At 37.6% G+C, this 71586-nt stretch overlaps 1 protein-coding gene across 1 annotated transcript; it reads left to right on the forward strand.

Annotated features, from left to right (window-relative positions):
- The first annotated feature begins 15388 nt into the window (after positions 1-15388).
- LOC110580770 (pregnancy zone protein-like) lies at positions 15389-60434 on the forward strand. The gene is made up of 38 exons (XM_021690432.1): positions 15389-15471; positions 17672-17859; positions 18615-18761; positions 18922-18974; positions 19517-19537; positions 19993-20161; positions 21423-21507; positions 23811-23934; positions 25819-25933; positions 27474-27583; positions 29684-29845; positions 30460-30687; positions 32102-32165; positions 35923-36065; positions 39853-40002; positions 42580-42744; positions 44933-45035; positions 45248-45333; positions 46012-46087; positions 47803-47938; positions 48320-48548; positions 49050-49176; positions 49378-49499; positions 49714-49765; positions 51700-51783; positions 52557-52733; positions 53020-53107; positions 53748-53904; positions 54297-54371; positions 54661-54838; positions 55135-55358; positions 56243-56461; positions 56614-56744; positions 57168-57258; positions 57898-57966; positions 58327-58429; positions 59395-59436; positions 60294-60434. The coding sequence occupies exons 1-38, from the start codon at positions 15389-15391 to the stop codon at positions 60314-60316; spliced, it is 4599 nt and encodes a 1532-aa protein (XP_021546107.1). The 3' UTR covers positions 60317-60434.
- The last annotated feature ends 11152 nt before the right edge of the window (positions 60435-71586 follow it).

Consider the following 71586-nt stretch of genomic DNA (forward strand, 5'->3'; position numbering starts at 1 on the left):
ATCTCTGTTAGTCGAGAGAACCTGTGTAGCATGGGAAACAGTACCCACACTTGATCTCATCAAACTAGCTAATCAGTTAAGCCACACCCTAGAAGATAATTCCAAAAAAAGTGCAACTAAAATTTTAAATTTCCAAATTCAATATAGGGAATTGCCCAAACAAACTCTCCCTATCAGGTTCTGTCATTATTGTAAGAAAAAAAAAAAAAAACCTGGCTATTGGGAAAAGGACTGCTACGAATTAAAAAGGTCTAATGATTAGAGCTTTCCAAGAGCCAAGTGTCAGACTCATCCCAATGATGCGACTCCAGGGAAACACAGGGTTTGTTTCCCATTCTACCATTAAGTAGGCTGGGGGGAACTACTCTCCAGATCAGGGACAAATTCTTACAATATTAACACAGGAGCTACTCTATTGGTGCTCAACCCCCCAACAATTAAACACTCCCTTCCTCAGAGTAAGACATTTATTCAAATAATAGGGGTCTCAAGTAAACCACAATGTGTTCCTATTTCTAAACCTATACCCTTTCGCTTGGGACTTTTGCAAGATAAACATCCATTTCTCCTCAGTGAATTAGCCACTTATTAGGACACAGTTTCCTAGAAAAATATCATACTGCCATTTCTTTCTCTTGAATTCAAATTCTCTGATGGAATACATATCCCTCGAATGTAATTCCCCAAAAATCCAACACCTTTTCCTTTCACATGTACTTTACAAACCAGGGAAAATCGAACTTCAGTTTCATCTCCATTATTAATTTTAGTGTCCCCTACTCAATAGGCAAAACTCTTCACAGACATAGGCAGAATTCATAGTGCCCCTCCTGTTAAGATCCAAATTGATCCCTTGAAACCTCTCCCCCCCAAATTTATCAATACCCTACAAACAAAGAATATTTACAAGGCATAAGATCTATCATGAAGGACCAAAAAGTGCCCAGACTTATTATTCCTTGCACCAATCCTTGAAATATCCCTGTTTTATCTATAAGAAAACCTAATGGTTGAAGATAGAGGTTTGTCCAAGATCTCCAAGCAATAAATAACATTGTTATTCCTTACCATCCTGTTGTTTCTAATCCCCATACATTACTTTCCCTGGGAAGGACAATATACCTAGACAGTAATGTGCCTGGGTTTTACTGAAAGTTCTTCTTACTTTTCACAAATTTTAAAAGGTGATCTAGATGATATAAAATTTTCTGGAGGCCCCACATTACTACGATATGTAGATAATTTACTTCTCTGCTTATCTTCTCAAGCTTCCTCACAAAAAAACAGTATTCATCTGTTAAAACTCTTAGGCACTAAGGGACACGGGGTCTCCAAGGAAAAGCTGAAATTTGTTCAAGCTTAAGTACATTACTGTCCCAACCCTTATATGTCTTATTTAAAAAAAAAAAAAAGTCCTAAACCTGACCCCATTATCTAGGAAAATCAAGATGACTTGGCCTTTAAAACCTTGAAGAGAAGCTTAAAAAGTCCACCTGTCCTTGGACATTCAAATTATCAGCTACCCCTTTTTGTTTTTGTATATGAAAAAGAGGAAAATGCCCTCAGAGTACTTACCCAAAAACAGGGGGGCTACCACCGACCTCTAGATTACTACAGCCAACAATGAAATCTCATGATCTGAGGTTACCCTTATACCTTAGAATTTTACTGCCTTTCTGGTAAAGGAGATTGAAAAAATAGTTATGGGATCTTTTTAAACATCTTAGTGCCTCATGCTGTCGAAGCTCACTTGAGCTCACACAACACCCAGCACCTTTCAGCAAGTCACCTTGCTTCTTATGAAATTCTCTTGCTAACCACCCCTCATATCACTCTCGTTTATTGTAACAATCTCAACCTTGCTATCCTTCCTTCCTCAATGGACAAAATCCCCTATGACTGTTTAACTTTGACTATTTACCTTTCACCTAGTAAGTGATTACTTATAAGAAACCTCCTTGAAAAATGTTGATTTCTCACAGTTTACTGATGGCTCCTACCTGAAAAAGGAAAATGGTAAATATTGTGCTGGATATGTGAAGTCACTGAGACTGCACCCTTACCTTTGGCCATTTCAGCCCAACAAGGTGAATTATATGCTCTTACTTGAGAATATACTCTAGCTAAAGGTAAAACCACAAACATCTATACTTATGGTCCTTATTTCCAAAATTTGTTAGATGATTTGCTCCTACCAGCAGCTCTAGATATTATTACAGTCTCTGGGCATTCTAAGTCTTATGACTCTGGGAGTCATAAGGAACCACGTTGCTGATGCCTCCACAAAAACCATGGCTCTTATGGGATTCAAGACTAGAAAATCACTTTCCCTGGTGATGACCTAAGAGGGTTCATAAGGGAAAAATACAAAAATTGGCCTCTGGATAGGAAAAACAAAATTAGATGTCTAAAGGATTATGAAAAAAAGAAACTTTGATTCAAACCTAATAACAAACCGGTCCTGCTAGAAAGGTCTAAAATTAACATTCATGAATCAATATTGGTGGTGAAACATTGGCAAGGCCGCAAAAAGTGCTTTTCTTGCTTGTTCCATTTGTCCTAAACTTAACCCAGGGAAACTTATCTGTAGTTCTCCTGGGCATTTTAATTTACCCAATGTACTATTCAAGGTTTGGCAAGTGGATTTCACACAACCACTCCTATCTTAGGGATATAAGTATGTTCCAGTAATGGTTTGCATGTTTTTACATTGAACTGAAGTTTTCCCATGTACACAGGTAACTGCCTCTTCTGTAGCTAACATCTTAGAAAAGATTATTCCCACTTGAGGATCACCCTGCCCCTCCCCCAAACTTCATAGTAATCATGGAACCCACCTCACTATTCAAATACTTTGATGAGTCTGTACTGTCTGGCTAGTTCTGCAATACTGCCATTGTGCTTATCATCCTCAGTCTTTAGGATTGGTAAAATATACAAATGGAATTATTAAGACTCAGTTAACTAAATTAGTTGAAACTCTCCAAATACCCTGGCCAAATATTTATCATTGGTTCTTCTATATCTTATATCTACTTCCTTCAGGATACATAAACTTTTGCCTTTTTTTAAAGATTTTATTTATTTACTTGAGAGAGAAAGATAGAGAAAGCACAAGTGGGGGAAGGAGCAGAGGGAGAGAACATTCAAGCAGACCCTCTTGAGCACAGAGCCTGACATAGGGCTCGATCTCACGACCCATGAGATCAGGACCTGAGCAGAAACCAAGTATGGGATGCTCGACCAATTGAGCCACCCAGATTTTGCCTTTTGAAATAATTACAGAATAGCTAATGCACTTAGACCCCCCACACACACACACACTTATTTTTACCCACAACTAATAAAGGGGGATATAATTCAGTTTTGCAAAGGTCTGATCAAGTACTTAGAAAATAATCATGCTCTGGTAGAACAGTCTTTCCACAGTGCATTCCCAGGACATGAAGACAAACTCACATCTTACAGCCTGGAAACTTTGTCTATTGGAAAGACATCTCCAAAAAAATTCTTCAAGCTCGCTGGCAAGGCCTCTACCACGTGTTATTAACTAATCTCTGGGCAGTCAGACTTCAAGGAATAGACTCCTCGATTCATGTGTCACATCTCAAGAATGCCCCAAAACCTGAATGGACTTGTATACCAACTGGTGACCTGAAACTGAAAATCTCTGGGAACTGAAGCAGACAGCATCTGAAATAGACAACTTACCCAAGATATGCAGACTAGGCCTGTATAACTTCACATTTTTTTTTTAATTACTCTATGTTTATCGCTCGGCATCAGGGAAATCCAAATCAAAACCTCAATGAGATACCACCTCACACCAGTCAGAATGGCTAAAATTAACAAGTCAGGAAACAACAGATGTTGGCGGGGATGCGGAGAAAGGGGAACCCTCCTCACTGTTGGTGGGAATGCAAGCTGGTGCAACCACTCTGGAAAACAGTATGGAAGTTCCTCAAAAAGTTGAAAATAGAGCTGCCCTATGACCCAGCAATTGCATTACTGTATATTTACCCTAAATATACAAATGTAGGGATCCAAAGGGGCACATGCACCCCAATGTTTATAGCAGCAATGTCCACAATAGCCAAACTATGGAAAGAGCCAAGATGCCCATCGACAGATGAAAGGATAAAGAAGATGTGATATATATATACAATGGAATATTATGCAGGCATCAAAAGGAATGAGATCTTGCCATTTGCAACGACATGGATGGAACTGGAGGGTGTTATGCTGAGTGAAAAAGTCAATCAGAGAAAGACATGTATCATATGACCTCACTGATATGAGGAATTCTTAATCTCAGGAAACAAACTGAGGGTTGCTGGAGTGGGGGGTGGGGTGTGAGGGATGGGGTGGCTGGGTGATAGACATTGGGGAGGGTATGTGCTATGGTGAGCGCTGTGAATTGTGCAAGACTGTTGAATCTCAGATCTGTACCTCTGAAACAAATAATGCAACATATGTTAAGAAAAAAAAGAAGAAGAAGAAGATAGCAGGAGGGGAAGAATGAAGGGGGTGAATCAAACCATGAGAGACGATGGACTCTGAAAAACAAACTGAGGGTTGCTGGAGTGGTGGGGGTGGGAGGGATGGGGTGGCTGGGTGATAGACATTGGGGAGGGTATGTGCTATGGTGAGCGCTGTGAATTGTGTAAGACTGTTGAATCACAGACCTGTACCTCTGAAACAAATACTATATTATATGTTTTTAAAAAAAAAGGAGAAGGGCTGGAGCAAGATGGCAGAGGAGTAAGAGACCTGGATTTCATCTGGTCCCAGGAATTCAGCTGGATAGGGATCAAACCATTCTGAACACCTACGAACTCAACAGGAGATCAAAGAAAAGAATAGCAACAACTCTCTGAACAGAAAAGCGACAACTTTCTGGAAGGTAGGACATGCGGAGAAGTGAATCTGAGGCGATATTTGGGAGGATAGATGGCAGGGGAGGGGGCCTCCGTCACCTGCTTCTGGCAAGTGATAGAGCAGCGGAGCACAAAATCGGAACTTTTAGAAGTCGTCTCCGCTGAGGGTGGTCGCTCCAGTGGCTAAGCGGGGGGTGGAACTCTCATGGGACAGTGTGGTCTCAGGACCCTCAGTGTCACAGAAAGACTGGGGTGAGTGAGTGTGGCAGAGCTCCCAGGTATCGGAGGAGGGAAGCCGGCTGCAGAGACGGAGCCGAGGCATGGGCTCTCAGCTCAGGGTTGCCATAAACTGTGATCCGCGGCACAGTTGGGCCACTGCTCCTCCAGCAGGGACCCAACAATCGGCAGATCCAGGGAGACTCCCCTTCCTCCCCTGGGAGGAGCAGTGTGGGAGCGCAGCATGGGAGCACACCGCAGGGATCTGCTGGGTTTGGAGACTCCACACAGGGTCAGGTGCCAGAGATAGAAATGCTCAGTCACAGGCCAGGTGAGCACAGAGTGCAGCTGGAGACCGGGGAGATGGGAGTGATTGACTGCTTTTCTCTGAGAGCTCACTGAGGAGCGGGGCCCCGAGTTCTCAGCTGCTCCAGGGTGGAGATTGGGAGGCTGCCATTTTCACTCTCCACCTCCAAAGCTGTACGGAAATCTTGCAGGGAACAAAAGCTCCCGAGAGCAAACCCGAACAGATTACTTAGCACAGACCTGGCAAGGGTGGGGCAATTCCGCCTCCGGGAAAGACATTTGGGAACCATGGCAACAGGCCCCTCCCCCAGAGATCAGCAAGAACAGCCAGCCAAGACCAAGTTTACAGATCAATGAGAATGGCAGAACTCCAGCGCTAAGGGGATATTGCACATAGAATCCATGGCGTTTTTACATGATTCTTTAGCCTTTCAAAGTTAATTTTTTTTAACTCTCTTTTTTTTTTTTTTGAATTTTTCTTTTCCCTTTTTCAACCAACACCTTATCAATCTTTTTTTTAAAAAACATTTTTATTTTTCATTTTTAGAGTCATATTGTATCCCTTCATAGTAGTTACCCTTATTTTTGGCATATATATATATATATATATATATATATAAGTTGATCTCTCTTTAAAATTTTGAGATACAGTTTCTTCTAACAGATCAAAATATACCCTAAATCAATAGTGTATGGCTTTGTTCTAGTCTCCTGCCTGATTACATTCTCTCCCCTTTTTTTTTTTAAACCTCTTCTTTCTTTTTTCAAACAACTTCTTATCTTACCAATTCCTTTTATAAAATCTTTTATAATTTTCATCTTTACAGTCATATTCCATCCCTTCATCATATCAACACTTATTTTACATATATAATTTACATATATAAGTTTTTCTTTCTTTAAAATTTTGGGAGGCACTTTCTTCTAACAGACCAAAATACACCCAGAATCTAGCATGTGGCACTGATCTATGCACCAGCCTGATCATATTTGATCATATTCTGTTTTTTTTGTTTTGTTCTGTTTTTGTTTGTTTTTATCTTTTTGTTTTGTTTTTATCTTTTTCTTTTTCTTTTCTTTTTCTTTTTTCTTTCTTTCCCTTTATTTCCCCCAAGTTTCAGGTCTTTTCTGATTTGTTTAGAGTATATTTTCTGGGGACATTGTTACCCTGTTAGTATTTTGTTCTCTCATTCATCTATTCTCCTCCAAACAAAATGACAAGATGGAAAAAGTCACCTCAACAAAAAGAACAAGAGGTAGTACCAACTGCCAGGGACCTACTCAATACAGACATTAGTATGATGTCAGACCTAGAGTTCAGAATCATGATTTTAAAGATACTAGCTGGGCTTGAAAAAAGCATGGGAGTTAGAGAAACCATTTCTGGAGAAATAAAAGAACTAAAATCTAACCAAGTAGAAATCAAAAAGGCTATTAATGAGGTGCAATCAAAAATGGGAGCGCTAACTGCTAGGATAAATGAGGTGGAAGAGAGAATCAGTGATATAGAAGACCAAATGATGGAAAATAAAGAAGCTGAGAAAAAGAGAGATAAACAACTACTGGATCACGAGGGCAGAATTCCAGAGATAAGCGATACCATAAGACAAAACAACATTAGAATAATTGGGATCCCAGAAGAAGATGAAAGAGACAGAGAGGGGCAGAAGGTATATTGGAGCAAATTATAGCAGACAACTTCCCTAATTTGGGGAAGGAAACAGGCATCAAAAACCAGGAGGCACAGAGAACCCCTCTCAAAATCAATAAAAATAGGTCAACACCCCGACATCTAATAGTAAAACTTACGAGTCTCATAGACAAAGAGAAAATCCTGAAAGCAGCTCGGGAGAAGAGATATGTAACCTACAATGGTAGAAACATTAGATTGGCAACAGACCTATCCACAGAGACCTGGCAGTCCAGAAAGGACTGGCAGGATATATTCAGAGCACTAAATGAGAAAACTATGCAGCCAAGAATACTATATCCAGCTAGGCTGTCACTGAAAATAGAAGGAGAGATCAAAAGCTTCCAGGACAAACAAAAACTGAAGAATTTGCAAACACAAAACCAGCCCTACAAGAAATATTGAAAGGGGTCCTCTAAGCAAAGAGAGAGCCTAAAAGCAACATACCAGAAAGGAACAGGGACAATATACAGTAACAGTCACCTTACAGGCAATACAATGGCACTAAATTCATATCTGTCAACAGGTACCCTGAATGTGAATGAGCTAAATGCCCCAATCAAAAGACACAGGCTATCAGATTGGATGAAAAAACAAGACCCATCAATATGCTGTATTCAAGAGACTCATTTTAGACCCAAAGACACCCCCAGATTGAAAGTGAGGGGGTGGAAAACCATTTACCATGCTAATGGGCACCAAAAGAAAGCAGGGGTGGCAATGCTTCTATCAGACAAATTAGATTTTAAACCAAAGACTGTAATAAGAGATGAGGAAGGACACTATATCCTACTTAAAAGGTCTATCCAACAAGAAGATCTAACAATTGTAAATATCTATGCCCCTAACATGGGAGCAGCCAATTATATAAGGCAATTAATAACAAAAGCAAAGAAACACATTGACAACAATACAATGATAGTGGGGGACTTTAACACCCCCCTCACTGAAATGGACAGATCGTCTAAGCAAAAGATCAACAAGGAAATAAAAACTTTAAATGACACACTGAACCAAATGGACTTCACAGACATATTCAGAACATTCCATCCCAAAGCAACGGAATACACATTCTTCTCGAGTGCCCGTGGAACATTCTCCAGAATAGATCACATCCTAGGTCACAAATCAGGTCTCAACCAGTACCAAAAGATTGGGATCATTCCCTGCCTATTTTCAGACCACAGTGCTTTGAAACTAGAACTCAATCACAAGAGGAAAGTTGGAAAGAACTCAAATACATGGAGGCTAAAGAGCATCCTACTAAAGAATGAATGGGTCAGCCAGGAAATTAAAGAAGAATTAAAAAAATTCATGGAAACCAATGAAAATGAAAACACAACTGTTCAAAATCTTTGGGATGCAGCCAAGGCAGTCCTAAGAGGAAAGTATATAGCAATACAAGCCTTTCTCAAGAAACAAGAAAGGTCTCAAATACACAACCTAACCCTACACCTAAAGGAGCTGGAGAAAAAACAGCAAATAAAGCCTAAACCCAGCAGGAGAAGAGAAATAATAAAGATCAGAGCAGAAATCAATGAAACAGAAACCAAAAGAACAGTAGAACAGATCAACGAAACTAGGAGCTGGTTCTTTGAAAGAATTAACAAGATTGATAAACCCCTGGCCAGACTTATCAAAAAGAGAAGAGAAATGACCCAAATCAACAAAATCATGAATGAAAGAGGAGAGATCACAACCAACACCAAAGAAATACAAACAATTATAAGAACATATTATGAGCAACTCTATGCCAGCAAATTAGATAACCTGAAAGAAATGGATGCATTCCTAGAGATGTATCAACTACCAAAACTGAACAAGGAAGAAATGGAAAACCTGAACAGACCTATAACCACTAAGGAAATTGAAGCAGTCATCAAAAATCTCCCAAGAAATAAAAGCCCACAGCCAGATGGCTTCCCAGGGGAATTCTACCAAACATTACAAGAAGAATTAATACCTATTCTTCTGAAACTGTTCCAAAAAATAGAAATGGAAGGAAAACTTCCAAACTCGTTTTATGAGGCCACCATTACCTTGATCCCCAAACCAGACAAAGACCTCATCAAAAAGGAGAATTACAGACCTATATCCTTAATGAACATGGATGCAAAAATTCTCATCAAAATACCAGCCAATAAGATCCAACAGTACATTAAAAGGATTATTCACCATGACCAAGTGGGATTTATCCCTGGGCTGCAAGGTTGGTTCAACATCCACAAATCAATCAATGTGATACAATACATTAACAAAAGAAAGAACAAGAATCATATGATCCTCTCAATAGATGCAGAAAAAGCATTTGACAAAGTACAGCATCCTTTCTTGATCAAAACTCTTCAGAGTACAGGGATCAAGGGTACATACCTCAATATCATAAAAGCCATCTATGAAAAACGCACAGCGAATATCATCCTCAATGGGGAAAAACTGAGAGCTTTCCCCCTAAGGTCAGGAACGCAGCAGGGATGTCCATTATCACCACTGTTATTCAACATAGTATTAGAAGTCCTAGCCACAGCAATCAGACAACAAAAAGAAATAAAAGACATCCAAATCGGCAAAGAAGAAGTCAAACTCTCACTGTTTGCAGAGGATATGATACTTTATGTGGAAAACCCCAAAGACTCCACCCCAAAACTGCTAGAACTCATACAGGAATTCAGTAAAGTGGCAGGATATAAAAATCAATGCACAGAAATCAGTGGCATTCCTATACACCAACAACAAGACAGAAGAAAGAGAAATTAAGGAGTCGATCCCATTTACAATTGCACCCAAAACCATAAGATACCTAGGAATAAATCTAACCCAAGAGGCAAAGGATCTGTACTCAGAAAACTATAAGATACTCATGAAAGAATTTGAGGAAGATGCAAAGAAATGGAAAAACGTTCCATGCTCATGGATTGGAAGAACAAATATTGTGAAGATGTCAATGCTACCTAGAGCAATCTACACATTCAATGCAATCCTCATCAGAAACCATCCACTTTTTTCAAAGAAATGGAACAAATAATCCTAAAATTTGTATGGAACCAGAAAAGACCTCGAATAGCCAAAGGAATGTTGAAAAAGAAAAGCAAAGCCGGCGGCATCACAATTCCAGACTTCCAGCTCTATTACAAAGCTGTCATCATCAAGACAGCATGGTACTGGCACAAAAACAGACACATAGATCAATGGAACAGAATAGAGAGCCCAGACATGGACCCTCAACTCTATGGTCAGCTCATCTTTGACAAAGCAGGAAAGAATGTCCAATGGAAAAAAGACAGTCTCTTCAACAAATGGTGTTGGGAAAATTGGACAGCCACATGCAGAAGAATGAAACGACCATTTCCTTACACCACACACAAAAATAGACTCCAAATGGTTGAAAGACCTCAATGTGAGACAGGAGTCCATCAAAATCCTAAAGGAGAACACAGGCAGCAACCTCTTTGACCTCAGCCGAAGCAACTTCTTCCTAGAAACATCGCCAAAGGCAAGGGAAGAAAGGGCAAAAATGAACTATTGGGACTTCATCAAGATAAAAGCTTTTGCAAAGCAAAGGAAACAGTCAACAAAACCAAAAGACAACCGACAGAATGGGAGAAGATATTTGCAAATGACATATCAGATAAAGGGCTAGTATCCAAAATCTATAAAGAACTCATCAAACTCAACACCCAAAGAACAAAGAATCCAATCAAGAAATGGGCAGAAGACATGAACAGACATTTTTCCAAAGAAGACATCCAAATGGCCAACAGACACATGAAAAAGTGCTCAATATCGCTTGGCATCAGGGAAATCTAAATCAAAACCTCAATGAGATACCACCTCACACCAGTCAAAATGGCTAAAATTAACAAGTCAGGAAACGACAGATGTTGGCGGGGATGCGGAGAAAGGGGAACCCTCCTACACTGTTGGTGGGAATGCAAGCTGGTGCAGCCACTCTGGAAAACAATATGGAGGTTCCTCAAAAGGTTGAAAATAGAGCTACCATATGATCCAGCAATTGCACTACTGGGTATTTACCCCAAAGATACAAAAGTAGGGATCCGAAAGGGTACGTGCACCCCGATGTTTATAGCAGCAATGTCCACAATAGCCAAACTGTGGAAAGAGCCAAGATGTCCATCGACAGATGAATGGATAAAGAAGATGTGGTATATATATACAATGGAATATTATGCAGCCATCAAAAGAATGAGATCTTGCCATTTGCAACGACATGGATGGAACTGGAGGGTGTTATGGTGAGCGAAATAAGTCAAACAGAGAAAGACATGTATCATATGAACTCACTGATATGAGGAATTCTTAATCTCAGGAAACAAACTGAGGGTTGCTGGAGTGGGGGGTGGGGTGGGAAGGATGGGGTGACTGGGTGATAGACACTGGGGAGGGTATGTGCTCTGGTAAGCGCTGTGAATTGTGCAAGACTGTTGAATCTCAGATCTGTACCTCTGAAACAAATAATGCAATATATGTTAAGAAAAAAAAGAAGAAGAAGAAGGTAGCAGGAGGGGAAGAATGAAGGGGGGGAAATCGGAGGGGTAGATGAACCATGAGAGACGATGGACTCTGAAAAACAAACTGAGGGTTGCTGGAGTGGGGGGTGGGGTGGGAGGGATGGGGTGACTGGGTGATAGACACTGGGGAGGGTATGTGCTCTGGTAAGTGCTGTGAATTGTGCAAGACTGTTGAATCTCAGATCTGTACCTCTGAAACAAATAATGCAATATATGTTAAGAAAAAAAAGAAGAAGAAGAAGGTAGCAGGAGGGGAAGAATGAAGGGGGGGAAATCGGAGGGGTAGATGAACCATGAGAGACGATGGACTCTGAAAAACAAACTGAGGGTTCTAGAGGGGAGGGGGTGGGAGGATGGGTTAGCCTGGTGGTGGGTATTGAGGAGGGCACATTCTGCATGGAGCAGTGGGTGTTATGCACAAACAATGAATCATGGAACACTACATCTAAAACTAATGATGTAATGTATGGGGATTAACAGAATAAAAAAAAAAAGAAAGTAACAATCAGCACCCATTTATAAGTGCTGGTAAGTCTTTTTTGTGTACTTCCTAGAAACTGAGAATGAGATTGATTCTAATGACGGAGTTCCAAACTCTTTTGCAATTGACCTAGTTTCCAGTGCTTTGCTTTCAACAAAATTAAGGAGGCTATTTTTTTTTAGCTGATAATTATAATTATATAACTACAATTATATTTAATGATGATGATAATGTGACCTTTGGCTTATAACTGAGAGGCCTAAATCCTTAAATGATATTGTTCTAATAGAACCTCTCTCATTTCACTCTCTTTATGTGAACGAGATTTCTTGGTGCTTACACCTATATGATAGGAAACAGAACAGGAATATTCTAGAATAGAAATAGAATAGAAAAAATAGGAGGTAAATAGATAGTAGAAATTTGCCTCAATAGAGCAATAAGTAATATTCATTCAAGGATACAAAATCTGACTGCGGAAACCAAATGGCTGAAATGTACAATTTATTTCATTAAGAAATTATTTTCAAACAAAATTTTATCTCTTGTGTTTCCTATTTATTAAGATTGTAGTAGATAGGGCTCCTGGGTGGCTCAGTTGGTTAAGCGACTGCCTTCGGCTCAGGTCATGATCCTGGAGTCCCTGGATCGAGTCCCGCATCGGGCTCCCTGCTCGGCAGGGAGTTGACCCTCCCCCCTCTCATGTGTTCTCTCTCATTCTCTCTCTCTCAAATAAATAAATAAAATCTTTAAAAAAAAAAAGATTGTAGTAGATATGTATGGTCTTCATAAGTAATATACTGACAACTCTTGTTATGATCATTCAATCCAGAAAAATTACATTACTACTCAGAACCTTATAGGTACAAAAACTTTTTTTAATGATTTTGATTATCTTTAGTTACAGAAATGAATGATAAGGTGTTCATTAAAATATATTGAAGAATAAAATACCAGGATAAAATTATGTGGGAAATTAGAATGGAAATACAAAATCAAGAAGAAACAAGAATGATGTAAAATTTCCAACTAGCAACAAAAGGATCCAACAAATGGATGATGGTAAGCAATAAATGACTAACGGTATGTACATTTCATTGGATATGTTTAAAAAGTGATATTACAGTTTTATTTTTTAAATAGCAGTATTTATAATACATTTTTTATCATCTTGCACATGATGAAAAATTTAAGTCATGGAAGTGTGAGGAGTTACATGTTTAATAAAATTCTTTTAGGGAATATAAGAAAAAAGATTGAAGACCAAAGAGTATAAAAGTCTTAGTTGAGAATGCTGAGAAAAGTATTATTTATGCCACATAATATATATTTTAAATGTACCTAATAAAATTTGCAATGAAAAATCAAAATGATAAAGTTGATGACACCCAATTTATTCTTCCATTCCCGGAGTTCAAGTTACAATGATGATTTTTGCTTCATCCAAATATGGATTTTTATTTTTAATTATTAGTCATTTAGCCAAAATATAGGTTTGTTGCACATCTAATAAGTTTAATTATGCCTAGGACCTCTTATAAGTCATTTATTACTTATTATAAGTTAATTTATCCCACATTAAGTGGGTGGAGAGTAAGTATTATTTATGGCAGTGCAGGAGTGGAGGGGGAGAGCACAGGGGAATTCAGTAGAAGAGAAAAGAACATAAAGATTCTAGTGAGGGAAGGACCCAAAATCAAACAGAGAGTTTTATATTCATTCAGCAAACATTTGCCAACTACTAAGGGCCAGGACAATGCTTTATTATAGCTTATTCTATTTGACTTGGCTTTATGTCACCCAGTTTATTACCTTTCTTAGAATTTAAATATTTTACATACCTATAGTTTTAAATACAGTTCCAAAAGGTGGCCACGTACAGTATCACCACTCCTCACTCTCTCAGGTCGTTTACAAAAATGTAGTCAAAAGGGCCCCTGGATGGCTCCGTTGGTTAAACGTGGGACTCTTCATTTCACTCAGGTCATGATCCTCCGGTCGTGAGATTGAGCCCTGCCTCCCGCTCGGTGCTGGGTGTGGAGCCTGCTTAAAATTCTCTCTCTCCCTCTGCCCCTCCCCTCACTCATGCTCTCTCTCTCACCCTCAAATAAATAGATCTAAAAAAAATAAAAGTATGTTAAAAACAAAATATACTTCATCTATAGAAATGTCTGTTTCTCATCACATCCTATTTTAGAGTTTAAACCGGTTCTCTATTCAAAATAAGCACACTTCATTTTGTGTGTTAAATTAATGTAACAGTGTGGATCTTTCTTATTTTCAGGACTCCATGAAAATAGATTCTAACATCCCAGTCTCCCTTGGAAAGCAAATAGGATGATGAATCACTATTGATAATATTTTTTTTAAGATTTTATTTATTTATTTGACAGAAAGAGAGAGCACAAGCAGGGGGAGCAGCAGAGGGAGAGGGAGAAGCAGACTCCCCGCTGAGCAAGGAGCCCAACATGGGGCTCGATTCCAGGACCCCAAGATCATGACCTAAGCCTAAGGCAGGTGCCGAAGGCAGACAGTTAACTGACTGAGCCACCTAGGAGCCCGGATAAAATAGTTTTATATTGCTCAAATAAAGGTCATTTCCTTAGGGAATAAAATGAATTAATTGGCTTTTATTCTAGATGTTCAATGAACTAAGAAATAATAAGTATGTTTTATATGGGTTGTATCCAAATGAACTATCATTTTCTTTATAAACAAGCAAACATAAAGAGAGCTATAAAATGCAAATGTTAAGCCACTAAACAAGGGAGAGATTGTCTTCAGATTTCTTTTGTTTAAAATCCTGTGATAAATTCCACTTCTTTGCTTCATTAAAGAACCATATAGGATGAAGCTGAGGGGAATATGTGATGCTCCCTGGACTACTAAGAACCGATTTGGGATATGTATTTACATTAATAGCTCTTTTAAAAAAAGAAAATGAAAGTCAAGAATATTAATCGATTTCATCAAGTCATATAATTTATTTTGTTTCTTTTTAAAAATATTTAAGGTACTGATTAATGATCAGAGCCAGTGTAGCTTAAAAGTCCTATTTTTCAAAGACAGAAAATTTGAGAAAGTGGATCAAAGAATACTGATGGTCATAGAAATAATCTGGAATTGATTTTTTTATGCTGGAAGTAGTTAATATGTTACAAAAATAAATGGCTAGCAGTTTACTTTCACTGCCCATCAGGTAAAATAAAAACCAGTGATTCTGGAACAAGAGCAGAGTTCAAGGAATCAAGGACTCAGATTCCTATTATTTCCTCTTTCTCTCCACACCATGAGGGGAAATCAACTGCCCAATCCAGTCTTGATTCTATTTTTCCTGCTCCTTCCCAGAGATGCTTCCACTGCTTCAAAACCGTAAGCAACATTTCCAGAAAATTCTATTGTCCTTCTCTTTTCCATTGTGTTATCTGCTTCTTGATATGTCTCTCTTATTTATTTTCTGATTTCCTATGAAATTATCTGCTGTTCAAGGGGTTTGGAAAGGTCAGTAAATTGTTATGGCTCATGTGGAAAGAAGCATACTCCAGTTCTAGAAAACATGGAGACATAGGGCAATAACATTTGTGAAACCTTCACCAAATAAGAATATAGAATTATACAACATTCATTAAATAATAATATAGAATTCCTGCCAAAAAGAAAAAAAAAAGGATACATTCTTTATTGTCTCATGAAAAGGGCTGCAGTGTCTCGTCCACTGTGAAATGACTCAGTTGCCGTATTTTCCCTCAGTCAGGGATCTCCAGGATGGATGCATGACTTTCACACAAGCCAGGATGTGTGTGTCAGACCACCCAATTCTTCAGCAAACCTGTAGAGGCTGGCGTTAGATCTTGGGAATATACAGATTAACAAAATGTGGACCCTGCCCTCAATACCTCACAGTATAGAAAATAGGAGGAGATAGTGCACAGAGAAAGGACTACAGTGCAAAACCTGCAAGCATTGCAGGAGTCTGTGAGAATGCCCACAGAGAAAACCTCCCTCCTCCTGGAAACTTTAAGGGAGATAGGAGAAGGGACATCACCTAAGTCTGCAGAGAGAAAGTTGTTTTGGGGAGGTCTTATTGAAGTAAATAGAATGTATCCAGATAGACAAGGACACTCCAGAAAGAGAGAGAGTCCTGGGCAATCAGAGCATTGCATAGTACAGCACATTTGAGTGGTTGTAAATGATGGGTAAAGAACAACAGGAAAGGGATATTTTCTTCTGGGTGGACATGGTAATATATTTGGTGATTAGTGTTACATGGTTTGGCTTGGCTTCCAACAGAATGAAAGAGGGGAAAGAGCTAAAATTCCTTCTGAAATAATACTGCAAAGCAATTCAACTCCTCCTCATCTATTAATTGCTATCACTTTCGTGTCCTGGAATAAGGAAATTCATATCATCCACATGAAACCCAAGACCACCTGTAGACAGGTTCTTAACACTTTCAGTGATAATCAATTGGTTAATCACATTGTGTTGTTGCTTAAAAAAAAAAAATTTTTTTTCAGCTTTATAGACATGTAATTGACAAATAAAATTACAAAATATTTCAAGTGTACCACGTGATGGTTTCACATACCTATATAATGGAAGGATTCCTCCCATTAGGTGAATTAACACATCCATCTCATGCGTATTTACTCTTCTTCTTTTTTTTTTTTTGTGAGAACATTTAAATTCTACTTCCAGCAAATTTCATTTATACAATGCAGAGTTATCAACTATAGTCACCAGGTCATACATTATAACCCCAGACGTCATCTTATTATAAATGAAAGTTTGTACCCTTTTACCAACCTCTCCCTATTTCCTTCAACACCCCTCCACCCCAGCCCCTGGCAGCCACTTTTCTGTTCTCTGTTTCTATGAATTTGACTTTTTTTTAAAAAGATTCTACATATAAGTGACAGCATGCAATATTATCTTTCTCTAACATATTTCTCTTATAATGACCTCAAAGCCCATCCATGTTGTTGCAAATGATAAGATTTCCTTTTGTTAAGGCTGAACAATATCCCATGTTGATCCATTTCTAATTTTGAAAATAACTTCCTTTCTTAAAAAAGACTTTATTTATTTGAGGGAGAGGGAGAGAGAGAGCACGAAAGAGATGGGGAGGGATAGAGGGAGAGGGAGAAGCAGACTCCGAGCTGAGCAGGGAGCCTGATGTGGGGTTCGATCCCAGGACTCCAAGATCATGACCTGAGCCAAAGGCAGACGCTTAACCGACTGAGCCACCCAGGCGCCCCTGAAAATAATTTCTATCCAAAATACATAATGACTCATGGATTGCTTATCCATAGCTTATGAATAGTTTTACAAATATTGTGAGAGTGAATATCCCCCACAATACAAGAGAAGCATATTAATGTTCAACTTGTTGGAGGTTTCTGAGTTTCTAAGATCTTTTGGATTAGCCTTTGAAGAATACATTCCTCTACCCTCTTGCTGAAATCTGGCTCTGTTCTGTGATTGGTGATCACAGAAAAGATGATCTAGAAAACAGCCACAATAATGATGTCTTTTTAACTTCTCCATGATTGATCCAGAAACTTCTCCACAGGCAGTATCTGGTGCTGGTCCCATCAGAGCTGTACACTGGGGTCTCTGAGAAGGCTTGTGTCATGCTTAATCACCTGAATGAGACGGTGACACTGAACATAATTCTGGAGTATGGAATGCAGACCAGAACCCTCCTCACAGACCTGGTGACAGAGAAGAACTCCTTCTACTGCAGCCCATTCACTGTTAGTATGGCTCCTCGGGATATGGAAGCTCATTAGAGGAAGAGCATATTAGCTGATGCCTGTGTCCTGACACCCGACAATAAAAAAGCATAGTGAAAAAACTGAGAGGCACAAAGTGACTTTCAAATTAGATTCTAAAAGTGAAGTTCTACTGACTATGCTTTCATAATATTTACAAACAATTCCAGTGCAATATGCAAAACGTAATAGTAGTTATGGGAAAGATTTCGCTTGCTCTTAAACTTGTGAGGGAAATAAAGTTCATGCCATTACCCATAAAAACACTGAAACTCATAAATTTAAGTGACTTATTTAAGATCTGACAAGTGGTTGTCAGTTAATGTCTTGTCCTTGTAGCTTTTTATTACATAAGGAATTAAATAGTTAATCACAGGCCTTACTACCAATGATAACACAGAATGTTGATGTCGACCATCGGAAAATAACATTTGATAATTATTTTAATACTATCATATTGCTGTGGAAATGAAAGCATGTTATTTCCTTCACCCTCATGACAGTTGACAGTTTGAAGAACTAGTTCCTTTTATTGCAGTGACATTTTCCCTTTAAATCAACAAAGTGTTACTGTCATGTTACATTAACATAAGAATCTATAAATCCAGGAACATAATTCTCGACTTATTCCTTACTCACTCTCCGGGACTAACCAGAGAAATAAGAAAGTCATAAAGGCTGAGACATTCAAAAGTGGATCTGCGCAGATTTTTCAGCTCTTTTCTGTTTTACAGCTTCCAGAGTTACCATCTTCCTCAGGGTTGATTACTGTGGAGGTGAAGGGGCCAACCCAGCAGTTCATAAAGAGGAAGACAGTGCACATCACAAAAGTAGACAGCCTCATCTTTGTCCAAACAGACAAACCCATCTACAAACCGGGACAAACAGGTATCAGGGAACAAATCAGCGAGGGCAACTTTAAGGGGTGGGTGTGTGGTTCTCTATTCCTTTATTCTGCAGTCATGAAGATCCAGGCATGTCGTTATCTGTGTTATTTACCCCCCGATTCCCATTGGACGGTTTCAAGGGAAAAATCTCTCTGTTTCAGTGAGATTCCGCGTTGTCTCTGTGGATGTCAATTTTCACCCTTTGAATGAAACGGTAAGTCTCATTACAGTGGATGAGTTTGGGGGAAACAGGCAAAAATGTCAAGCCCATTCTTTTCGAGAACCTGAGACCAATATGATCTCATAAGAGTACCACTGCTGGAGAATAGGGAAATCAGTTCACCAACTGCATTATTAAAATAAAATATTCAGTTGAATTTATCCTCTTAAAGATCCCAGTAATTTTTATTGAACAAAAGAAAATCAGTGCACTTGATTTCTCCCTTAGAGAAATGGAGACTTTCTCAGAGACAAATTTCATCTGCAAAATAAACTTCTTATTTGGCCCTTTTTACCTTAGCGTAGGTTTCCACAATTGTACAATATTTCATAAAAGTAAAGTCATGACTTCTCAAGAGATATATGTCCCAAACTAAACATGTAAAGTGCCGTGAACCAAACTGGGGTACATTTCCTTGTTTGGACAAGAAATATACAGACTCATTTCCTCTGAATCAGATAGTTTATCAGTGCTGATGTCATGGCTTTCTTTTTCTAACCTCTATCCCATACTCATACTATTTTTTTTCCTTCCAGTTCCCAGTGGTTTATATTGAGGTAGGTAATATCTTATGCATCGCAGTCAAGATGAGGACTTACTACAAGTTATGTTCCATTGCCCCTTGCCACCTCTCCCCTCCCCACTAGCACTTCACCAAAACCAAACAGTTTTCCCTGTCTATCTTCAATCCTTTGGAGAGCGGATAAGATGTAAATGAAGGAATAAAATCCCCTGAGATGATACAAGTTCACGACTCTTCCAGTATTTCTGACCAAAATGGATATGCATAATTTCAAAAAGAGGTATTGCGAGCTGTACTGTCTCATAGCTGGTAACCTTGCTGCTCTTTCCCCCGTGTAGAATTCCTAGAAAACTTTGCCCAGTACGTTTTGTATCAATTTACCAACCATCTCTTATCCAACTCCCAAAAGTGCCCTCCCTAAAAGCTGTCCCTCTACTCAAATTATATATTTCAGTTGTTTCTATGAACTCATAACATTTTTACCTATAGAATCCCAAGAGGAACCGAATTTTCCAATGGCAAAGTCTCAGATTGCAAGGAGGACTCAGCCAGCTCGCCTTCCCACTCTCAGTGGAGCCCACTCTGGGTATTTATAAGGTCAAACTGCAGAAGGAGTCAGGGGAAAAAATAGAGCACCCCTTTGAAGTGAATGAATATGGTAAGAATTCTGCCTGTGTCCAAGACATTTATGACATTAGAGTATTTAAGAGTTTAAGAGTTTTTACGCATAGGTACAAGCAAAAATCTAGCATATGGTAGTTGGAAATTAGCAAGTTTTTTTTATTTACCCAAATATTCACTAAGCGTCTTTCATGCACTATCTCATTTAATCCTCTTATCAACCATCTGAGGCAGATACTATATTGTCTCCGTTTTACAAATGAGTACATCAATACTAGAACAGTTAGTAATTTACCAAAAATCACAGAGCCACTAAGAGGTAAGAGAGATTTTAATAGCTCCGTTACCCTATTCAAACAGAAATTGTTAACCAATACAACAAATATCTGCATGCATCTGTTGATCTGTATCTTATAACTGAAGGTACCTCCTGGCTGTCTATGACCTACACTTAGACTACTCTAATCAAAGTGGTGAGACATTAAAGCCATCTTACTAGTTATCAATCATGTGGATTTTCTCATGTAAATTAAGTATATCATGCCATGGATGAAGAGACTTATCACAAAACTATCATTCCCCAAATTCACCTGGACTACCATGAGGATTATAGAACAGGGATATATTACAGGAACAGCTAGCCTTACACAACTGTGAGAGAGGATGGATGGGAAGGTAAGGGTCCAGCAGGGGGGAACTGGTGGATCAGAGGAAATTACTAACCAGTTCTGAAGCATTGGTGGGGATGAATAACTTAGCACCTTCAAGGGGTAACTTCAGCCGCCAAAGTGGACCACAAAGGGAAACTCATAGAAGAATCTATGGAAGACTGTATGTATCTGTACATCTTCTTTTCTACCACTTCAGTATTTCTGTAATCAAGCGTCTGATGGTGGGTCTCGGGCCTCTATTAGTCAGCAGGACAGCAGTTGGGAAGAACTGGACACGGAAAGAATAAGGACAAATTGGAATTTCCTCGCCTCTCTGTACCTGTCACCACATCTAACCATGATGACCTTCAGAGACTAATGATGCTGCTTTCCTCCCATCTTTAAGTCTTGACCAAATTCAAAGAAGATTCTAGGAAATGCAGGGCCAGCGTAACCAAGTTAACATGGTACAAATACCCATGGTCATAAACACATCTCTGTGGTCAGTAGAGGCCCTGCTGCGTCTTAATGTAATTGAAATCATTTCATGTGATCCTATGTTATAAGGTTCTGTAATAGTCATTACTAATACTGGCAAGATATCCTGCCTGCCCACCTTCACCTCTTTCTTCCTTCTGTTAACAACAGTTTTGCCCAAATTTGAGGTCCAAGTGAAAATGCCCAAGACTATTGGTTTTCTAGAGGAAGAATTTACGGTATCCGTCTGTGCCCTGTGAGTTACATTATTTCATAGCATTTCTATCTCCCTACTTTATGTGCACTGCAAGTAATCGTTATCAGACTTCAAAGTATTTTAATTAGAGAATGACTTTCTCTCCAGCATGCCTGAGCTCCAGCTAGGGAGTAGGGGTGGCAGCATAGGACACTTTTACTTCTACCAATAAAAGCATTTACACTTAAAATGTGCCAGATAATGTTTTAAGTGCCTTGTGAGATGGGGATAGTTATCCTTAGTTTGCAAATGAGGAAACTATAACATGTGGGGGATAGAAAACTTGTTCAAGTTTCTACATACAGTAAATGGGAGACTAGAATTTAAGTCTAACAGTCTGGCTCCAGACCCTGAACTCTTTGCCACTATCCTATATTGCTTCTGCAATTAAAAAAAAAAATCTAGCTTCATGAAACATTGTACATGGCAGAGACTGTGCCAAACTGAACACAGGACATCCAGCTCAAGTTCATGCTCATGTTCATAACTTCTGTGTTATTTTGTATCCTATGATCCCCATTTTTTTTATTGCTCCCAATTTCTTAAACTATGGAAAATTAGGGGGAAAAAAGGAGACTTTCTTAAATAGGTATATAGCTATATAATGTAGAATTTAAAAGATGTGTCATAGTTATTTCTTCCCTGATTGCCTTTTAGTTCAGTAGAACATTCTCCACATACACTGAGGAGAGACACTTTACCTCTTGCTTTTGAAAATAGTATGAGGATCATATTTTCATCTTTCTCACCAGTTTGATGTTTAGATTTTTCCCTCAGAAAGAAGAGCCCTTTGAGTGACATTTAAAGATAACATTCAACAAAGTGAGATTTGGTAAATAATTTATAGCTTTATCAGCACTTCTAGAAATTAGGGGGGGAAAAAACTTTAAAAAGGGGAGGATCAGGGTCATCGAAGTCAAACCTCATCTACCTCACAGTTTGGACCAAAGCAATAGGTCTCAAACTTAGGTGAACATCAGAATCTATGGAGGTAATTAAAATGTAGATTCCTTGGCCCCCACATCTAAAGATTCCAATCATAAATCTAAGGAAAGATTCAGGACTCTGAATCTCAGTACATATCTCAGGTAATTTCAATGTAGGTAGTCCATTAAGCATACTCTGAGAAACAACAGACTAAGTTTGGCTTCGCATCTTGTCTTACTTTGCTCAGTCTGCTATGACAAAATACCACAGAGTGGGTAGTTTATAAACAACAGAAATTTATTGCTCATAGTTCTAGAGGCTGAGAAATCCAAGATCAAGGTGCCAGCATGGTCACATTCTGGTGAAGGTTCTTTCTGGTTCATAGCTGGCGCCTTCTTGCCATGCCCTCATAGGTGGAAGGGGCAAAGGATCTCTCTGGAGCCTCTTTTATAAAGGCACCAATCACATTCATGGGGGCTCCACCTGCATTATCTAAGTACCTCCCAAAGACTTCATCCCCTAATACTACCATCCTTGGGGTTTAGGATTTCCACATATAAATTTGGGGGGGATGCAAACATTCAGACCATACCTTAGCATATCCTTCCATCAGATTTGGCAGAATCAGACTAAGTCATTATGATACTGTTTGTATATAACAGATATGTTGTATGATATGTAGCTAGTGTATTTAAATTCCCATTTAAGTTCTCATTTATCCTCTTAAAATACATATGAATTAGGGAAGACCTAGAAATACCCTGTCTACATATCCTTAAATTTTTCCCTAAAACAACTTAGGTATTGTCAAAGCTGGGATTATAACCTAGATAACCTGACGGTGGGGAAAGAAGGAAATAAGATAGTCTTTTTTTTTTTTTTAAAGATTTTATTTATTTATTTGAGAGAGAGAATGAGAAAGAGAGCATGAGAGGGGGGAAGGTCAGAGGGAGAAACAGACTCCCCGCTGAGCAGGGAGCCCGATGCGGGACTCGATCCCGGGACTCCAGGATCATGACCTGAGCTGAAGGCAGTCGCTTAACCAACTGAGCCACCCAGGCACCCGGAAATAAGATAGTCTTATAGTAAAACCTCAACTGAAAGGGAGGAAAGATCTGAGAAAAACTACATTGTTCATTTTTCATTTAGAAGTGTTTCAAAAAGATTCAGTAAGTTCTCTTAGAGTTGTAGATGTAGGTCCACTTAGATAATTAAGACATAGTTTCAGAATAAGTGTTTCTAAAGTACAAATGGTATGGGAAGGAAGTATATGTGCTCTATGAACAAGATGGATACATGAATGGATCCAATCGTGTGAAAAATATCTGAGTTGTTTATATCAAATATCCTTTTGTATAACTGCTTTATCGTTACAGATACACATATGGAAAGCCTGTCTCTGGTCTGGTGACAATTAACGTATGCAGAAAATACTCCCGATACCGTTCTGTCTGCCATGGAAGACATTCACAAAGTATCTGTGAAGAATTCAGTCAACAGGTATATGGAAACCATTCTCCCCAGGACACTAACACCAGATCTTGTTTTCTCATGGATTTTAATGCAAGAAAGAATATCATACAAAAGAATACAATACTGTATGGTGAAAACAGTTCAACAGAGAGTAGTGTGGAGTAAGGGAAACATTGTAAGATTGCCTGGCAATATTAGGAGCCCACTTGAGAGTTGGGTTCATGAATTTATAGTGGTATTTATTTGGCCAGTTTTGTAATTTCCTTCTGAGAGCAATCAGCATGCCGGGTATAAAGGCATAAGATAATGTGGAAGTATCCAAAGTTGATCTTTATCAAACAGATAATAGAAAAAGAATGTGGCAGATGTTAAGAATTTGGTTAGTGGGAGGGGGCACTTGGCTGGCTCAGCTGGTAGAGCCTGCGACTCTTGAATTCAGGGTCATGAGTTCCAGCCCCACGTTGGGTGAAGAGCTTACTTAAAAAAAAAAAAAAAGAATTTGGTTAGTGGGAGAATCAAATGACTTGTTATGGAATCTAAACCTCATATGGAAGAATATGAAACCAGCATAAAAAGAGAACATAAAAGCCCAGTGGCAGTGAGTGGGCACTGTAAGGGCACGGAAAAGAAAGTTATCAAAGCTTCAGAGAGGGGCACCTGCGTGGTTCAGTTAAGCATCCGACTCTTGGTTTCAGCTCCGGTCATGATCTTGGGGTGGTGGAATCGAACCCCACTTCGGGCACTGTGCTGGGTGTGGAGCCTGCATAAGATTCTCTCTCTCTCCCTCTGCCTCTCTCGCTACCCTCCTCCCCCATGCATGCATGCATGCACTCTTTCTCTAAAAAAAAAAAGTTGCAGAGAGCAAATGAATGAAAAGCAAGGGTGATGAATATGATGATGAATGTCAAAATAAACATCAATAAGAAAGATAAACATGAGGGGTGCCTGGGTGGCTCAGTCGGTTAAGCGGCTGCCTTCGGCTCAGGTCATGATCCCAGGGTCCTGGGATCGAGCCCCACGTCGGGCTCCTTCCTCAGTGGGGAGCCTGCTTCTCCCTCTCCCTCTGCTTGCCACTCCACCTGCTTGTGCTCTCCTTCTCTCTATCTCTAACAAATAAATAAATAAAATCTTAAAAAAAAAAAAAAAGAAAGATAAACATGAGAAAAATCAGGTTGCCAAAATTTTACTATATCAGGGACACAGGAATTAATTTTTATTTTCCAGTGAGTAAATTAAAAAATGATCAAGTAAACTATAAGTAAATATAAGTAAATTAAATATTAAATTTTATTACACAATACATATTTTCATGTAAATAAGTAAAAAAATGAAAACAAATCTTTCTTAAGATGTGGGTCCCAATGTTTAGTTTGGAAATCTAATTACTATAATGATTCATCTATTCAATAAATATATATGTTTTTATTAATGTCCTATGCATGGAGAAATATAGTTAGAAAATATAATCCTTAGTCGATGTGTAGATGAAGGTGCTCACAGAGGAGATGTTATATCTGAGTTGCGTTTAGAAGAGCAGTAACTGTTGGCCAAGATAAGAATGGAAGAAAAAGAATGTTATCACTTGAGGAACAATGTATGCAGAGAGAGTATGATGGCACATTTTGAAACTAGGACATTTAATTTGGCAGAAACGGGATAGGCTTTCAGAAGAGAAGGAGGAAGGCAGAGGTTGGCAATGAGTAACTCAACGATTAATGATGACATTTGATATCATTTTTGGCTTGGGAAGAAATTTGATGTCATTTTTGGCTTGGGAAAGGATCAACCCCTAAAAGATGGTCAGAACATTTGTAAAATATCCTTTGGCCACCGAAAAACTTTCACAGATTGATAACTGACTTTTTTGACAGCAAACCAGAGGACCCAGGAACTCTCTTTCTTTCTCTTCAGGCAGACAGTGAAGGCTGTTTCACACAACTCGTGAAGACTAAAATATTCCAGCTGAGACAGAAGGGGTATGACATGAGCATACAAGTGGAAGCCAAAGTCAAAGAGGATGGAACAGGTTTGTGTTATTTTCAAATATTTATTAATTCATTAATTCACCAATATGTTAAGCATTTATCAAACATCCATTCCATGTGAAACATTTTGTAGTTTCTGGGGACTATGAAAATAACACGGTCCCTGCTGTCAAGGATCTAGAAATCTAAAGAGAAATTACATGTATGTATGTATATGTGTATATGTATATATGTTCGTATGCATATATTTATAACCATAACAAAATTTCCACGAGAAATGTAAAAACTAAAGTCCAAATGAGTATGAAGAGAGAGAATTAATTCTTATATAGGGACAAAGAAAGTTTATAAAGTAGCATGTGAGCTGATTTATATAGAATGACTAATATTTTGAAAGCTCATGATGGACTGGGAATGCATGATTGGCATAAAACAAATGTGTTTGGTCTCAAAATAATCTGACAATGTAAATTGGGGCTAAGGTGTGTAAAAAAGTAAATCGTATGCTAAAAAGATTAGACTTTATTGTTAAAAACCTTGGATATCGGCAGATAGATTTAAGGAGAATGTTCTAAATAAATTGATATTTTGAAAATATAATTCTAGCAGACATAAAGAGGACAGGCTACATGAAACAATTTGTTACATGTGATACCTCAGATTACTATTCAAAATTGCTCCAAAGATATCAGATCTGGGACCTAGGAAATGGAAACACCATTAACGAAGATAAGGAGTAGATGAGAAAGAACTATGGTGAGGAGAATGTGTCAAAGATAATTAATTGTAATCTGGAATTTCAAGATAGAAGTTGACTCATTCTGCTTTAAAAATAATTTTAAAAGAAAACCAGAGCAAAATCAAGACCAGAAATGTAAATCTGGAATGATTCTAATTGTATCTATATCCTCCTAAGAGTAAGTGCAATTATTCTGAAAGCAAACTCACTTAGCATTGCTAAATAGGGGCTAGAGACAAACAAGGAAAGTCCCAAGCACAGAAACAACTACATTTAGGACATAGTGTCAAATAAACCAGCATAATAAAATTAGAAGCCGTAGGGATAGGAGAAAACAAGAAAGCTTTAGATGATGAAGCCAAGACACAGATTACACTTCACAAATGGAAGGGCACCAGGCTTTGGCTATACGGGAAGGGGCATACAGTCAAAAGAAGGGTCTTGCTGGGGAAGTATTTGTGATAGACATTTAAGCATACTTTGAGGCCAATGTGAAGAATCATGTTGTATGCAAAAACTCATGGGGAGAGGGGAGGGATCTGAGAGAGACAAACAAAAGTGGAGCAACATCACAGAGGAGATGGGAAGAATTTAATAACATGGATGGAACCAGTGAGACACTTGTGAAACCAGAGAAATTGGGGAATTAGGTACAATAATTTTTGTATGAAGGTGAAACTAATGTCAAGTTGCTTGTATTTTCTAAGTGTGAAAAATTCTGGAAAGGATAAAAAATAGAATAGGGATAGATAGTACCTTGTCATGATGGAGTGAAGCTGGGTTGGAGGCGGGAGGTGAGTTGAATCTAAAGAACAATTCAACTTCACTTATTTCTTTTTCAGAGTTGGAATTAACTGGGCATGGATCATGTGAAATCACAAATACCTTAAGCAAACTGAAGTTTACAAAAGCGGATACACATTATAGGCATGGGCTCCCTTTTTTTGGGCAGGTAAAATATCTTCTCAATAGAATCATAATTTGGGGGATGTGGACTTAAAGAAAATGAATTTTTATACCACAAAAGTACAATTGATTATAAAAATAAATATTTATTTAGAATGAGAAAATTTACAGCAAATGACAAACTTAAAAGGCAAATACCATCACATTCAGAAAAATAAAGCACACTTTTATTAGTTACCTTCCTAACACACCTCTATAATACATTTTTCTTGTGTAGTTTGGCTCCATACTCTTTTATTTCCTCGTTTTAAAAGGTTTTTTTTTCAGGGGCGCCTGGGTGGCTCAGTCGTTAAGCGTCTGCCTTCAGCTCGGGTCATGATCCCAGGGTCCTGGGATCTAACTCCGCATTGGCCTCCCTGCTCCGCGGGAAGCCTGCTTCTCCCTCTCCCACTCCCCCTGCTTGTGTTCTCTCTCTTGCTGTCTCTCTCTGTCAAATTAATAAATAAAAATCTTTTTAAAAAATAAATAAATAGATAAATAAAAATAAATAAAAGGGGTTTTTTTCAGCTTCAAAGCTGAATATTGGTAAGTTTTCAGACTGATATCCAATTTAGTAAACTATCAATTTTCTGTCATATAAGAGATATAAGGTTTCTAAGCATTTTAAGTTTCCTTTTTTAGTAACTAATCTTTGAATTGACAGTAGATAAGCGATTGACAGTTGATAGACAATTGGCAGATGATAGTCAATTTCTTTATTAACTGTGAAATTCCTAAGTATTTCACAGTTGATGACATTATGAATTTTATATTTTCTTCATTTATTGCAGCATTTTGTATCAAATTGGCAAGAAATTAATAAATGTATAGATATGATTGGGCAGGGCCATTTCGGACCAAGAAAAGAATGCGAGAAAACTAAGGACTTAAAGATGAATATGACTTGGTCAGAAATTTAAGAAAGAGGGGAGAATGGCCAAGGCCCTAGGTGTGAAACAGCTTTTAAAGAGCAGAGAACTAAGAGTGTGACTGACTGAGGTAGGGGATATAACTAACTGGGTTGGCTGGATAGTTATAGGTAAGCCAGAACACATCTTGAGGGCCTTTTGGGTTATGTTCAGAATTTTGGACTGAGAAGTTATTGAAGGTTTTAAGGAGAATAATATGATCAGTTTAGCTCAGGCTGTAGAGAGAGTGGTTTGAAGTCAGCATGAAGTAGCAAGAGGGTGAACTGTGTAAAAAAGTTAAAATAGTTAAAATAGTAAAAAAGGTTTAAAAACTATTGGAAACCAGATGGGAAAAAATATTGTGTTTTCTCAGCTGAGAAAAGAGGAGCTAAGATAAAAACAAAGCATTTATTTGGAGCCTCAGAATTACAATTTGGGAAAAACGGATTTGGGCTGCAGTTCAAATAGTGCTCCCTGTCCCTGAGAACAAATATCAAGGGTTTTTAAAGACAAAGGAGAATTCTTGTGTGTGCTATTCATAAGGAATTTTGATTGGTGTTGATGGCAGAAAATTAATCTTGACTGAATATAATTGGTTGCTAAGGCTATCACTGAGCAAAACCTTCTGTAGCAGGTTGCAGGGGTTTGGGCTGAGTTTGGCCCAGTTCAAAAGTTCATGGGTCCTCCAGTGAGGAGGTCATAAGACCCATCTCCTTAATGGCTTCCCAGCTCCATTGTAAACCCCTTGATAATTATTTCACCTTAAACAGGTTTAACTGGAATAGGAGAAGTAAATAAAATGTATTTAACAGAGTAAGAGATAACACTTGGCCATGGGTTAGCATTAGTCAGCGAAAAAGAGAAAATGATTTTTTAAAAGGCCCTTGATATTGCTGCATAACCTATGGGATGGATAAAAGCACCATATACTGAGATAGAGAACACTAGGGATGAAGAGTTGGAAAGGGTGATATTATGAGTCCATTTTTCGGATATTCTCAATTGTTTTGTGCCTACCGAATATCTAAATAGAAATGTCAAAAAGAAAAATAGTTTAGAGCCCAGAAAACAAATCTTATTTTCAGATTGATTCTAAGATCTTCAGTAAATGACAGCGGCCCCAAGGTCAAGAGGTGAACCCAACAGAGGGTGGAAGTGTCATTGCTATGTAACACCAGCTATCACCTCCACACTTCTAGGTTCTTCTGGTTGATGAGAAGGATCAACCAATCCCCAATAAAACTGTAGTCGTCAGGGTGGATGTAACTGCATACCGTTCCAGCCTTATCACAAATGAGCACGGTCTGGTGAACATTTCCATCGATACCACCAAATTCATATCTTCTCTCTTTACAGTTACGGTAAGTGGGAAGGGGCATCTGGGACTACAAAGAGATTGCTGAGGGCACATAATTTAAGGACAGGAAGCATGTAAATTCTAGGGAGAAGAGAAATTACAATTAAGAGTAAAATAGAAACTAAGCCATTTGGAGACCTAAATTATAAGAAAATGTTATTTGCCAGAAAACTTTCACTTTAGATAGACTCCATTTACAGCATGGTCTAGTTTCAGGAGACACTTATTAGATCATCTTGAAATTCCCTTGTAAAATTCAATATTTTTATAATTTTATTACAGATTAGATTTTGTTTGGTTTCTTTGGCATACTGCTATTTTTTGTTTTCCATAAAAAATTTAAATATCTGTATGCAATTTATAGGCATAAGGGTATTAAGAAAAAGTAATTGATCCTGACTGTGAGTGAATATTATCTACTAAATCAGAATAGCACAACCTTAAATAAACTTAAGGAAAAGTCACTCACAGATTATGCTTCACTTGAGAAAGCAGACTGATGGAACCAAATAAGCACAGTTCACATAAAATCTTCAGTAAACGACTCTTAGAGTGACCAATATATACATAATGTACATTAACAAATAGCATTTTTAAGACTTTTACTCTTTCCACCAGGTCACTTACAAACAGAATAACCTCTGTTTTGATAACTGGTGGCTTGAAGAATTTCATACACAAGCACAGCACACTGTAAAGCGTATTTTCTCCCTGAGCAAGAGTTACGTTTCCCTTGAACTTGTTACTGGTACCAAGGCCTGTGGACAAATCCAGGATATCCGGGCACATTACATCCTGAATGGACAGATTCTGAAGGACGAAAAAGAATTAACTTTCTATTATTTGGTAAGAATGGAAACCACTATAGCTCCTCCTAATTGTGTAAGCCCCAAAAAGATTGAGTTCCTAAGTAATGCCCTTTGTAAGATATCAGTGAAAACCCTTTTTTCTTGAAGAAAAGTTGTTTCCTAATAAAGTTATTAATGCTTTAATTTCTTATTATGCTCTGATCTCTACTGAAACGTTTAGTTTTTATGAGTTCCAATGGAAAATCATTGAATGAGAGGAAAAAGCCTAAGAAAAATGCCTTGCTAGTCAAAAAGAATGCTTTCCTTAAAACTCAATAGAAAAATAAGCAAACTATAAGAAATCAAGAACTTAATCAACAGGAAATAAAAATTATAAACATTGGGGCACCGGGGTGGCTCAGTTGGTGATTAAGCATCTGAGTCTTGATTGATCTCAGGTCATGTCTTGATCTCAGGGTTGTGAGTTCAAGCCCCATGTTGGGATCATTTTGCACATGGATCCTACTTTAAAAAAAAAAATCATAAACAATCTTCTGGAAAATATTCAATTTCGACTTTAATTGGAGAAGTGAAAAAAAAAACAATAAAGCCAGTAGCATTTTACACCTATAAAGCTTCTAAATAGTTTACAAAGTTCATGACTAGTACAATTGCAGCAGAAAAGGACATTGACAGGCATACTATAAATTGGTATGATACTTTTGAGACCAATAAACCTATTTGTGTCCCAAGACTAAAAATATGATCCAAAATTGGTAGTTACTCAAGTAAGTCATTTTAAGAAGAAAAATTTATGTGTAGGAAATTCTATATAGGAACATTAACTATAAATAATATTTTTTAAAATTCTTTGAAAAAGTAAAAAAAAATTGATAAGTTAGAATCTTAGTTTTATTGCTTCCTAATTATGTGACCCTGGGCTATTGATATAATTTCATTTGTAAAGACAAATATCAATCATCTTCCCTGACTACTAGGGATGGTATTTATACCTATTTCATGGGAATATTGTGCACATTAAATCAAATCTGAAAACCAAATTATTTAGTTCAATGCCTGGTATATAGAGAGTATCAATACATTTAGTTTTTTAACAATAGAGAATACCGACATATATTTTATATCTGCCTTTACTGTATATTGCTTTGTGTATGTTTAAAATATTTATTGAAAGAACATGTAAGCTTGAAGCATTAATAGTCAAGATAAATAGCAAACATTAAGTAAAATATTAAAACACTGCAAAACTTCTATATCTGTTATTTAAGGTATGTCACTATATGTATAGGAAAACACTGAAAGAGAACTTGAGTATTCGAAACTTTTGGACTGGAGTAGTGAGATAATTTACTTATATATTTTAAATACGTTTACGTAAGTATTTTACATAATACGTTACGTATTTTAGGATGTGCCCTTTAAAATGATAATGGATATATTTCCCTCTTCAGATCAAAGCAAGAGGAAGCATCTCCCGATCGGGAAGCCATGTGTTGTCCATTGAACAAGGAGACAGTAAGTACTTCCAGGAGTTCCTGGGTTTTTTCTCTCAAATACTCAAATCCTGAACATTGTAGCAAGAAGAAGTTATTTTCACATCTTACATTTTACATGTACTTTTTATAGAGATGATGATCACCAACCTTCTTCCATCAACCAAAGATGAGGAAGCTAATATAAAAAGATGCCATAGTAGGTTCATTTTAGCCCATTTAGTATTTTTTCTTCATTTTATAGCATTTCTATATTTTAAATTTTATTCCTAAGGTAAAATATATTCATTTTATAATTAAATGTTTTAAAACACATAAAATAATTTGAAAGCGCAGAAAATCACCAAAGAAAAATCTGACTGTGTAGGTCTTTGTATTCGTTTCCTATTGCCGCTATAATAGATTGCCACCCACTTTCTGGCTTAAAACCATGCAAATTTATCAGCTTAGTTCTGTAGGTCAGGCTCTCCCTGGGCTAATATCAGGGTGTCAGCAGGACCGCATGCCTTCTGGAGCTCTAGGGAATTAATTATCTGTTTCCTTGCTTACGGACCTCCTGCATGCCTCAGTTTCTGTCTTCAACGCCAGAAGTACATCATCTTCAAACCTCTTTGTTGCATTTCTGCCCCCACTTTAAAGATCACTGTGATTATATTGGGCTCACTTGGATAACCCAGAATAATCTTCCCATCTCAAGGTCCTTGACTTAATCGCGTTTGCAAAGTCCCTTTTGCTGTATAACATATCATATACACAAGTGTTTGAGATTATGCTATCTTTGTGGGGACATTAGTCTACATATCACAAACTGCCCTCTGGCCCCAAAGATTCACATCCATCCCATATGCAAAATGCATTCACCCCGTTCCAACAACCCTAAAAGCCTTGGTCCTTTATAGCATTAACTCAAGTCCAAAATCTCATGTAAGTTTCATCAGCTCAAAAGGCCCAAATATCATCATCTCAATTATCTAAATTAGATACTGGTGGGGCCTTGGGTGTAATCCTTTCTAGGATGACAAAGAGTGATTAGTCCCAAGAAATTTTGAAAGCGACTAGACAAACATTAGGTTTCAAGATACTGCTTTATCTGCATCTTACAAGTATTTGCAAGTGACATTTTCATTTATGTTCAGTTCAAAACATTTTTAAATTTCCCTTTGAATGTCTACTTTGGACTATGGGGGTTCGTAAAATAAATGTTATTTAGTTTCTAAATATTGAGATATTTTTCTTATTGATTTCTAATTTAATGCCATTGCGATCATATCTTTTAAATTTACTGAGACATGGGGCACCTGGGTGGCCCAGTCAATTAAGTGTCTGACTCCTAATTTCAGCTCAGGTCATGATCTCAGGGTCATGAGATCAAGCTCCAACTTAGCTCCGCACTCAGTGCAAAGTCTGCTTGAGATTCTCTCCCCCACCACAATTCCCCTGCTCATGCATGCTCTAAATTAAATAAATAAATAAATAAATAAATAAATAAATAAATAAATAAAATCTTTTAAAAATTAAAAAAATAAATTTATTGAGACACAATTTTATGGCCTGAAATATGATCTACCTTGGTAAATGTTAGCATTTCTTTTTTTTTTTTTTTTTTTTTAAACATATATTTTTTTTTTTTTTTTTTTTTTTTAAAGATTTTTATTTATTTATTTGAGACAGAGAGAATGAGAGAGACAGAGAGCACATGAGAGTGGGGAGGGTCAGAGGGAGAAGCAGGCTCCCCGCGGAGCAGGGAGCCGGATGCGGGACTCGATCCCGGGACTCCAGGATCATGACCTGAGCCGAAGGCAGTCACTTAACCAACTGAGCCACCCAGGCGCCCAATGTTAGCATTTCTATTCTTTTGCTCTTAAGTGGAGTGTTTTCTAAATGTCATTTAAGCCAGGTTGGTTCACAGCATTTCTATATCTTAGATCATACTTTCCTTCTGGATTTTCTTGAATCATCAACATCTCTTGATGAAAGAATAATTGACTTTTCAAAAAAAGGGTCTGTTACAAAAAGATGAATACATTTGGTCTATTTATTTGTTACACGTCCCCAGTCTAAATCTCATAAGTAGCTTCCCTTTTTTCTATTCATTTGAATAATTATAGGCTAACATTTTACTAAGACAAAATAAAAATAAAATAAAAATTTTTTATTGACAGAGCATATTTAGAGAGATCAAAAAGCTCATTTACCCAAAACAGGTTAGAATATCCAGGAAAAAAAATGAAGAATTACATGTTACAAAGATTAAAATGTGTTTGTCTTTTATCTTTGAAACCTCATTTTTTTCTACTAGTCCTTGGCAAACAGTGGGTACACAATAAATATTCTTAAACTAATTCATAAATGAAAGATAGGATATCTCTTTGTTTACAATTTGTGATAGCTAAACTTTGAGGTTTATATATTTGAACTATCCTTGAGGAGAACTAAATTTGGAGATAATATATCTTCCTGTTTTCATATATCTCTATAAAAAGACTTTTAGATAAAAACATTAATAAAATATGGTCCATGCCCTCAAGATGCCCTCGAGGTGTTATGCTTTTTATGTGCTTCTTATATGGTTTTAGTATTATCATTTCAAATTTTTTATGGAAGTATAATTAACACAATGTTATATTAGTTTCAGGTGTACAATATATTGATTCAGCAATTCTATACATTACTCAGTGCTCACCATGATAAGTTTAGTCACCATCTATCTCCATACAACATTATTACTATATTATTGACTGTATTCTCTATGCTGTACGACTCAGCCATAAAAAAAAGAATGGAATCTTGCTATTTGCGACAACATAGATGGACTTAGAGGGTATTATGCTAAATGACATAAGTCAGAAGTTTCAAATTTATTTTGACCCTGCGGTTTCTGTGTATTTTCACCACAAGCTGTCCTCAAATTTTCTATAGATATAGGACGGCTACAATTTTTAAAGGATTTTATGCTATAAGGAACTTAGAACATTTATGAGAAAATTAAGTGGGTATATCCTATAAGCACTATGTATGCACACAGAAAGAAACCACTAAGATAAAGACAGGGAATTCTCTGATAAAAATCAGAGACACACCTTGTTTTGTATGTGATTATTTGTCCTTGTATCTCTGCGGTATTGAAAATGGCCTGAAGTAGAGACTGTGTTGCATTCTTTGAATTGTCCTCAGGCATATGACAGGCATTGTGTTGTTTTGGATCATAAATAGAGATAATTAAAGATGTCTAGAAGTTCATAAATAGAGATAATTAAAGATGTCTAGAAGTTCTTCTCTCTTGACTTTTTTCTTTTTCTTTTTTTTAAGATTTTATTTATTTGAGGGAGAGAGAATGAGAGAGAGAGAGAGCACATGAGAGGGGGGAGGGTCAGAGGAAGAAGCAGACTCCCTACTGAGCAGGGAGCCCGATGCGGGACTCGATCCCGGGACGCCAGGATCATGACCTGAGCCGAAGGCAGTCGCTTAACCAACTGAGCCACCCAGGCACCCTCTCTTGACTTTTTTCTTAAGAAATCTTTTTTTTTAATTTTAAAACCAAAATGTGCATTAAATGTTTTTCTCTACTCAAGCAAAGGAAATGAACAAGTAATCCTACATCTTTAAGAAAAACTGTCATTGGTTCAGCATGTAGGTGTACGTGCACAATGGTAGAAATGCAAGTCTTCTCTTATTTCGTGTGCTCCAAATGTGAGTAAGTTTGGAGAGCCTCTTCTTTCTAAAGTTGAGAACTCTTCCCTCTTCCTAATCAATTATCTTGGACTTTTTTTATTCTCCAGTGAAAGGGGTATTTTCCTTCTCCTTTCGAGTGGACTCAGACATCGTTCCTGCTGCCCAGTTGCTGGTTTATGCTATTTTACCCAGTGGAGAAATTGTCGCCGATACTGAGAAACTCGAGATTGAAAACTGTTTTGCCAATAAGGTGGGTCTTTTGTGTAAGCAGTTCTTTTATTCATCTCCCCTTTGGAGGTATGAAAAAGAAGGAAATTATGTCCATTTTAAAAACTGCTGCATAGGGCTCCTAAAACATCCTCCAAAGGACCTCCAAAGGCTGACAGAGATGCCATACCCTGCCTGAGAGGGCTAGTGAAGAAGTCCAAAGCAGGTGGCCATAAACACAATGTTTTAAAAATTTCTTGTTTTATCTTAAAATTCATGTGGAATCCAAAATCTGCTCTATTATAAAGCTTAAATAGTTTTAATTTTGCAGTGTTTTGTTCCCTAAATTTTCAATTAAAAATGATGCTTCACAAGGATGTGTCAGTTTTACCCCATTGTACCCCCTGACACACATCCATGTACTGTTGCAGAAACCAGTAACTCACTGTGAGTTACATTCTGATAATACAGAACAGAGTATATGTATGTGCCCCATGTTAAGAAACATAGCCTGGGCCCTCTATGGTAATGACCATAGCAGAAAAATCTAACATACTTGCAAATTTCCAAAGAATACATAGTTGTAATAAGAAGCCTACTGAAATATAAATAAGCTTTATCCCAAGAGAATTTTGTGCTGTAATTTTAACATTGACAATCAGATGACATTCACCAACTTCACATATCTTTTTAAAAATATACCTAGAAAGACTCTTTAACATGAGTTTTTGGGAGATTAAAACTCCATTTATAGCAAATGAACATTTCTGCAATGAAAACTATATTAGATTATCCTTTTTTAAATATATAATGATCCACATAAATAATGATCCGAGAAAAATACACAATGGATGCTGATTTAATTTTTAATTCCATCTTCCTAAAGAATGCTAGGAAGGTTTCCAAGAGCATAGTTTCTGTTCCATTTGAATGTTCTGTGTGTTACTTGTGAACCTGGGAGAGATTCCTGTCTCCAACTTCCATGCCCTTCCTGCTAATCATGGTAGTTAGGTGTTTGTTAAACCTTGGAATGGCCATGTTATGCTAATCGCTTTCAGCACAGTTTGCTCATTCCAGTAGTGGTTTTTCTCTGGTACAAAGCATGTGACAACTCCTGGGTAACACCAGAAAACTCCACAAAGAATCAAAAGCCCGTGGACACGATTCTCAACCTCTTCATGTTAAATATCTTGTAACTTGGGTGCCTGGGTGGCTCAGATGGTTAAGCGTCTGCCTTTGGCTCAGGTCATGATCTCAGGGTCCTGGGATCGAGTCCCGCATCGGGCTCCCTGCTCCTTGGGAGCCTGCTTCTCGCTCTGCCTCTCTCTCTCTCTCATGAATAAATAAATAAAATTTAAAAATATATATATATCTTGTAACTTACTCATCAGAAGTAGAGATAAGGGGCGCCTGGGTGGCTCAGACATTGAGCATCTGCCTTTGGCTCAGGTCATGATCCCAGGGTCCTGGGATCGAGCCCTACACCGGGCTCCCTGCTCCGCGGGAAGCCTGCTTCTCCCTCTCCCACTCCCCTGCTTGTGTTCCCTCTCTCGCTGTCAAATAAATAAAATCTTAAAAAAAAAAAAAAAAAAAAGATTAAAAATACATAAATAAATAAAATCCCATTTAAAAAAGCCTGGGTAGCTCAGTTAGTTAAGCCTCTGCCTCCAGCTAAGGTCATGATCCCAGGGTCCTGGGATCGAACCCCGCATCGGGCTCCCTGCTCAGCGGGAAGCCTGCTTCTCCCTCTCCCACCTCCCCCTGCTTGTGTTCCCTTTCTCACTGTGTCTCTTTCTGTCAAATAAATAAATAAAATCTTTTAAAAAAAAGAAGAAGAAGAAGTAGAGATAAGCTGGGGCGCCTGGGTGGCTCAGTCTGTTAATCGTCTGACTCTTGGTTTCAACTTGGGTCATGATCTCAGGGTTGTGGGTGCATTCTCTCTCTCTCTCACTCTCTCTCTCAAAAAAAAAAAGTAAAGATAAGCTATGAAAAAATAAAAGTATTTAGAAGAAAGCTGACTGTTTTTATTTAACACTAAAAGTTAGAAAAGAGAGTTATTAAAATTACAAATTGAGGACCCTAGAAGGTAAACAACCTGACAGGTTGATGAACAGAGTGAAGAGCAGGCTGAGAATGTGAGGGAAGATCCAGGTCAGTTGGAGATGTGTGTTCCCTCAAATCAATAATATACTTTAAGTATTTTCTTCAATTTTCATAGGGATAGAGAAAAGGCATTTTCTATTCAAAATTCATATCCCTCTTTCTTACCTTAAAAATAACAGATTTAGGATACATGTTAAATACAATGTAAGAATTTAAATTGCCTGTCATTCTTGACTGGATATGATTATTTATTAAGGATAACATTGATTGATATGGTTAAGTGAAGACTCTCAAAGTATGTCTTAAAATTCTCTTTTGTTTTCATATCAATAAAACATTTTACATTTTCTAACATAGCCACTTCTTGATTAATAGTATTTTCAGTTGATTATAATCCTAAATAATTCATGTGTTCATTTGAAATAGGCAGTCACAAACATATTTTAAGAAACTTAAATTTTCTAAAAATAAAAACAAACATGCTTAAAATAGAATTCTCCATAAGCAGTGTTTTCATAATATATTGAACTCTAGAGATGAATATTACTTCATTTTTTTAAAGATTTATTTATGTATTTTGAGAGAGAGAGGGAGGGAGCACGAGTGAAGGGAGGGACAGAGGGAGAGAATCTTCAAGCAGACTCCCTGCTGAGCGCAGGGCTCAGTCTCATGACCCATGAGATCATGACCTGAGCTGAAACCAAGAATCAGACGCATAACTGACTGAGCCACTCAGGTGACCCTAGAGATGAATATTATTTCATTTGAGGATAAATCAATTAATATTTTTCATAGAGGTTTCATGATACATGAATCCAACTGTTACATTAATTCACAGATCACATAGCAGGGTTATCATAGTCAATTTCAGCAATCCAAGCCAAATATTATTTAACTAAACATACTGACATTTCATTCCAATCCAAATCAACGTGCAGTTCAAGAACCTAAAAAGTTACCTGATGCTACTACAGTATCTAAATTCTAAATGAATTTATTTTATATTTTGAATATAAAATAAAACTCAGATTCCACTCAGGAAATGTTTACATAAACATAGGGAACTGATAGTTTCACTTATCAGTGAGTTTCTTCTGGCCAAAGCAGAATCAAATCTCTGAAAAAATTAAGCACAATTTTCCATTATTTTGTAGTTCTTATTCTTTATTCACAGTTCTTTGAATTTTCTCAACCAGTTAACTCTCAGAATGTATATTAGCTGTTCATTTTTTTAATGACCCAATAAATCCCCGATCCCCATCAACAGTACCACAACCCTTTTGAATGTCAGATGAATGTCAGATGACTGCCACCTGGAGGAGACTTCAGGCAGCTGGTCACATGATTTTTCATGGCACCAGGCAAACTACACACATTCACCACAAAAACACTACACAGAGATAGGTCAACTATAGCAAGGTATGTATCTTTGTTAGCATATGTGTTCTTATTCCCATTCAGGATTCTGTTTCAATGTGACCAAAACCAATTTACATTTCACCGGTTATAGAAGGCGCAGGAAACCTGAGTTAACTGGGAACACATTTCCAAGTTATTCCGGAGATAGTTAACCAGTAGTCCCGAGGTGTATGCACCTCTTAAGCCTGGTCTAAAACGGATGAAGAGAAGCCAAGTGTAGAAAGAACTAGTCCTAGCCTGGGGTAGAAGAGAGTGTTGAGGGAGCAAAACTTAGTAAATTGAATGCCATAATCATATCCTCTTTACAGGTAAATTTGAGTTTCTCCGAAGCCCGGAGCCTGCCGGCCTCACACAACAACCTAGAGGTCATGGCCACTCCTCACTCCCTCTGTGCCCTCCGTGCCGTAGACCAGAGCGTTCTGCTGATGAAGCCTGAAGCTGAGCTCTCCCCTCAGTCGGTGAGTCCCCTTTCAGCCTCGCATGTCAGAAAATGCACAAATGAGAAGACCAGCTTGAGAAACTGGAGGTTGTAACTAAGAGGACACGTTCTTCCGAGTGTCAGGCATAGCGTAGTAAGTTATGTATGAGATGGAATTAGGTTCAGTTCCACAAAAGACATTGCACAAAGGGCTTCACAGGTCTCACCTCGCTTCATTCTCTGTTATAATACATTCTCAGTGAGGGAGCAACATGGCTGCCCCGCCGCGTTCCCTGCCTAGCCCGGTACCTCCTGCATAAAAGATGCTCAACACATTGTCAATGAATGAATACATGAAGAATAATTCTTTAAGGTGGGTATTATTACCTTAATTTTAAGAATGAAGAAAACTCAGCTAGGATAGATCAAGCCACTACAGAAAGAGCAGGCCAAAAATCTATCTTAAGGGGGAATTGGAATCAAATTTCTCATTTGATGTCACCTTTAATGCACCACGTTTCAAGATAGTTTGTGAAATGCCCGATTTTTAAGCTTTCCTTAAAATCAAGGCACTTACTCACTGCTTTGAAGTATGGACAAAAGAGAGTTTCCATTCAAACTTGTCTTTTAGAGATGCCTCTTGTAACAAAGCACTTTCCAATAAGCCCTGTAGTTTACTTTCATCGTCCCTTTATCTAACAAATGTTCACTGCATCTTGACTAGAGGCTGGAGCCTGCTCTGGGAACAGGAGTTCTATTGGTGAACAATCAGACGTGGTTTTTTGACCATCTTAGGCTTACAGTCTTATTTGGTATTAAAATAAACAAACAGGGGTGCCTGGGTGGCTCAGTCGTTAAGCGTCTGCCTTTGGCTCAGGTCATGATCCCAGGGTCCTGGGATCTCCAAGCCCCGCACCGCGCTCCCTGCTCGGCGGGGAGCCTGCTTCTCTCTCTCCCACTCCCCCTGCTTGTGTTCCCTCTCTCGCTGTCTCTCTCTCTGTCAAATAAATAAATAAAATCTTTAAAAAAATAAATAAATAATAAACAAACAAGCAACAGAAACAAATAAACATGTAATAGTTCCAAATTCTGCTAAGTATAATGGAAGGAACAAAAAAAAAATGTTGACATAAAGAAAAAATGAGTTGGACATTTTTTGAAATAGTGATTAGGAGTGTCCTCTTAGAGGGTCAGGAAACAAAGGGCTAGGGGCAGGCATGAAAAAGAATGAGAGCAGCGTGCCTGTAGGTCTTGAGGTCACACTAAGACTGGAGTGCTCTAAAAGGAAAAGGTAATGGCCTAATATGTAGTGGGGGTGGGGGGCGAAGGATAGTAGAGACTGTAAGTAAAATGGAAAGTAAGGAAGATTGTGATGAGCTTTGTTAGCCTGGAGCAGAATTTGGAGTTGACAGTAAATGCTATGGTAAATCTCAAGAGTTTTTGTATTTATTTTTTTTTAAGATTTTATTTATTTATTTGAGAGAGAGAGAGAGCACGAGTGGGGGCAGGGCGGGGAAAGGGAGAAGCAGGCTCCCCACTGAGCAGGAAGACCAGTTCACAGCTCAATCCCAGGACCCCAAGATCATGACCTGATCACAGGGCAGACACTTAACCACTGAGCCAACCAGGCGTCCCAAATCTGAAGAGTTTTAAGCAGCAGAGTGACAATTCAGTTTCTCTGTTAAGAAGATGTTGTTTGCTGCTGAGGGGATGAGAGCAAGGATGAAAGAACAGAAACAGTTAGTAGGTTATTGTAGTAGCATAGATAAGAGATGAATGCAGCCAGATTAGGAGGTCCGCACGGAGGCCAGTGTTTGCTTAATGGCCTGGGTACTATGTGACTGGGCAGGTGGCCCGACACTAGGCTCTCGGCAAAAAGTGAACTACAGTTGGTTTATTTCTCGGTTGCCTGTGCACCTAGTTTTTTCTCAAGCTAAAGTTGGTCCTAAAACAGTAGACTAAAACAAACAAACACTTCGTAAGAGTTAAAAACAACTTAATCATTTTATAAAGTGGGAAAAGAAATGAATCAAAAATTTACAGTGATTATTTCTGAGTGATGGGATTATGAGTGGCTTTTGTTCTCTCATCACACTTCTCTGTACTGTTCACATTTTCTGCTTCCTTTCTTTTTAAAGATTTATTTATTTATTTGAGAGAGGGAGAGTGCACATGCAAGTAGGGGAGGGGAACAGAGGGAGAGGGAGAATCTCAAGCAGACTCCCCGAACGTGGAGCCCGATGTGGGGCTTGATCTCATGACCCTGAGATGATCATGACCTGAGCCACCCAGAAGCCCCTCGACTTCCTTTTAAAAGAATGCATTTGGGCTAGGACACGGGAAACTTCAGTTTAATTCTTACTCAACCAAAATGGGCTCTGAGACTTTGGTCAATTAATTTGATTTCTCTATGTATTCATTTCTCTTGTACAACAGCAGGATTAGGATCCATAACTTTCATTATCTCTGCATGATTGTCTGTGTTCCTTTTTATAGTGTTGGCATGGGAGTATTAAATAAACACCACAATCTTTTAAATCTCAAATTGAACATTATCCCACAAAACAAAATTAAAAAACAAAACAAGAGTTGTCCCTTTGTTCTCTCAATATTGTAGGTCTATAATTTGCTACCAGTAAAGAGTGTCCTTAGCGTTGGATATGGAGGTCCCCTGAACAAAGATGATGAGCAATGTATCGATGCAGAGGACATAATTCACAATGGAATCGTTTACACACCAAAACGGATCCTGGATGATGATGATGTTTACAGTATTTTTGAGGTAATTCATCGTCCTGAAAATATAACCAAAACCGAGTTTTAAGTCTTTGTTAAAATGGAGAACAAGTGGATTTCTAAGCTCTAGAATCTGATCTTGTGCCCCCTAAAACAAAGCTAAGATTAACAGAGAAATACTGAACCCTCAGAGGAATGGAGAACTTTGTATACATACAGATATTCAATCACCAATTTATCTGGCTCTTTAAAGAACAAAGGGTGTACTTTTAGAGCCCACAACCTTAACCAAGTTGATCCCAAAGCCGTTTACTACTGTCATATCCTCCTCTCAGCCTCTGTCAGAGATTCTAGTATGTGAGAATAACCAAACATTTTCCATAGTACCTCTGCTGTCCTTGGAAAGTGAATACCTTATTAGCAGCCTTATAGCAAGCAGCCTTTTGCACAATAAATACATATTGAATGAATAAATGACTGAATACACAAAGTATAATACTTTCATCATCTTCAGTACAGCAAAATTTCCGGAAAACTTGGAAGTAGCCTTTCAGAAGAAAAGATTTACAAAACTTGGGTAGTCACGCTAGCATTATGGGTCTATTAGATAAAATGTTTATCTTTGAGATTAACTGTAATGAGGCAGTGTTATGCAAGGAGAGTTTATCCGGTTTGTGAGATTAAATCTTATCACCACCGGAAGGACTAACCACTCTCTTTATACTTTGAGGAAAACATGTCATTCTTCTGCAGCGTGGCAGACAGCAATTTAAATCTCCCTCGTCTGGAGCCTCCAGAATCATCAATTAGTTGGTGGTAGGGATAGGAAGAGGACTTTTTAGGTTTACTAGCTAATTGTTTAATCTTTAAACATGTATTTCTGATGTCTTTCTCCCTATTCCATGTCATGTCACTACGGACAGTGTCCTGCCACTCAGGGCAGTACCCGATGTCCTACAATTTCCCAGTACTCTGAGATAAGACAGCAAGTAGTATTTACCTGTGACTAGTATTGAAGAAAAAGACAGTTGGGACCAGGTGGGCTGTAGGAATCAGGCATGTCTGTTTTGGATGCAGAGATTCAAGATACGTAAAACAAGGAAGAGAGGAGGTAAGAATAAATTATGAAAGAGCTGAGCTGAGCATAGAGATTCAGGGAAAGGTATATATTTTCCAATAAAACATGAACAAAGCCAATTTTCCTAAGACCGTGAAGAAAAATCTCCAATATGCAACCCTATAATTTCAAATGAAAAGAAACAAATTACTCTGTACAGTAAAGCCATGAGATACACACACACACACACACACACACACGCATGCACACACGCATGTTATATTTGTTTGGGGGGAGAAAAGAAAGGGAAGATAAACATTCTAGTGTAAAATATTTAGTTTCTTGGATGCAAAATATAAAGGGGCATCAGCTTATAGCACACAAAATTCAGAAATAGGAATCAGAAGACATGAGTTCTGATCCCAACTTCTCTTCACTAACTGGATGAACTGGACTTTCTGTGAATCTGTTTTCCTATTTATGAAATAGCTCTGTTCCCTATTGTGTGGAATTTTTTCACAAGGGTCCTATGAGCTCTGTCCATAATAATATGAAAGTGTGATAATGTAGGGAAGGAAAAATTTTTCCTCTACCCTCCTTCAGGGTCTTCTGGCTGAACTAAGAATTAATTTACATGAGACAGATTAACTGGAGAAAAAAATAGTTTCATTACGTGTTCACAAAGGCCCAACAATGAAACTGAGACCTAAAGAAATGAACAAGCTCCTGATTCTTACACTTTTTAGACAAAGACACAATGAATTTAGGAGAGATTGACAGGATAAGGAAAACAGATGTTTGGGAGCTTTAGGATTCTAAGTGGAATTTGGGTTGAGGTCGTAGATTAGAAAACAAAAATAAATAACAGGGCTTGTTTCTACAGCTTTCTTGGCTTTAGAGTTTCTATCTCTGGTGATAAGGATTTTTTTTTTTCGTTCTTAGTACAGGGAGGGTATCTCTTATGTGGGAGATGTGTTTCCTGCTGTGAGGGGACAGAGGAGGCACTGAGTGTCCTTGCACCAGCTGTCTCCCGAATAACTTCAACTCAAAATAATCAATATGCCATGTGGGACATTTGGGGGCAGCCTGCCCTTGGCCCCTGCAGTCCAAATGTAAGGCAATATTCCACTCTCAAGATTGGATTGCCAGTACGCTTTCATAGTTCTTTTTCGTCCAGTCTGCAGGATTAAATATTTTTACCAACTCAAAAATCCACAAGCCGCATTGTCAGCTGCTTCTGACGCGTCCAGGAATGCCTATGCCCTATGCAGGAAGTAACGGTGAGATTTATTTGCCTGCTAGGATAATAGGGAAAAAATGATGCTTTTCTGCATATAAATGTTGTGACTCTGGAGCAACTTCTCGGTAAGTTTTCTCCAAATAACATCTCCACCGCCCCCCAAAAATGGGATTTTTAAAGCAATTGTTGTTTCTTTCTTTTCTCTCTCTCTCTCTCTCTCTGAGATCAAAATTGACTGTCATTCTGTCCTAGCCTTCAATGATCTTGCTATTTCAAATCCTCCTTATCCAGGTGGTTTCAACAGCTACATTGGTCAGGATAAGACAGACTATACCACAGTAACAAACAAACCCCCACATCTCAGTGACTAAGTGTATGACAGCTTTATTTTTTGCTCACACAAAACTGCTTTTGAGTCCAGTAGCTGTCCGGAGCGGCTCGTTACCAGTGAGTCGGGGATACCCGTTCTGCTTTCACCTTGTGACTCCATCTCCAGTGTGACATTGAAGGTCATTACCATGGGAAAGGATTTGGTTCGCACATGACCTTTTTTGGTCAGCTGTGGAAAAGGCATATATCACATCTGCCCTTACTGCAAGGGAGGCTGAGAAATATGAAGGATCATATGGATATTTATCATCTGTGTCATATTCTTTTATAAAAATCAAAGTGATTTTGATATATTGGACAAAATAGAATAATCCAACTTTTAGCAGATATACTACTAGTCTCCTAGTGTGTTTCAAGTACACCTGGAAATGAGGGAAAGTTGAAAAGATTCTGAGTACTTTTTTCAATTTCTGTCAGACCTAGAGAAATTTCTCACTGCATGTTTGAATATCTTCTAATCCTACTTCCTAAAAAGAAATGTGCTGGTATAAAGTGTTTCTTAAAAATAAACACATACTTTAATACAGTAGAAATACTTTAATACAGTAGAAATTATTTACCTAAGAAGACAAAGAATAAAGTTCTAGTTGGCAACAGAGGAGTAAGTGAGAATATTCCCTCAACAGAAAGAAAATTCTGTGTACAGAAAAAAGAGTACTGTGCTAAGAGCAAGAGGACATGTTCTCATCACATTCCTGCATGGTAGGACATATGGAACTTTGAAAATTCACAGACACACTTAAACTTTCAAAGGTTCAGTTTCTTCCAATCTAAAATCAAAGTGACAACATCAAAGTTACTGAGTGTATGTGTGACTATAAAAGAAGAAAATAGAATTATGATTCCATTAATAGTATGTTTTTTAAAGAAATACTTGAAAAGCACTATTACATTATTTTCATATCCCTCTTAATACCAAGGGTGTATTTTCTTTCCAATTCTAAGAGAAAACATGTTCATAGAATGACCCAGAAAACCTGAAAACAGAGTACCATCATTACATTCCTTTTTTTAAACAAGATTTATTTATTTGCAAGAGAGAGAGAGAGGTGTCCCATGCAAGCAGGGAGAGGGGCAGCAGGAGAGGGAGAAGCAGACTCCCCGCTGAGCATGGAGCCCAACACAGCTCCATCTCACAACCCTGAGATCACAACCTGAGCAGAATGATAACCAAGAGTTGGATGCTTAACCAATTGTGCCACCCAGGGACCCCCATCATCACATTCTTATCCCACATATTTTGTAAGGCTCTAGCAAATTTTGCATTTGTATTTGTCACCTATCCATCCTTTCCTTTTCATTTCCACCTTAGTCTTGTGCCTCATTATTTCATAAGGAAATGACTTAAAAACCACCCTAACTTACCTTTCTTGCCTCCAGTCTTTCTCCACTTCAATCTGTCCTGGATACTGTGAAAGGCATTATCACACTTAAACATGGCTTTTATCATGTCACTTATTTCTCATAGATGGTCACTATTTCCAGAATTCATAGAATTACTGTCCTTAAGGTTTTAAAAAAGCATGTCCTATGATATTATTTTATATATATGTAAAATATATATATGTCACATTTCTATTTATATATTTATACCTGTGCTCCCTATTTTCTGATCTCTAGAGTATCACTTTTTTTTTTTTAAATCAGGCTAACTCCTACCTTAACAGATCTAATTTATTTGTCCTAATCTTCATGGAGTTTTATTATATAATTACATCTACTATTTACTCAACACAGCCCTAAAATAGACATCCTACTTGATTTTCCCTGTGGAGCATCCCTTCTGACCTCTGCGTGTGTATTAACAGAGACATTTCCATCAAATACCTCTTCCATTCTCCTCTGTTTCTCATCCTTCAATGATCATCTAAAAGTCTACTTTGGTGAAGTCTTCTTTGGCCAATCTGAAGTTCATTTTCTGTCCTTTATTGTGTCTCTGCTGTCTGTAACACATACTTTACTGTATCCTAGAGTTTCTGTCTGTATCTCAATCACCATAAAATAAAAAAGCATTTCTGAAATCCTCTTGCTGTAGCTCCTATTCATTCTTCTTGTTTGATCCTCACTGCAAATGAAGAATACGTGATCATTCTTTCAGCATAAAAAGAGTATTTGGTGTATTAAGTTACTCTTTATTCTTCCCGTTACCCATTGAATAATCAGCTTCTAGAGAGCTTCATTTGCTTTCATGTCTAGAGGAAAATACATTTACCTCCAGACTCTTTGAAGAAGCAATAGGATTAGCTTTCCTAGAGGACAAATAGATAAATGAACAAAGTCACAAGCTGGTAGATTAAGCTGTTCCAGTAATAAATATTCCCTGAGCAAAAGACCTTATTCTACTCGAGAACTAGGCAACTAGAAATTCATGATAGAAATGAGGCTTACATTGGGCCCTTCATATTGTTCTGCCACAGCCCTTCCTCTAGCACGTGGTATTGAAGGACCAGTTTATCCAATGTTCACCAGAGAGAATCCTCCAGCTGTGGAAGTGAAAGAGATGGTCCGGAAGTACTTCCCTGAGACCTGGATCTGGGACTTGGTGCCACTCGAGTAAGTTGTGTGTTGTCCACTCGTTTAGGAAGAGATGTGACTCATCCTCCATGATTCTGATGTTCCTGAGCCTTGTAGTTCTGCTCCACTTCTTTCTGGTAAACATTTAGGTTCATAGTTCATTGATCTCATAGCTCAACAATGCAATTTTTTTTTTCTAATTTGGTCCTGAGATATCTAAAATCATGCCAAGTGGGAAACTACCCTTGCCCCTAAAAGGAAAGGAAAACCTTTCAGAGACTTTGCTAGGAGTGCCAAATCTAGGATCAGGTTTAGTATTGACCATACTGGGTTACTAGGTTAGCATGCTCCACAGTCAGCTTGGGTCCATGCTAAAAAAAGGATTGACTCACAAAGGCTTCCTCTTATTCTTTTCTCTAGTTCATCAGGTAGAAATGAGTTGGCAGTGAATGTCCCTGACACCATCACAGAGTGGAAGGCTAGCGCACTCTGCTTGTCTGGATCGACAGGGCTGGGCCTCTCCCCCGTCATCTCTCTTCAAGTGTTCCAGCCCTTCTTCCTGGAACTCATTCTCCCCTACTCTGTGGTGCGAGGAGAAGCCTTTACGCTCAAAGCCACCGTGTTCAACTATTTGTCCCATTGCATTCGGGTAAGGGCACTTCTCTGGGAGTGAGCAAAAGTGGAAGGGAGACGCACAGTTACCATTTAATATCCGGGTCTCCTAGGTAATCTCCCAGCAAATCATAGCTGAAGAATGATGTAGTCTAATTTGGGAATGGAATAGTTGCTAAGAGCAAAGCTCCCTGACTGGTCCAAGGTGGTAAGGTTATATTCATTTGGGGCTTTATTTTTTCTGTGTATTCCTAAATTCAGACATCATTTCCACCTGATTATTTTTCACTCTGACTAAAGCAAACATCTCTTCGTTGTGTTGGCACAAGCCTAAACCCTGGGAATATCTCAATTCTTGTCGGTTTTTCAGTTCCCTATTGGCAACATTAAACTACAAAGCGTTGGACAGGATTTACCTTGTTTGAACAATTTCTCAAAGCCTCTCAATTAGTTCCCATTGTCCCATGAAGCTCCTTGCCCCATCATTGTCCCTTGACCTGTGTTCTTTCTCAAACTTGTGCGTGGGTATGGGGGACAGGTCCGCGTGCAGCTGGAAGCCTTTCCTGACAAGTCAGCGGACCTAGTGAAAAAGAATGAAGAAACTCCCTGTGTTTGTGGAAATAGGCAGAAAACTATGTCCTGGGCTGTGACCCCAAAGTCACTGGGTAAGTGGTAAAGTTGTTGACAAATCCTACTTCCTATGTTGTAATGATGTGCTTTCTGCTCTGATCCAGATACATGTTTTTTTCCTCCTCCTTCAACAATGATGCATTGAAAGAAAATTATATGCAATATAGGAGATACTTGAAAAGACAAACCATGCAATATAGAATACTGTTTAACTCATTAAGAATCTTATTCCCCAGGAAAGGTGAATTTCACAGCTACCGTGGAAGCCCTGCAGTCTCAGGAATTGTGTGGCAACGAGGAGCCAAGAGTCCCAGCACTTGGACGGAAGGATACCGTAATCAAGCCCTTATTAGTTGAGGTATGCCGATAAACTTTCTCTGAGTCTCAGAGCCCTTTTTATATTATATAGCATTATATAATATGTCTGTGACAGTGACATTTCACTCCTCAAAATACAGATGTATCTACAACTCAGCTTCTTACTAACGTTTTCTCTCTACTTTAAAGTGATTGATTTTTTTTCCTATACACTCAGTATGACCTTCCTTTTTCACTTTTTTTTCAATGTAAAGCCTGAAGGAATGGAAAAGGAAGAAACTTTCAACACACTCCTCTGTGCTTCAGGTAAGTGTCAAAAATAGACAAAATTCGCATGTTAAGCCACTTGCCAAAGTGTATAATTTTAGAATGCTCTTTGTGGTATGTTTTCCTCTGGAAAAGAAAATAGTGTACTCTCCCATGTGCAAATCTAACGATACTTGATTCAGAACAGTCTTTTCCTGATGAAGGCTTATAGAAGTTAAAAGACTTACCTAAAAGCTCCTGGCTAATAATGAGAACTAAAGTTGATGACCATAGAATAGGATTCTTTCCAATATCCCTGTGTTTTTCAAACTTCTTCCTAAACAATTTTTGAAGTATTAAAATATCTATGTGGCAATAGTACTATTTATTATTCAATTAAGAGTTTAAAGGTACTCAAGTTTAATTTACTTGTGTAAATTACTTGAAGAAGAACTTCAGGTCACTAACATATATAGGAAACCAATATTTTACTAATACCATTAATATAATCATATAAAAATTACCATTAAAATACTCAACTCTGCACCATCTAGAATCATCTTGAGGACGATGTTCAGTGTGCAGATCTCTCCTCTCTAGAAGCATCCCTTCCCTTGATAATCTCATTTAGTAACAGAACTCAAATAACAACTTTGTACTGGAGACCACAAAATATACAACTTGGGTCCACACTGCTTTCCTAATTCGAACTCGTGTATTCAGTTGCCCATAATCATCTCCACTTACAGGCCTGTAGGCTAATAGGCATCTCAAACTAGCATGTTCAAAACTGCTCTTCTGCTGGTCCCCACAAACCCACTCCTCCTACAATTTTCTCCATCTCAGATGATGGAAATTCGGTTTTTTTGCTTGCTTGAAATAAAAACTTTGGAGTCATCCTTTTCTATGTTCTTTCTCTTATACTCCACACCCAATCTACTTTCAAATCTAGTTGGTTCCACCTTCACATTATATCCAGAATCTTCCCACTTCTCGCTATGTCCACTTCTACTCCAGTCTTGTCTCTCTTCGATCTTCTCAATAACCTCTTAACTGGTCTCCTGGTCATCTTTCCTTGATCCCCTACAGCAAGAGGAATCATTTAAAGCACATTTCAGATCATGTGCCTCTTCTGTTCAAATCTTCCAAGAGTTTCCCACATCCCTGAAAGTTAAAGCCTATGTCTCCAATGTCCCCTCCAAACCCTCACTACTGCCATGACTTCATATCCTATTACTCTCTCCCTTACTCACCCTCCTCTGGCCACACCGGACTCCTAGATTGGTCTTGCAACACAGCCACCATGCTCTAATCTCTGAAATCTTTTCACTTTTTGTTCCTTCTTCCTGGAAGTCTCTTCCCCCAGATATCTATAAATCTTACTCCTTGACATACGTAAAGTCTCCAGTCACCTCTGGTTTTGTTTTATCAAAGAGGGGAACCTGCTTCCCACACCCTACACTTTCTGATTTGCTCTGTCTTACTAGCTCACCCATATAAACACTCTGCTTTAATTTTCTCTATAGAACTTATTAGCATCTATCATACTAAATATTTATTTGTTGTCTTATTACTCCCATTAAAGTGAAAACTGGGAAGTCAGGAAATTTTTTTGAAAATTGTTTATCATTGCACTTAAAACAGAACTTGGCATATAGCACACACTTAACACATATTTATGACATGAATGTTATTTTCAAAAAACACTAATAATAAGTATTAACATAAACAATGAAGGAAAAGAAATAAGCATAACGTAAGGTATATGCTTATAAGGAAATCTGTAAAAATTTAGCACAAACATATATTAATATGAACTTCACTGCGAGATGAATCATGACTTTAGGAGAAAATCAGACTGCATCAAAGAAATTATAGAATGATCAAGAGACATGAGAGGTTGGAATTTGATCAAAAAGAGGAAACATTTCAAAAAAATAGAATATTTCTCCATTTTTTCCCTTCCCTTATATATATTTGTCTTCTTTCATTAGAAACTGGTGTATCTGAAAAGTTGTCACTAAAAGTTCCTTCAGATGTGGTTGAAGGATCTGCCAGGGCGACGTATTCGGTTTTGGGTGAGTCTGCCAGCCCAAGGCAAGCAGCTGTCCATCTCATTACTCTAGTGCATGCAGCCTAACCATCCACAGTTAATGAAGACTTTGGCTGTAGGCATTGGATTGAGAGGAAGAGCGCTAAGCTAAGAATCTCATTGTATATTAGTCAGAAAGGGGGTTGAATAGATGTTGTGCTACTTCTTATACCTTGACATACTCGAAAGAGTAAGAAGGGTCACTTCTCTGTGCCCTCATCTTCAGAGATTGACTAGGTGGTGATGCTTCCTAATAGATTTGAAAACAGTTGGTTTTTACCAGACATGCGGTTCATCAGAAAAGATGTGCCCAGCCATTGTTTTTCCAATCCTGGAATCATCGACTTTCTTTGTCCCACTTTTCTCTATCCTTTCTATTTCTTGTTTTTCTTCAGCTCTTATGCTTTCTTGTCCTTCCCTCCATACGTGATTTGACCTCTCATTTAGCTAGTAATCTATCTTCCTATCCCAACAGAAACCAGCTCTGCGTTCCTCTGATTTTTTTTAAGGATTTATTTATTTATTTGAGAGAGAGAGAAAGAGAGAGAGCACCCATGCTAGCGAGTAGAGGGAGGAGCAGGGCAGAGGGAGAGAATCCTTAAGCAGACTCCCTGCTGAGCACAGAGCCCAACGCAGGGCTCGATCCCATGACCCATGAGATAGATCATGACCTAAGCAGAAACCAAGAGTTGGACACTTGAATGACTGAGCCACCCAGGCACTCTTCCTCTGATTTTTTTAATGTCTTTCATTCCCCAGGTGACATATTAGGCTCTGCAATGCAAAATCTTCATAATCTTCTCCAGATGCCGTATGGTTGTGGAGAGCAAAATATGGTCCTTTTTGTCCCTAACATCTATGTTCTGAACTATCTGAATGAGACACGACAGCTGACAGAGACTATCAAGTCCAAAGCCATCAGCTACCTCATCAGTGGTGAGCAATAATCCCAAAAGGAGAAATCTTAATTGATTCCCCAAATATCTCTCTCAGTGAACTCAAATCAGCATCCCTTTGGTTAAGATTTCATAATCACTGTTGCTGTGACAACCAATGAAATGTCCCACTCTACTACCGAAAATTCAATGGCATTATCAAGCCTTAGAGACATCTTAATAAAATAGTAGTTTTCCTATGATTTCTATCCAAGTATTGAGGAAAAAACTGATTTATTCTCCAATGTCTCTGCTATTTCATAAATCTATGAATATTTCTTCTTCAGGGTACCAAAGGCAGTTGAATTATAAGCACAGTGATGGTTCATACAGCACCTTTGGGGATCATCGTGGCAGAAGTCAGGGAAACACTTGGTAAGATAATTATTTCCACAGGCTTGCTATAGATCCATTCTATTCTGGAATTCTGGAAATAATTATTCTCTGATACCTGGAGTTCTTTCATGGAAATGTGTTATCCTTTAAAAATCCATATGTCTGTCATCACTACTGTGTGATCTCACCATTTCGTGTATGAGTGCAGGCATCTGTGATAGCACAGTAAATAGCAGTAAAATAAAGATCCCCCCGAATGGAAATATAAGGCAGAAAGTGTTATAATGTGAAATGGTAGTAGGAGAAGCTTCTATACTGTGCATTAAGGGAAAGGAAGAGGGAAAAGAAAGAAAGAGACTGTGATGTTATTAAAATCATTCAGGAAATCGCAGTGTGGGTGATGGAAAGGTTCGGAGGCTCCAGCAAACATTTCGTGAGGAAAAAAAAAAAAAGTGGAAAGCATCAATTCAGGAGAAACCAATAAAGTTGAGATTTAAAAAAGGAATTCAGATATTTGATGAACAAACAAGAATATTTAGTGTGCAAGTGTCATTTCCCCACCAATTCTCCCCAACAATTTCCTCCCCTGGATGGTGAAGACCAATGTCTGAATGCAGTTGCCCAAAGTGAGCTTTAAATGTGAGATGGTCCTCATGTCTATCTCTCCTGTGCTGGACAGGCTCACTGCATTTGTGCTCAAGTCCTTTGCTCAAGCCCGGTCGCACATTTTTGTGGAGATGTCACACATCACCAATGCCCTCACCTGGCTCTCACAGAGACAGAAAGAAAATGGTTGTTTCCAGCGCTCCGGATCACTGCTAAATAATGCTATTAAGGTAGTGCCATTCATTTTGTTCTAGTCCCTGAAAATAGTGACATGTAATGAGGAGAAAATGCCTCCTGCTGATTCCTCACATCTTGGTGACATAGCTTTGAGGAAGGATGGTACTCTAAAGCTTCTGAAATCTGACAATAAATTAGTAGTTTTTTACTAAATTATAAAATACTGTGCAAAAAAAAAACCCTCAATATATTACTAAAAGTGAGGGGAAATGACTTGGGACAGATTCGAGAATATGAGGGTGGAGGGGAAATGGGGAAAAATCAATAATATTGCACAAGGAAAGATGCTTTCTAGTGAAGAGTGTGCAGGGGGATAAGTAGAATGAGCCAGCTCTGGCTAATGAATATTGGAGTGTTTGAGTATCTCTGCCTCTGATCTTTACAGGGTGGGGTAGATGACGAACTGACGCTCTCTGCCTACATCACCATTGCTCTGCTGGAGATGCCACTACCTGTCACTGTATGTACCAGCACAGTCCCTGTAGCTCCCTCACAAATATAAGGAATACAAATCATGAAACTATGACTCTCTGAGGAAAATGAGTTGTGGTTTTCATGTTATTTAGTTTTGGTATATTCCACTAGACCATAAAAGACCAGATCCCTTTGGAAGCTGCAGAGGAAATGATTCTCTGGTCAGAACCCGTGATGTTACATGACACATTGTGCCCTTTAATCTGGTGTTAGCCTGTGGACAATTCATTAGCCTGCTTCTGCTATCTAAAGATCTCTTTTCATCTGCCTTATAGCACCCTGTTGTCCGCAATGCTCTGTTCTGCCTGGAAAATGCCTGGGGATCCATCTCAGAGGCCCGAGGAAGTCTTGTCTATACCAAGGCATTATTGGCCTATGCCTTTGCCCTAGCAGGAAACCAGGCCAAGCGAAGTGAGCTTCTTGAATCGTTGGACAAAGACGCTGTGAAAGAAGGTAAGGGCTGCTACTGCACAATTTACCTCCCAAATCACCAGTGATTGACGGGCGCCTGGGGGGCTCAGTGGGTTAAGCATCTGCCTTCGCTTGGATCATGATCTCAGGGTCCTGGGATAGAGCCCCACGTCAGGCTCCCTGCTCAGCGGGGAGACTGCTTCTCCCTCTACCCGTCCTCCCCTGCTCATGATCTCTCTCTCGCAATTAAATAAATAAAATCTTTAAAAATTAATTAATTAATTAATTAATTAAGATCATTCTTTAAGTTTAAGATCATATTCTGTTCTATTTCAAAGAGGATTCAATCCACTGGCAGCGTCCTGGGAAAGTTGAAGACGTTACAACATTCTATTATCAACCCCGGGCTCCTTCTGTTGAAGTGGAGATGACTTCGTACTTGCTTCTTGCCTATCTTACTGCTTGGCCGGCCCCATCTTCAGAAGACCTGTCTGTGGCCTCACGTATTGTGAAATGGATCATCAAACAACAAAACCCCAATGGGGGCTTCTCCTCCACTCAGGTCTGTGGAGAGAGAGAGCCTCTAGGAAGAAAAATAAATATGTTAATACATGTATAGACATATTCTAGGAGTTGAATAATCGGACAATATTTCTAATTCATACTTTCTCCATTCCTCCATCACCAGAAAGGTTCCAGCCTCATTATTTTATATATTCATTATTGAATAAAATCCTCTGTACGGTCTCTCATATCTTCCTTCCTTAGTCGACCCCCAAATGGAAAATAAATCAATCTTCCTAATGCAATATTTCATAAAATTACTTCCCTGATAAAGTAAATATTTTTTTTTCCATCCAAAGACTAAAATTATCTAATAATGTTATTCAAAATATTTACTCTCCCCCAGTAAGCACAAATATTGCCATCTAATTAGGCTAATCCCTTCACTTTTTCTGGAATTGGCTCTCTCCTTTTTCTATGTCTCCACATAATATTTCCCACCCTGGTAGTCCCTGATGCCTCTCTTTCTGTCTATATAAACCTTTCTCATGATTCATACATAATTTTATTTCTTCCTCACGGTACCTTCTTCAAGTACGTCTTCTTACTTACCTTCTCATGAGGAAGTCTTCTCTTACTAATCTAGCTCTGCCTTCTTTTCCTTTCTCTGAATGTTTACAACAAAAATTATTATATAAATTTCTAAATTATTGAAATAGCTTTTGCTCTATGTCAATGTGTGGGTCTAATTTCCATATGTATAGTGTAAACTACTTGAATGGAGAAACTTTTTTATGTCCCCCTAAAGTACATAGAATAGTTTATGTTAATAACGGGTCTGCGTTTGTCATGAAATAACTCTGAGAGTGGTATTGATATGATTTACATCCAGTATGATTTTGTTACCTGCACTACTGTGATTTCTGCCCCATCTTTTTTTAGGATACTGTGGTAGCTCTCCAAGCCCTGTCCAAATATGGAGCAGCAACTTTCAGTAGAAGGGAGAAAGCAACTGTAGTGACTGTCAAGTCTTCAGAGACGTTCTTTGAAGAATTCCAAGTCCACTATACCAATTGCCTGTTGCTGCAGGAGGTCAGGTTGCCAGAGATTCCAGGGGAATACAGCACGACCGTGTCAGGGTCAGGATGTGTGTATCTTCAGGTGAGACTTCCAGGGTTTAGGGGATGCTACAAATGAGGAGAAAAAGCCTCAAGAATTGGATATGAATCTCCAAATGGAAAAAGAAATGTGCGCTAAAGAGAGACAGACTATTTGAGTGCAATGACAAAGGATTTTTTTTCCATTTGTTTCAGACATCCTTGAGATATAACATCCTGCCCAAGAAAGAAGGGAAAGTCCCCTTCACTCTGAAGGTTGATACTCTCCCCAAGAATTGTGATGGAGTAGGTGCTCACAGGAAATTCCAGATTCACATCAACATTAGGTAAATCCATTTGTTGGTAAGACCTTTTGTAGAATATGGAGCAACTGATTTTCTTTTGCGGGGGAACTCCATTGTCTCAAGTCACACAATATGAATATAGAATTCTCGCAATATTTACTAACAAGAAAATTTTCTTCACTCATACCGAAAAACCTTAACGTTGAGCATATGATGTTGCCATACCTGCGGAGTGGAGTTCATAATGATGGGTTTTCCAAATAAGCATAGCAGAAACAAATAGAATAGATAGGGAAGCTGAGTGGTAGTTAAGGATAGGGAACACCAGAAATAATAGAGAAGGGGGAATTTCTGTCTTTTTTTTTTTTTTTTTTAAAGATTTTTTTAAAAAGGGGGAATTTCTGTCTTGAATGAACTCCAAAGAATTTTGTTTGAATGCCTTGTCCATGTGCCTTGCCTTCATAGTTATACTGGGGAACGACGAAGCTCCAACATGGTCATTGTTGACGTGAAGATGGTATCAGGCTTCATACCTATGAAATCATCAGTGAAAAAGGTAAAGCCTAAATCCTTTACAGATAGCAAAGTCATGATAAATCCTGACATTTATGCTTGTCAATTTTATTGGGTTTTCAAAAGGTTTACTCCCTCACACTTACTTCTCTAGAGTGTTTCCATCATTTTAATAGTGGGTGTCACCATTATGTGGTCTCAGTGTAAGACGTAAGTCATAGACATGGTTAATAATGCTCCAGCAGCCCTTGAGACATTAGGTATGTGGAGAGGTATTGAATTGTCATATATTTTAAAAAGGGAAATATATATATACATATGTATAATATAAAAATATATCTCATATATGCACATACATATGATAAATGCGATATTCTTCCTTTTTTCTTTTTATATGGAAAGGATAATTCTCTCTCATGCATCATGAAAATGTATATGTTAGAGATAGACTAGATAGATGATAGAGAGGTGGACAGATAGATACAGAGATATATAGGTATAGATGATAGAGATGACAGATAATAGAGAAAGGATTTAATAAATATTACTATTATTCTCAAAGAAATCACAATTAGCAGTTTGGATGTTTATGAACAGCCAGTTAGATCATAAGTACCTGAAAAGTGCTCTTAGCCTGGAATTTCCTCATCCCATATGTCTGGCTTATACTCTTGGTCAACAGCTCCAAGAAAAGCCTCAGATTCAAAGGACTGAAGTGAGCACCAACCATGTCCTGATTTACTTTGAAGAGGTAAGATTCTATGACTCTGCTAGAAACTACTGGAGTAGTGGACACACCAATCCAGATTCTGGGTAATGTTTTGTACACACAAGTGAAGGAGAAGAAAATAGCCATAGAGGGAAATGAAGCCTGGATTGGTCAACAAGGCTCAATTTACTACATTTGACTGTCCATAGAATCATCTCTTTTGTCCTTCTTGTATCTGCCACTGAGTGTATTATGCAAATCTCAAAATGTCTCATTCTTTCCATAGGTTTTGATACAGATGGATAGCATAACCATAAGGTTTGATAGTATCATAGGAAGAGAGGATGGTAACTAGAAACTAAGTTAATCTTTGATTCCAATTCAGTTTTCCTGTCTCTCCAGCTAACCAATCAAATTGTGAGTTTCTCCTTCTCAGTGGAACAAGACGTCCAAGTGGACAATTTAAAACCAGCTACTGTAAAAGCCTATGATTATTACGAGACAGGTGAGTGGGATTCAGACATGCTGAGTTTTGAAAGGAAAAAACTGACTAATCTGGTAAAGGGTCACCGTAACTCAAACAAAATCCCACAGTCTTTCACCAGAAGAAAAAGTGAGTTTACGGTCATTGGATAATCATGTGCCCCCTAAACTAGTCTTGAACCATTCTTATAAAGCAATAAGGGGATCAGTTCTTTCTAATTTCTCCTATAAAGTTGTTTGTTCTGGAGTGAAATATTCCAGAAATATAAGTAGAATAGCAATAACTAAAAAACACCTCAGTACTGATTTGTGATATGAGACCTAAAATTTGATCCATTTTTAAAAATATTTTATTTATTTATTTGAGAGAGACAGAGCATGCATGAGAGAGAGCATGATCTGGGAGGAGGGGCAAAGGGAAAGGGAGAAGCAGACTCCCTGGTGAGCAGGGAGTCGGATGGGGGGACCTGAGCGGAAGGCAGATGCTTAACTGACTGAGCCACCCAGGTGCCCCAAATTTGATCCATTGTTGACTCATGCCTTGAGTAGTCTCACAAAATTTGGGAAACTCTGTAATATATCAGGAAATTCTTCCATTTGCTCATGTCTTTGAACTAGAAATTTACCAGCATCATAACATGCTGGTAGTGTTAAAACTACTCTTTCCTGGAATGAGAAACAGTTCAGAGAGGAAGTTAAACTCCAATAAAGAGAACACAGCTGTGAAGAGGGCCATACAGTATCCCATAGATAGACAACCTTCCATCTGTGAAACCTGCCCCTGACTTCTGTATCCAAGCCCAGTTTTCTCTTACTGCCCCCTCCACTAGTCCTGCATGGTTTAGTAAAGAAGTCATTCATTTCCATTGGCTCCATAACTGTCTTTATTCTTTTTTTCCTAGCTTACACAGTTATTTTACAATTAACTGCCCATATGCTTATTACTGAATGTCTTCACTCTTTCTGTCTTATCATTTTGTGTTTCAGGGGAATTCACTATTGAAGAATACAGGGATCCCTGCAGTGCTGGTAAGGTATAAACAGTGAAGTCTAATGCCAACATAAAGAAAATAAATAAACATCAGTTGTCCATATATGGTTGCTTCTTGAGTACATCCTTATCATATTATAAAGACCATGGTGTATCATTTAGGAACTTAAACGATTTCAAATGTATTACAGAATTTCTCGGTAGAAAAAAATGCAAGTAAAGTATAATTACTGGGTCTGGGGTGACTTGTTTGCAGACAAATCCAGGAATTTACCACATATAAAAACTAAATCATTTAATATTTAGTTTATATTCTATACCCAGTGGTGATATATTTATCACCTATGAACTTTTTAGGATATTTCTAAACTTATACTAGTTAAGGTCAGGAAACTTTTCCCTGTAGTTTTCCATATAGCACAGCATGAGAGATGTGATCTACAAGATTTTCCTTTACACCAGTCGACAATGTTCATTTCTGACAATATAACACTTGTGAGACCTTCAGTTCTCCATTCTAAAATAGGAAACAAGGGCGCCTGGGTGGCTCAGTTGGTTAAGCGACTGCCTTCGGCTCAGGTCATGATCCTGGAGTCCCTGGATTGAGTCCCGCATCGGGCTCCCTGCTCGGCAGGGAGTCTGCTTCTCCCTCTGACCCTCCTCCCTCTCATGCTCTCTGTCTCTCATTCTCTCTGTCTCAAATAAATAAATAAAATCTTTAAAAAAAATAAAATAAAATAAAATAAAATAGGAAACAAAAAACAAGAACAGCCCTATCATTAAAAATAATTAAAATTTATTAAGTTCAAATATTTATGATTGAAATACAAAACATTATTCCTTTAGTAGATGACAGAATTTCCTTAATTTTCCTATCTTTTATTCTACTGTTTAGAATCTGAACACAGAAATGCTTGAAAATGGAAACTTGTGGACCTCATCAGATGATGTTCTCCAGGAACGAAGGACAAAGACTTATCAGGAGAGAGAAGATAGTGGGAGAAAGAGGGGACAGGAATTGGAAATATATAAAATTTGATGTTGAATAAATTTATGACATATACACTTCTACCATTTCTTTTGTTCTGTATCGATATTATATTTCCCTTCTGAAGTATGTGTCTATTCCCCGCAGTATTTTTACAAACACTATAAAAGCTATATGAAAAGCTGAGCTAAAAACACTACAGATAAATCAAAATGGAATTCCAAAAAATGTTCAAGTAACCCACAGGAAGGTAGACAAAAGAAAACAATGTTTCCAAATATTGGAAACAACCAAAATGTCCATTAATAGGCAAATGGTTATACTAACTGTGGTACATTCATGCCATGGAATACTACTCAGCAATAAAAAGGAACAAACTATTGATCTACACAAAAATTTGAATGGATTTCAAGAACATTATGCTGGGTGAAAATAAAGCCAATTTCAAGAGGTCATACTATACGATTCCTTTTATTCATTTTATTCTCATGAAATGAGAGAATTATAGAAATGGGGAAAAATTAGTGGTTTCCAGGGATTAGGGATGGTAGGGCAAGGGGGGATTGGAATGACTATAAGGCGTTGGTTTAGAGAGATATTTGGGGTGATAAAACCCTGTATGTGTTTCATTACAAGTAAAATATTTGCATTTCTGTGGCTTAATAAAATGTTTTAATAACGACTATGGTGGGGCATCTGGGCGACTCAGTCAGTCAAGCAGCTGCCTTCTGCTCAGGTCATGATCCCGGGGTCCTGGGATGGAGCCCCGCACTGGGCACCGTGCTCAGTGGGGAGTCTGCTTCTCCTTCTCTCTCTGCCCCTCCCCCACCCCCACTCATGCTTGCTCTTTCTTTCTCCCTCCCAAATAAATGAATAAAATCTTTAAAAAAAAAATAATAACTACTATGGCCAGTTTCTCTCATTTCTCTGTTTTCATCTTTTTTTTTTTTTTTTGCAATACTGTTTATTATTTTCTCCAGGTAAAACTTCGAAACACTTTGTCAAGTTAATTATCCCCGTAATCACGCTGGGTACTATGTAGTGCTGCATTGACTATTTATCAATTTATAATGATTATGACTGCCAACATTTTTACAATATTTAGCCTTCCCTATTCAGACAGTTTATCTTCATTTATTCAAGTCACATGAAGTGAATTCTAAATTTGATTTACTTTCTGAATTTGGACTGAACTACAAAGTTAAAATTGAAGATTAACTTCATGAATATATATAGCATGATAAGTTGAAAGCATAAAACAATGTGCATCTGGAGACAAAAGATATGTGCAAGGATCAGATTACAAGATAATGAAAGACTACAACAATATTTTTCAATTGTTGATAGAAACCATTGCAAGATTTGAAGCAAGAGAATATTTCAGATTTGCATTATAAGAGTACGCCTTCTAGGCAAAGGGAAGAGGAAGTTTTTGCTGATTTCCAAATACATAGGCCCTTTGTACAAAGCTCAGCTCTCTCCTTCATGCTTCATCAAATGGTTGAGCACACTTATCCCTCTTCCACACTTACACAATTCTACACTTTAAAAAATTATTTTCCTTGTATCTATGACTCAGACCTCTTTGAAAACCAAACCTGTATCTTGTCTGCAGCCTGTTCTCTCAACACAGTGCCGTGACTATTGCAGGCACTCAGTGAAACAAAGGAGTGACTGAATGGGTCACTGCCCAGATGAACATATTCCCAAAGGTAGATAGGTAGAGGAGAAATGGAGAAACACAAAGGTGTTGGAATACACCTATAACGAAAATGAGCTAGAAAGGTGGTTGGAGGAGGGGGGGGGGGGATGGAGTAATTGGCATTAAGGAGGACACTTGAAGTAATGAGCACTGGGTGTTAAATGCAACTGATGAATCAGTAAATTCTACCTCTAAAAACTAAAAAAAAAAGAAAATTAGCTAGAAAGACCATTTTACTCAAACCTGAGTTGAATTGCTTAATACTTCACAATTATTTTATGGAAAAGAATTTCATACTTTCCAAAGTCAAATAAATGAGGAGGAAAAGGAATTTTGGTTATTTATTAACACTTTAAGCAAAACTTGTTTAAAAGTACCTTTTATACGTTCACTGAGCTCTAAGAGGAAAATTATTGCCTCTGTCTTGCAAAATTGGCTGTCAACAATCATCAAAAGGGTAAATACACATTATCTCTGTTGTGGGTTGAATTGTGCCCCCCAAAAAGATATGTTGAAGTCCCAATCCCTGGCACCTGTGAATGTGACCTTACCTGGAAATAGGGTCTTTGCAGATGTACTTGAGATGTAAGTTAAGATGAGATCATCCTGGAGTAGGATGGACCCTTGATCCAGTATTTCTGTTGTTCCATAAGAAAAGTGAAGATATACAGAGACGAGCATGCACACAGGGAAGACAACATCAGAGAAAAAGAGAAAAGGTCATGTGATGATGGAAGCAGAGACAGGAACACCAAGCAAAGAGAAAGGCAGGCAAGAGGTTGCCCAGTAGAGCACTTGGAGGGTGAGTGGCCCTGTCCACACCTTGATTTGTGACTTCCAGCCTTCAAAACTAGAGAGAATAAATTTCCATTGTTTTAAGCACCCAGTCATAGGAAACTACTGTAATATCCAATTAAAATAATATATTTTCATTACTGGCCCAGTTTACTTCGTTCATTTTTATCTGTCTTTTAAATCAGAAGAAAGAGGGGTGCTTGGGTGTCTCAGTCATTTAAGCGTCTGACTTTGGTTCAGGTCATGATCTCAGGGTCCTGGGATCGAGTCATGTATCAGGCTCCACCATCAGGGTGGATTCTCCTTGAGTCTCTCTCTCCCTCTGCCCATCACCCCTATAATGCTCTCTCTCTCTCTCTCTCAAATAAATGAATAATAAAAATCTATTAAAAATAAAATAAATCAGAACAAATAAATGAGCATGTTCCAAATGATTGAGTGGTGGAAAGAGAAACCAGGAAATTTTCTTTTTGTTTTATATATTCCCACACAGTTCAAAAATAAAATATCTTGTTCCGTAACTTAAAACAAACAAAAACTAAAATGAGATATGGGGTCTAGTTTTTCACATCTAGCCTTCTACCATGTTTATAGCTTATCTCAAAACAGATGAATCTCTTCTTGCTGTTAAAGTTCTCCAGAAGAATTTTCTTATATATTTCTCCTGTGGTCATAAGGAAAATAAAATGATTCATAATAAAAATAAATAAATCCATGAGCCACTAAGATTGCTGAACTTCAAGGCACATTTGGGTGAAAATGCTGATTTGTAGATTTTAATCTGTGCTGGTATGCTCCCTCAAGGAATATTTGATTAGTACTTAATACAAAGTAGAAGTATTGTGCAGACCTTTCTTCTTAGAGATTTTGAAAATATAAAGGAGTCACTGTTATTTAAATGGCAATAGTGCACAAAATATCTTTATGCTTTTCACTTAATATTCTCAGGCATTTTTCTTATAAAATTTAAGAACCAGAATTAATGAGATAATATTAAAATAAAGAATACTCAAGCCACTAAATGCAAAAGGTCTGCAAGGATTCAAGTTATTGTTGGACAAAGTTTGGCCTAAGAAAATCTGTGCCAAGATCTAATGTGTACTTAATCTGACAAAATGAAACTTGTCATGTCCAGCAAATGATGTTTGATTACCCAAACTCTGTTAATATATAAGCCACACAAAGACTTTCACCCTCAGTACACCCTCAGTACACTTGGCCCAAAAATTCTCTCCCAAAGACACCAAGCACCTGAATATAAAACTAAGTTGCTTCTTGATACCAGGCATAAAAAAAGAAAAGATTGAAAATAAAAGAGAATGCCTTTGCCAATTTGTGCAAAATAAAACAGCACCTTTTCTATAAAATGTTTTATAATTTATACTAGGACTCATAGAGGAATATTATTAACATGGTATCTTCTTATTTTAAGTAATTACTCATCAAAGTATAATTTTCAAAAAGAAAATATATATTCATATATATATATAAATTATATTCTCAAGAAAACATAAAATAAACACATGTGAAAGATTTTAATTAACCTGTTAATTAAGCAACCAGTAAGATGTTATAACCACGTCAAAGAACATCCAAAAGGCTAGGATATTTACAGACAATTTAACAAAAACTGTTAAGATAAGAAGGGTGGGTTGTGTATAAAACTAAATAATGTAAAATATGCCATAACATCCTTAGGGTTATCTGTTCCACTGGACAGAAATTATTTGCATGTTTATCTGACAAAAAGCCACAAGTAACCTCACTGGGTCTGGAACTTTTCATTTGTAGTAAACAATGAAATGAACTAAGTATGTTCCCCGTGATAATCTTTAAGTGGCCCTTGACCCCAAGTTGTATTGCAAGAATGTGCTACTCCTCATTTTTGCCTTATTGCTGAGTTTCTGGTCATTTTTCTGATGGTCTCCCCTCTCCAAAGATTATTCTTGATTTTAGAAAAGAGAAGTGGCAGTCTCATTAGGTCTGTATGAATTGTTTTCATAAGTGCTAGGAGGGTTAATTAGCTATGTAGGCCTCTTTGATTTTGTCTGTAAATCTTGAGCCTTCAGTATTAAGCAACTACCAAGGCCACATAATTAACTTCTGTCCAGCAGTTTTCATAAGGAATCTTGGTTCAGACTTTTCAGACCCTCTATGACTTACCATTTAACCTATAGTACCCACAAAGTTAGATGAACGCCTCTCATCTAAAAGTCCCCCAAAATCCAGGGTCCTTGGCTTGCATGGAAATGATCTTTCTTATTTATACTTGTGAGACTGGGGCCCTATAAGTCAGGTACCAGGTCAATTTCATGAGAAAACTTTGTAGACATTGACTCCACTGATATTTCTCAATAGTGACCTTAACATGCTCGATGCTAAATGAGAATTATCTTCAAATATTATTGTTCTGAGTGGGCCTTGATTACACAATCAACCTGTCCAATTATATCCATGTTAAAAGGAAACAACAGATTCTTATTAAACCATGCCATATTTGCCATGCAGTATAAAAATTCAGTGAAAGTATGTGTTTGAAATCAGTGGGAATCAGATATCATTTTTAAATGTTTTGTTTTCATCCACAGAAACAAAATCTACTAAATTAGGGGTTAGATATAATGTAAAAAGAAAGAAAAAACTTTTCCTATATTTGTTAAAAACACATTATTTAAAATAATACTTAACCATTTTTCAAATAGATAACCACATTTTAATTTCCCTCCTTGGTTTATTCAATGCTAGTAATTCTTGTTCTACTTTATCTTAGGTCAAGCATTCTTGCTATATTTGCTTCTAAACTAAAAAGAGTCCTGGATATCTTGACTGATCCATTAGCCCAGCCTAAAAGTTGTCTAAGGGAAAACAGCTCAGAAACCTGAATCCCAGAGTCTGTTCTTTGAAGTATCGATGTTCATAGCATCTAATACAGGACTTTCCAGAAGAATCAAGAAGTAAACACCTGGGTCACCTTGGTGGCTCAGTTGGTTAAGCGTCCAACTCTTGATTTCAGCTCAGGTCATGATCTCGGGTTTGTGAGATCCAGCCTTGTATGGGGCTCGCGCTGGGCATGGAGCCTGCTTAAGATTCTCTCTCCCTTTCCCTCTGCACCCTCCAACTCTAAAAAAAAAAAGAAAAAAAGTAGACACCTGCATGATAGTGAAATTAGTTAATTTATAACAATAACCAATAACATCACAGTGAAGGAGGACAAATTTCTCTATAGGCATACTGCACATAGCTATTTCACAAGGGTTTGATCAATGTTTTCATAGAAGTGACAATAGGGGTGCCTGGGTGGCCCAGTCAGTTAAGCATCCAACTTTTGGTTTCGGCTCAGGTCGTGATCTCAGGGTCATGAGATTGAGCCCTGCATCAGCCTCTGCACTCAGAGTCTGCCTGAGATTCTCTTTCCCTTCTGCCCCTCCCGCTTGTGCTCTCTCTCCTTCTCTCTCTCAAATAAATAAATTTTAAAAAAAAAGTGAGAATATGCTATGAACAGTGAAGACATTGACAAATCTCCAGTGTCTTCACATAAAAGGTACAATTTCTGAAATATTTATATTGACATTTTGCCTGTGCAAATTTAACCTAGGGAAGGTTGACTATATCTTCCAATTTAGTCATTCTTCCCAACGAGGTCTTACAACACTAATAAGCTAATTAATAAATATAATGAAAAATATCCTGACTTTATCATTTCTTTTAAATTTAGGATTCCATCCAAGGAAAGCAAAAGAAAGTAGCCCAATTATACCTGGTAACTAGGTTAAAAGGGGAAGTGATACTTTGTTACCTATTACTTAAAGTGAAAATATTTTAAAGTTAACATAAGAGAAGAAAGATAACATGATTGTAAAGTCAACACAAAGCAGAGAAAAATATTCTGGTGCAACACTGAATAGTTGCTATTTGGACACATTACAACAGAAAATAAGTAAAAATCTCAGCCACTGTTGAGAGCAAAACCTACTAAATTGAGGGTTAGATATAGCATAAAAAGAAAAAGAACTTCTTTTATATTCTTTAAAAACACAATATTTATAATCATACCTACTATATTCCAAGTAAATAACCACAATTTAATTTCTAAGACCAATATATCATTAACAGAGAAAGCCTAATTTTAATTTTGCATTAATATAACATTTTGTGTAAAAGTTTTGTAAGTTTTTTAAAATTAATAAACCCATCAAAATTGAGCCGAGAGTAACATCAGCAAAAATGGTAGAGTAAGGAGCTCCAAAATATCAAATATTCATGGATTGAAAGACATATTAATATAAAATATATTACATTAGAGTAATGAAATATAATGTATAAATTTTAGTATACTAATATTATTGATATTATTAAGATGGCAATATACCCCAAAGTGATCAGTGCGATAGAGTCAGTACAATCTCAACCAAAATTACCAGTACTTTTCTTCCAAAAATGGACAAGTTGATCCTGAAATTCATTTGGAGATGCAAGGAACCCAAATTAGCCAAAACTGTATTGAAAAAGAAGAACAAAGAAGAAAGACTCACATTTCCCTATTTTAAAACTATTTTCAAAATTTGATCTAGGATCCACAACACATAAAAACCTCTTACAACTCAACCATAAGAAAATAATCAAATTAAAATATGGTAAAGGAATTGAATAGATACATCTGTAAAGAAGATATGCAAATAGTCAATAAACCCATGAAAATATGCTCAACATCGTTAGTTATTAGGGAAACGCAAATCAAAACCACAATGAGACACCACTTCACACCCAGTAGGATGGGGATAATAAAACAAACAACAACAACAACAAAACAGAGGATGACAGGTGTTGGCAAGGATGTGAAGAAAAGAGAAGCCTTATTTATGGAATGCTGCAAGGTGAAAAGCTGCAGCTGTTTGGAAAACAGTTTGACAGTTCCCCAAAATGTTAAACATAGAGTTCCAGTGTGATCCAGCAATTATACTCCAACTTACACACCAAAGAGAATTGAAAACATATGTTCACACAAAAACTTTTACACAACTGTTCACAGCAGCATTATTCATAATAGCCAAACAGTAGAAACAACCCAAAAGTTTTATCAACTGAATAATAAATAAAATATGGTACATCCATGCAATGGAATATCTTTCATCCATATAAAAAAGTAAAGTACTGGGGTGCCCAGGTGGCTCAGTCGGTTAAGTGTCTGCCTTTGGCTCAAGTCACGGAGTCCTGGGATTGAGCCCCACATCAGGCTCCCTGCTCCTCAGGGAGTCTGCTTCTCCTTCTCCCTATGACTGCCCTCCCCCACCCCACTAGTGCTCACTCTCTCTTGTGCTCTCTGTCTCTCTCTCTCAAATAAATAAATAAAAGCTTTAAAAAAAAAAAAGTAAAGTACTGTTACAGGCAGCAGCAGGGATGAATCTTGAAAATACTGTGCTAAGTGAAAGAAGCCAGACACAAACGGCCACATAACGTATTATTCCATTTATTTATATGAAATGTCCAACCAGACAAATCCATAGAGACAGAAAATAGATTAAAGGTTGTCAGAAATTGAGGAGGAAAAAATTGGGAGCAGGTACATTTCTTTTGGGAATAATGGAATATTTAACAATTAGACAATGGTAATGATTGCATAATACCATGAATATACTAAAGTCACTTAATTGTACTCTTGAAAATGGACTTTTGCATTATGTGAGTTACATCTAAATAAAAAAATTACTCCCAAAAATGTTACCCCAGCTATGGGAAAAGTTGTAATGCTTCTTTCCAGATTCAGTGTTACAAATGAAGGGGGAAAAAAATCCTTTCCTGCAGACCTTGTTCTACATTCATTCAGGTTTTCTCTTTCACTATTCTATTTCATATTATGAAATTTGTGATTCATTTTAAAATTGTGACTAATTTTAAAACAAAAGTATTCTCTTTTTTCCCTTGGAAAAACAGACAGTCCATTACTTTGCACAATTGTGTTTTTCTGTTCCCACGATAGTCTCACCTTATTCATAATTATAACTTTTAACCCTATATACAGAAAAACAACTGGAAGAGAGATCATTGAGAAGTGTCTCCTGTATCTAGCATTTTAGCAGGCTAATAAAGTTCTCAAGAATACATATAAAGACAATTTTCTGCAGCCACACATACCCCTTTTACAACTTTTCAAAGTTTGGAGTTGTAAAAACAAGGAACAGAAAACATAAGGCAAGGAAAATGTGGTTAATTTGAAAAAAGACCAACTACAAATAATTCAAGAAATAAAAAATTAATTCATTGAAATAAAAAAAGAAATCAGGGGCGCCTAGGTGGCTCAGCTGGTTAAGTGTCTGACTCTTGATTTCAGCTCAGGTCTTAATCTCAGGGTTGTAAGTTCAGGCCCCACATTGAGCTTTGGGCTGAGCGTGGAGCTTACTTAAAAAAAAAGAAAGAAAGAAATCAATGCTGAGTACTGAATTTTGTTGGTGAGGGAGCAGCCCTGGCTCACTGGATGATAGAGAAGTTCACTAAGGCTTTGAAACCAGGTGACAAAAAAAGAAAAAAAGAAAAAAAACAGATGACAAAAGAAAGAAAGAAATTAGAAATCTAATGCTTTAAGCAGTAGATCTGACAGAGATAAAATGAAAATTAACAAATTTGTAATAAGATCTGAGGAAATTACTCATAATGCAAGAGAATTAAAAAGTTATGCAAAATATCAAAACCAAGTTTAAAAAAAACAAAAAGCACAGAATAGAGTCAACACTTATTTCCAACAAAATGGAAAATTAGCACAGACTGCTTCTTCCTTCTTCCAGATAACCCTGGAGAAATAACATAAGTAAGAGAGAAACAGAAGTTTTAGGAACCAACAAAATATTAGAAAAAAAAACTGGAGGAAATGAGGGCAATCTGGAGCTGATGAAGAAGTGTCAGGGGAGTTGGTAGTCAAAGAGAAAGGAATTTGGGAGATGGCTGACTTGGTAAACTGAAAGAAGTTATTTAAGTCCTGCAGTTGGTTTTCCTTCAGGCTGGTTTGGGACAATCATTACCCCTTCACCACAGAAATCAGCAGCAAAAGCCTAGAGTAAAATCTTATTAACCGAAAACCTCTGCAAGTATGAAGAGTAGACGAAACCTGATGTGGAATAATCAGCTGCCTCAGACTTCGTTTTTCCATTCTGTCCCCCTTTCAACCCTCCATGCTCTGGAGACGATCTCTTTTCACTACTGTCTCCTAAAGATATAAAAATGTAGCAAGTAAGTGTGATCACCAATAGTCCTTGGTGACTGGGGATTTCCTCCCTGGACTCTTTCTCTCTCCACACTTTAAAGTCACTAGCAGGATCACAGACAAGGATCTGATCTTTGGCTCTTCCCCTACATATGTCATTGGACAAAGTATCCCATTAATACTGGGCTCACAGACCAAAATAACAAAATAAATGTAGGCTGCTCAAGTCCTATAAAAGGAACAGCAAACTGATCAACATATATTACCTAAAGGAGAATTATCAGAATAAACATAATATAAAATAATCCTAATATTTTAAAATAGATAATAAAAGGTATACAAAATATAAATTAAAAACTAGAAACCATAACACAAAAAAGTGGGAATATTAGATATGAATACATAATATTTGATATTTATGAGATTAATATTCTGATGTATATAATTGAACAAAATATGAGCTTAAAGATGAAGTTGAGGAATTTTGCAAAAAAGCAGCAGAAAAGTTGAAATAAATACATAGAAAATGCAAATGGAAAACTAAGTAATATGAAAGATTGAAGTAAAAACGTGAACATCTACATCTTAGACTTCCCAGGTGAGATGAAAGTAAAAGTGAAAAGGAAGAAAATATGAAGAAATAATGGAAATAAATTTCCCAGAATCAAAAAAAATAACTAACAGCATAAAAGAGAAGAAAAAAAAAACACCACAAACCTGGACACATACTAAACTTTTAAAATTTATAAGATAAGGAAAAATCCTAAATGATTCCAGAGACAAAGACTAAGTACAAGTTCTCAACAACACTGGATACAAGAATACAATGGAAAAATAGTTTAAGGCACTAAGGAAAACTTCACATCAGGAATTTTATATCCAAAAAATAAATAAATAAAAATTCAAAACATAAATAATAATTTCATATCCAAGAAAATCATGACTCAAATGTGAGAGCATAAAAAATATTTGCATGTATATACAGCCTCAGAAGTTTTTTTTTCTATTGTTTTATTATGTTATGTTAATCACCATACATTATATCATTAGTTTGTTTTTTTTTTATTTTTTTATTCTTATGTTAATCCCCATACATTACATCATTAGTTTTAGATGAAGTGTTCCATGATTCATTGTTTGCATATAACACCCAGTGCTCCATGCAGAATGTGCCCTCTTTAATACTCATCACCAGGCTAACCCATCCTCCCACCCCCCTCCCCTCTAGAACCCTCAGTTTGTTTTTCAGAGTCCATAGTCTCTCATGGTTCATCTCCCCCTCCGATTTCCCCCCCTTCATTCTTCCCCTCCTGTTATTTTCTTCTTTTTTTTTTTTAACATATAGTGTATTATTTGCTTCAGAGGTACAAATCTGTGATTCAACAGTCTTGCACACTTCACAGCGCTCACCATTTGCTAGACAAGAGCCCTATGCTGAAAACCATTCAAGAGAAAATCTGCAAACAAAAAAGAGAAATAAACCAGGGTATGCTATAAAATATATGAAA

The sequence above is a fragment of the Neomonachus schauinslandi genome, chromosome 5, assembly GCF_002201575.2.
Source record: "Neomonachus schauinslandi chromosome 5, ASM220157v2, whole genome shotgun sequence".
NCBI lineage: Eukaryota > Metazoa > Chordata > Mammalia > Carnivora > Phocidae > Neomonachus > Neomonachus schauinslandi.

What these genes read in the sequence shown, in the direction of transcription:
- LOC110580770 (XM_021690432.1), top strand. Translation starts at nt 15,389, where the DNA reads ATGAGGGGAAATCAACTGCCCAATCCAGTCTTGATTCTATTTTTCCTG. An exon ending in TCCCAGTGGTTTATATTGAG is followed by an intron (nt 19,538 to 19,992) that starts GTAGGTAATATC and finishes TTTTACCTATAG; the next exon opens with AATCCCAAGAGGAACCGAAT. An exon ending in GGCGACGTATTCGGTTTTGG is followed by an intron (nt 51,784 to 52,556) that starts GTGAGTCTGCCA and finishes TTCATTCCCCAG; the next exon opens with GTGACATATTAGGCTCTGCA.